This window comes from Pelobates fuscus, chromosome 3, assembly GCF_036172605.1.
Source record: "Pelobates fuscus isolate aPelFus1 chromosome 3, aPelFus1.pri, whole genome shotgun sequence".
Taxonomy (NCBI): domain Eukaryota; kingdom Metazoa; phylum Chordata; class Amphibia; order Anura; family Pelobatidae; genus Pelobates; species Pelobates fuscus.
Window position 1 is genome coordinate 113970717 of NC_086319.1, and position 72089 is coordinate 114042805.

Here is a 72089-nt window from a genome sequence, read left to right on the forward strand (position 1 = left end):
AGTGGAAATGTGCTAGAGCACAAAAAGAGAGTGACTCCGACTCAGAAATCGGGTCTTGTGAGGAGGCTGATGCTGAGTCCGCATGTGACTCCACTGACCCCTTTGCCCCTGCTCTATCGGGGCTGGAGCCTTTTACATCCCTGGACAAGGCTCAATCCTCTATGAAGAGGGTATTTCAGGGACAGGTCTCTACCAGGGCCAGCAGATTCAGGGGCCGTCTGTCCGGCTGGTCTAATTACCACGCCCGTGGATTGGGACAAGGCTTCTACAACCAGAGACCAGCCTACCAGGAGACGAGACAACAGTCCCCTTTCTTCCCCTCTCGTGGGAGGCCATGGCGCTCCAGAGGGAACCCCGGTTCCAGACGCCCTTACGGTAAGCTTACATTTACCTCATGTTTTTTCCAATATCTGTGTAGGGGGCAGACAGTAATTTTTTCCATGCCTGGTTCGACATCACCTCAGATGCCTGGGTTCTGACCACAGTGAGGGGGTTTCACATAGAGTTGGTGAACACCCTGTGTCCTATTCCTCCCCCTCACCCTATTGTACTTTCAGGGACAGACCGCGCCATAATAGACTAGGAGCTATCGGCTCTCCACACGAAGGGGGCGATAGAATGGGCCCCAATGTGCCCCACAGGGGTACTCAGCAACATCTTCCTTGTAGAAAAGAAAGGCGGGCAGATGCGCCCAGTTATCAACCTCCAGGCCCTGAACACTCTAGTGCGCTACCGCCACTTCAAGATGGAGGGCATTCATCTCCTGCAGGACTTAATCCTTCGGGGAGACTGGATGGCAAAATTAGACCTCAAGGACGCATACTTGACGGTCCCATTGACCGAGGCGTCCAGGGACTTACTACGCTTCCTCAGGCGTTTCACATGCCTCCCTTTTGGGCTCTCGTCAGCTCCGTGGTGCTTCACCAAATTGATGCACCTTGCCATGGCTTAGTTGCGCAGTCGAGGAGTAAGACTGATAGCCTATTTGGACGACATCCTCCTCATTGCACAGGACCGCTGGGTCCTCCTCAAACACCTACAGGGGACGATGCATCTCCTATCTTACCTGGGTTTCCTCTTCAATTGGGAAAAATCCTGCCTGACCCCTTCCCGAGGCATGGAGTTCCTCGGGTTCACAGTAGACTCAGAAGCGGAATCTCTCAGCCTCCTTCCGGCCAAAATATGCTCCATCCGCAAAGAACTACGCCGCGCCATAGCACGCCCACAGCTTTCGCTGCGTCATCTGACACGGATCATCGGCCTACTGGCCTCCTCAATCCAGGCGGTGTTTCCAGCCCCTTTCCATTATCGTGCACTCCAGCATCAGAAGATCGCACATCTTCGCAACGGGGCATCATATGCAGACATGGTTTCCCTGGATTTGGAAACCCGAGACGAGCTGACCTATACGCTTTGAATACGCTTTGACCTATACACTTTGAATGGCAAGGCCCTCTTCGGTTCCCAACCGGAATTCACGGTGGATTCAGATGCAAGTCTCCACGGTTGGGGTGCCCACTGCAATGGTGTGACTACCGGGGGACGCTGGGCGGAGGACAAATCCTGTCTCCACATCAATGCCCTGGAGCTCCTGGCTGGCTCTTTTGTGATCCGGAGCTTCGCGAACGGGACCGCCAGTGCGTGCATCCGACTGCACATGAACAACATCTCACATGGGCGGCACACATTTGGCTATTCTGGCCGGCTTGGTGAAGGACTTCTGGGCCTATTGTTTGGCCAGGAATTTGACCATCAAGGCGAAATACCTTCCCAGTCTCCACAACACCCATGCGGATTGGAGCTCACGCTATTTGTCAGACAGCAGCGATTTTAAATTGAATGTAGAGGTGTTCTCCGCTATCTCGTCTCTCTGGGGACCTTTTGCCATCGAACTCTTCGCTTCCCGGCTCAACGCTCAACTACCTCGGTTCTACAGCTGGCGCCCAGACCCAGCCGCGGAGGCAGTGGACGCCTTCCTACAAGACTGGACCGGCTCACCCCTTTACGCCTTCCCTCCATTTGCCATGATTCCTCGGGTTCTACTCCAAGTACGTTGCCAGATGGCCGACTTGGTCCTACTGACCCCATTCTGTGGGCCCAGTCGTGGTTCCCACAGCTACTGGAACTGGTGATAGATGTACCCAGACTTCTACCATCCTGCCAGGATCTTCTGCTGGACCCATTGGGCCAACGACACCCCCTCCTACTGGACGGGTCGTTGCTGCTACTCACATGGAGGATTTCCGGGGTCCCTGGGAAATCCAAGGAGTTTCAGATGCAACTCGATGCCTCCTGGCTGACGCATGGGCCCCCGGCACTAGACGATCATATGGGACCGCTTGGACTGGCTAGTGTCTGGGTCGGGACTTGGATCCCTTTTCATAACCTGTGACAGCGATACTCCAATTCCTCATTTCGTTATTTATCGGGCGTATCGCACAATTAACCAGTATAAATCTCTCACCAGGGTTTCAACGGCTGTCCTGCGGGCCAACACCCCTTGGTGTGTCGCTGTGTCGGGGTTCACGCCTGTCAAGTCTCCCCAGACCTCGATATTTGGCTACATGAGACGTTTCCTGCATCTTGTCACTGTTTACTTCCTGGCCTACTAATGCGGACCTCACCCTGCGACAACTGTCAGCCAAATTGGTTTCCCTGTTCTGCCTCATCTCGTGCAAACGGGTCTCGGATGTACGGGCCCTGGACTATGATGCTAGGTCCTTCACTCCGGATGGAGTGACATTTAACATCTCCAGACGCACTAGACGTCATATCCGAGTTTTCCAACTACCCCGGCGCTATGTCCTGTGACCTGTTTGAGGGAGTATGAACTTCGGACGAGTGCCCATCGTTCAGCCACGTCCCCTCAGCTCTTTCTCTCGATTCGTCAACCCTTCGCCCCGGTGTCCAGCACTACCTTGGCTCATTGGGTGAAATGGGTGATGTCACTGGCCGGTGTGGATACATCCATCTTTAGCACTCACTCCGCACGAGGGGCATGGTGTTTTCGGGAGCACGCCTGGAAGACCTGATGAGGATGGCAGACTGGTCCTGCGAATCCACCTTCCGAGAATTTTACTTTCGGCCTTCAACACATGTTTTCTCTTGGTTATTGATCAGCTTTAAACTTGCAATATGAGCCTCCGTGTCTTGACATAAAATTACGTGATTTTGCTATTTCATGATGAAAAGTCATGGTTTTATGAAAGACACGGAGGCGAGTATTGTCCCTCTCTATTATTTTTCTATCATTGTGTTTTCCTCCCCTGTTGTGTTATATCTCAGGTTGGTAAGTATTGCACTGAGTTCAACATGGTATTACCTTTTTTATGTGCATCCGTACTGTTAATGTTATGTTGGCCTGGTGGTGGTTCTCTTGTCTGACATTAGGGGCACTATGTGGTTTCAGTATATCAATATATTATGGCTTGGCATGAGCAATTGGTTTTAGTACCGATTTAACGGTTGGGCTCCTGTTTTTTTATGTTTTCACAGGTTGATTCTGCGCTGTTGGTGCTGTATAAAGATCCTCACTTCTTCCCAAGACTTCACCACGTTGGCTGGAGATCTATGGATGGTGCTGTGAAGGACTCCCTGTTGTTGACGCTTAGTCATTTGTTGATGGTTTAGTCCCAGTTCACAGATGGTTCCTGATAAGTATCCGGATGGATTTCGGGATGGTTTGGTCTGCTGAGTTCTGGACTGTTCATTGGTTTATGTTTGCTGGCTTGGTGTTGCATCTCCAAAGAAAGAGGAAGTGTGTAGGGAGGTGCCGACTATTATACTGGAACTTGGTATGGGAGTGGTCTATCACTATGGTTACCATTTTTTCTGTTTGTATTCTTTGCTGCTATTGGTGGACAGTAAAGAAAGGGTTAAGCAATATGAGCCTCCGTGTCTTTCATAAAATCATGACTTTTTGTCATGAAATAGCAAAATCATGTAATTTTATTACAAATTTTTACCCATACACAAATATAATTTTTAACAGGCCCATGCTTACATGCTTAATGCTTTAGGAAAGTTTTATTTATAGCAGATAGGAGAGAGTTATTTTATTCTCATCTGTGGGTTTAATGATCTGAACGTTAGCAATAGCCTTATTGAAAACCACAAAGCAGAGAATTAGAGTACAACTTTGATTACAAATGGGTCAGTTACTTCCCTTTCATCTCCCGGCAGATTTAATTAATTGCCGTCTCTGCAATGACTGGATTCTCACAGCATTAATAAACAGCGGAGTACTATATTTTCAAATGCACACCTGTGAATGCATAGCACTTAATTTTCATGTTTCATGGTGGATTTAAAGGGGCGTCATCACTTATCTGAAAATTACAGTAAACATTTTTTTGAAAATATCTGTAACTTTTTGTTTTTAACACCTTAAGGACCGGACTGTTTTGGCCATGTTGTACCTTATGGACCAGGGCTGTTTTAGCTGTAGTTTTCCTCTCTCTCATTTACTGTTCCCATACACATTAACTATTGTTTTTTTTCATGAAAAGAACGGTTTATTTTACATACCATTATTTGTATCATGTCATATCATTTACTTAAAAAAATAAAATAAAAAATATGGTGAAAAATTAAAAAAAAAAATTTCATTTTACTTGAAAAATCTTTTACTCATCTACAAAAGCTAATTAAAAAAAACTGCTAAATAGATTCAAATTGTTGTCCTGAGTTTTAAAACGCCCAGTGTTTACCTGCTTTTTTTTGTGTGCAAGTTATAGGGCTATAAGTACAAGTAGACCCAGAGCGATGGCAATCACCGTCAGGGAAACAACGGCGATCAAGTAAGTAATTATGACGGTTCAAGACCGTCATCAGTCCTCAAGGGGATGCTTCTGATGACGGTCCTGGACCGCCAGCGGTCGTTAAGGGGTTAATTTATGTGAATGTTTCATCACAAATCAGTTCAGTCAAAGCTCAGGCATGACACACATTGCAAATGAGTCAAAGAAATAAAAAAAATCAGGGTTATTCACTAAATTACCCTAATTTAAGGCCAAAGTAGCTGAACTGAAGTATAGCTGACGTGGATATTTTTTTCATTTCAGCTATTATAGCCTTTAATTTGAATTCACTTACAATTAAATTTCTTACAATTTTCACTTAAATGAATAATTCTGATTGTATTTCTCCTCTATGCTGACTGCCAGGTGCAAAGTACCATGCTTGCAACAGTGACTGAATGTGAATTTAGAGGAAGGCAGCCAGTTGCAGGAAAAAAAAGTTGTGGCTTTTCTACATTTAATGCTATTTTTCACTCCTCACAAATGCATATTTGATAAATATAGGGACACGTTATCATTACAAAGTTAAAAACCCTGGGAAATGTCAAGTGTGTTTTGGTTCATTAAACTAAACTTTAGAAAATCTCCCAAGTAATATAGTAATTACAAAAACATTACGGGTTTATTCATTAAACTGGCAATTATAGATAACTGACAAGAAAAATGCATAATTTAGCCCAAAAGAGTTTAACTCATCTTTTCTTTGCCATAAAATGTCTGATTCTCTCGTCGGTCTTAGAGTTATCAGTTATACTGCTTCACCGTGTCTACTGTTGAGAGAATAATTAGAAATGATTTCAGCAAACGGTGCATCTCCTTATTGGTTACCTCCTGACCTCTTACTTATTGTGAGAATGTCAAATTTTGTAAAAAGGGTGGAATAATAATGCAAATCATCTCCCTGCTATTGAACAAGACTGAATAACTTCACTCGGTGTTATAATGAAAAATGTTCTTTCTCAGAGCTGTCTTATTAACACAATGGCAAATAGATGACTATATCACATTTGGGTAAATATATACATTTGATCTAAGTAACCCGCAAATGTATAGATTACCAAATTTACTTGCATAAAGATTTGTGTATAATGTGTGAATGCTGGGGTGTAATTGTGTGTAGTATTTGAGTTTTGATGCAGGTGTGTATTTTTGTGTAGTGTGGCATTTGAAAGCATGTATGTACTTGTTTGTATCCATGGCTGTGTATATTCTGTAATACTGTGTAATCATTTCCTCCCAGCACAGGGCAATGGAGGGCAATAGATGTATCTGGTATTTTATTTGTGCTCCCCTTATCCAGGAAAACTTTGTGTTTCCATTTCTTAAAGGAACACTATAGTCACCTAAATTACTTTAGCTAAATAAAGCAGTTTTAGTGTAGATCATTCCCCTGCAGTTTCACTGCTCAATTCACTGTCATTTAGGAGTTAAATCACTTTGTTTCTGTTTATGCAGCCCTAGCCACACCTCCCCTGGCTATGATTGACAGAGCCTGCATGAAAAAAAAAACTGGTTTCACTTTCAAACAGATGTAATTTACCTTAAATAATTGTATCTCAATCTCTAAATTGAAATTGAATCACATACAGGAGGCTCTTACAGGGTCTAGCAAGCTATTAACATAGCAGGGGCTAAGAAAATCTTAATTAAACAGAACTTGCAATAAAGAAAGCCTAAATAGGGCTCTCTTTACAGGAAGTGTTTATGGAAGGCTGTGTAAGTCACATGCAGGGAGGGGTGACTAAACAAAGGGATTTAACTCCTAAATGGCAGAGGATTGAGCAGTGAGGCTGCAGGGGCATGTTCTATCCACCAAAACTGCTTCATTAAGCTAAAGTTGTTCAGGTGACTATAGTGTCCCTTTATAAGTTCACACCACATGCTTCTGACTCATATACTCAAAGACAGACTGAACCAGCTTCAAAACAGATTTTGATTTTAACATTTCAATCAGATTTATCTTTGAATCAATACAATGTTAGCTATTAAAACCCCTCCAAAATTACATATTTTTTTAAAAAGATCTACTGAATCTTATAAAGCAACCTCAATTTTTGTGTAGCAGTTGTTTTTATGTCAATGAATAAATGTCATTTTGGTGTTACAAAACCCCCTTACACATGTATGAATCTAGTAAATTGACAAAAATAAAAGCAATTTGACACCTTTTTTCCAAATATAAGAATTACAGATATAAAATTGGGAATCTGTTATGTTATTCATGAAAGACTCACTTTAAAATAAAGCTATCTTGGAATATTTGATCAAAATATTTAACATGGCAAGCACCAATCACCATAGCAACTAAAACGAGAAGAGGCCACTGCAACTCCAGATTCATCATTCATTATTTGTAATAGACTAGAGTAAACATATGTTAAACACAAATACTCAAAAACTAGTAAAAAATACAACTGTTGTAGTGCACAGATGAACATCTAAAGGCTGCTAGATAGTCCTTTAGGAGTTTTAAGCACAGCAATGGTCTATCAGGGTTCAGGATCAGTGTAGTTTGTATACATATAATGAACAATGCTGTATAAAGTAATTATAGGCATGTCAAGAAAAAAAAAGAAAAAACAGCAACAAAACAACATTTTTAAAACAAACAATTTTTTTTAGCTCTCCCTCTGCCTCTCCCCTAAACTGAACCTTTTTCTTTTTCTCCAAAACAGAAAATCTTTCATGACACCCGTATTTTGGGAGAATGCCGACTTGAGAACAACAAATAAGGTGTGTGGATTTAGGACAATTTGAGTTCTGCAAAATATATTTTTAGGCAACATGGGCGGAATTCAGAATCATAACCATGCACTGGAAAGACCATGTTTGGCATTTTGGTTAGTTCGTAATTTGAGTACAGATTGGCTCAGGGTTTGAGAATTTGGCAGATTACCTTATCAGCTCAAATTTGTCCAAACTGCAGTTAATTGTGAAACTGATATTCAGGTCTCTCTCTATATATTTAATATTGAAGATAGGTGTATGTTGTAGCTTGACATATATTAACATCTCAGAAGCTAACAAATGACATCATAACTCTAAATGATCTGCTGTAAGTGAGACCATGGAGCTTAGTTTTAGGGAGCAGCTATGGTTAGGCAGCTTGTACCTACTTGAAAGATTCTGTGAATTATAACTGCTATTACCCGGATTAACATCATGGGAGTTACATAACATGACAACTTAAAGGCAAGTGTTTCCTAGGTCTCACTAACCATATATTACTAACCCTAAACCTTAATCCTAAATACAGTGACCTTAACAATTCTGGTGTTAAATGCTTTCTATAACACACTACAAATATCAGCTGAGAGATTTTCCTACAGTGTAGAGCCCTCCCTGAGCACTTTGCAGTTTATAATCACAGCGTGAAATTTTATATTTCCTTCTCAACTGCTAAATTATATTGTGACAGGGTGTTACAACATGGTTTGAAGCGCACTGTCAGCCTGATCAGACACAGTGATAGACAATGGGCAGCATGCACAGCTCTGCGATGGTTATGCTTGGAAGTGTGTGATTGTGTGCATAGCGTATGCAGGGAGACCCAATCATAGCAGAAAGCAAACCAGTACCTGGTGATAAAATAAGCAATACGTAATTATTCCATGGTACAGAATGTCCAAGAATAATTTTGTCATTTGTCATTAAGGGGTTAATATCAACATCTAATTAGGCAACAAGCCAATGTAGGAAAGCATGCAGAGATTGGTCACAAAATGCTTAGTTATTCAAACCTAAACATCAGAATGGAAGTGAAATGCAATCCAAGTGCCTTTGACCATGGAATGATAGTTGATACCAACTTCCAAGCATTTTGGTTTGAGTAGCGTAGAAATTGTCAGATAGGATTTTCACACACAGCCTCTTGAATTTAGATAGATTGAAAAAAGAAAAATAAGGGGAAAAAATTGAGTGCATGGCACGCCTGTGTTCAAAAATACTTTTGTTAATGAGAGAGGCAAGAGGAGAATGGTCAGATTTAAAATATAGCAAGTAGACAACTGCACAATAGTAACTAATATAAACATACACAGGGCTGGCACTACCATTGATACCGGAGAAACTGACGGAAGCCAAGCACAGAGAAGTGGACACAGGTTTCTTCAGGAAGGAAGAGATTCTTTATTCGATTCACCGACCGGGGCTCAGATGGACTAGCGTCACCACAACAAAGAGCCTGAGCCCAGAACTGACTGTGTAAATGCATAATATAGACATATAGCTCCTCCTATAGTTAACTCTACCCACATATACTCTTTACCCAATCAGCTGAACAAAGCCTAACTTCCCTTACCTGTTAGACCACATGGCTCACCCAGAACAATGGAGGAGGGGAAGTGTTTTCAGTTTCTGCATTCCTGCACTTGCTCAGTACACTGTTGATTGTATCTTAGCTACGTGTAACTGACTAACTGATACACCAACATACACATATGCCACGTGGAAATCTCCGGCTACTAAATTTCATTTCTACCGAGCTTCCACCACATTCCCCCATTTGATGCTTCTGATATATATAATAATTCCAGATGCATCACCTAATCATCGCTTACTTACACCTCAAGTTGCCATGAATCAGAACAGACCTCGTAAGCATCTTAGCATCATTACAAATTCCTTCAGCACTCCTCATCCTGAATATATTCTCTCTGGGCTAAGGGTTCATACTTGCAAACAGACATTACATGCGCAGCTGTTTTCCTTTCTGTCGTGCTCTCTATGACACTCTGTATGGACCTAATTACAAATGGAACCAAACATGGTAGAAAGAGACACAACACTATAATCAACATGACTCCTCCTACCAATGTCTTGATCCCTCCAAGCTGCTCGTACCTACTTCCAAACCAACTACTAGAATTGTACCCGTTCCAGGCTTAAGTCGGTACATGCGTCAGTTTAGCCATGTGGCTTGTGAGATCAGCCACTGTCTGCCCTTCATCATCTATGTGCAGACAACAGTTGGTGAGATTGAACTTTCCACATACACCTCCTTCTATTTGCACTGGAAGTGAATGGAGGACTTTATCAACAGCCCAACTGGTTTACCTAGTAAGAAGGCTATGTGCTTTACAGAGGAATCCATAATTGCCTAATGGTAGAATGAGGCTTGAATCCCTGTATTAGAATACAATAACACTTCATGGGCATACAGTTTTGGCTGTTAACCAGTTCCCTCACATATTACATCCCTCCTATTGGCAATGAAGCGCGCTAAGGTAGCCAGTGCCACTCATTATCTTCCCAGCTACCTACATTCAAGGATGCTAGCTTTTTTTTATGATTCACATCATAAACCTTAACTCCCAAGGTCTCTCCTGTTTCAATTGGCAACAAGAAGAAGGATGGTCTGAGCATACCTAATACACATGCCCCTTCCCAGTCCTGTGGTAACTCCGAATAGGCTTTCTTACCACAGATCCAGTACAAATTTGCTGGGGCTTTCCAACTAGATGTAGCAGATAGGTCAAACCACACATCCTTTAAATTGGTATAAATTGCAAACGGATTAGGTGGTTCTGAGACATTTGAAGCTGACCACCAAGTTGTATCTTTTGTACTATCATTATAAGCGTTTTGCCCTAGACAAGTCAATTCTCCTACAGATGTATTAAACATTATTCCTTTCCTTGCTATGCAAACATAACCTATAATGGAGGTCTTTAATCGCCACTCAGATTTACCTCTAACACTCACTTGATAATCAGTTTGAGAAGATATTAACTGTTCAATTGTCTCAGAACCGGAATACATTACCTCCTTTGCTTCCCAGGGCCATTGGTCTCCCATGTTAGTACCTCCACACACATAGCAGTCGGTTACATAAGGACTACCAGCAATGCTTTCGGCTAGATCTATAAATACGTTTTTCGCATTATGGGGGATCTTATTTTCCACACTCATCTCCTCATAGAAGGAATGAAAGACCTGATGAGTCTGGGTTGCTACAGTATCGGTCTCTATTCATATAAATAATTGTCCCAGGATCCAAACCTGTTCCATATATCTGGAACCCAAAGAAGTTCCCAAACCTATCTATGAATCGTTCTGGGTCATTGATAAGTATATGGACTGGGTTACACTTCCTAGACTTACAATATGGCTTGGTAGGCAACTTAGTGACGATCATATCCTTATCTACTGTCTGTCCCCAGGTTGCCCACCCTACACAGGACCAATACGGACAATAATTATATCTTTATTTGGGCACTTTGGATCCATATATTTGTACTTACTACTGGGGCAAATATATTTATCATTAGACCCATACGTTCTTTCCCATTTAAGATTACCACATACATTCCACGGTTTCCTACCACCTGATATCGCCTTACATGCATCAAATAGCAGAACACCTGAAGAATGTACAGTTTCTAGTATGGTCTTATTTATCAGGGTCCCCTGTGAGTCTCCATTCCGAATAGTCAACCAAATTGTATGGGGTTGATACTCTGGACTAAAACACCTAGGTTCTCCTGCTCTTAGATGGCATACACTATAATCTATACTCAAGTATCTACACTTAGATACATGTCCTTTACACTAACATTGTGAATGCCAAATAAGGGTCTGGGAAATATGATTGCCTGTTTTCGTAGTCTTAATGCAAACCTCACAGCCTGGTGTGTCGGTACCTCTACCTTCCTGAATAATTAAAAAACACAAATATACACATTATCAAACACATCACTCCTGACATCTTTGTCCTGACTCTTCGACCGTGCGATGGCACCTCAGCTTCTAGGATGTGAGGGCTGCAGGGAATGGAGTCCTTCCTGATCCTCACTTTTCTTCACTGATCCTCACTTTTCCTCTGGCTTAACGTTGGTAGGAGGTCAGGCTTTATTGTGGCCGTCAAAACACCTACTTGTAGATCTTTGTTGATGTTCCCTTTTAACAATATTCTCTTCGCAAAAAACACTTTTAATCCAACTGGGTCACACGCTTCAACCGGATCTTGCAAGGATTCTCTGGATCTATGGTAGCTTGTCAGGAATCTGCTGCGGGTTTTTACCCTAGAGTGATGAATCCACGGAGTCACTTCTACAACCTTTACAACTGTTGGGGTAGATAAAAGAACAACATAGGGACCTCTACACTTGGAACCTAATGGAACAGTGTTCCATTCTTTTATCCACACTTGATCCCCTGGATGGTAAGAATGAACAGGTAGATAAATATTCACAGGTAATCTATCTTGTACCCATTTCTGTACCTCCTCCATAGTTTTACCCAACTCTACAACCTGCTGCCGGGTAATTCCTTCTCCCAACTGACTCAAATCCCCCCTTAAGTTACCAAGTATGGAAGGTAGATGCCCATACATAATTTTTCAGCAGTAACCCAGAAACAAAAGAAAGCATCTTTGAGGTCTTGGAAGGTATAGTAGGTTGCCCCACCTGGTATTAAAGTAAGCAGATTATAGGGGATGGGTACCACTGGGTGTATATTGACTACTGCATTATTAACTGCTTTTAGATCTTGTACAGGATGATACTCATCTGATCCCGGCTTCTGAACAGGTAATAATGGAGTGTTCCAAGGGGAGGTACAGAATTTTAGGATGTCATACTTTACACACTTATCCACATAGGTTTGTATATTTTCCTTAGCCCTCTATAATATATGGTACTAACTAAGGCTAACAGGATACACTCCAAGCTTTAATTCAATGTGTATTGGTGGAATATTGCGAGCAAGTCCTGGAGGATTAATCTCTGTCCATATTCTTGAAATGTCAAATAAGGATTCATCACTCTTAGGGTCTGTATTTGTTATTATAGAGTAGAAGTGCCATTCTTCTTCCCTTTGCACCGATACTGATATTATGCCTGGTGATCTATTAAACTTCAGAGACGTTGATCCGTTGGGTTTAAAAGTTATCTGGGCTTGAAGCTTTGATAATAGATCTCGTCCTAGAAGCTGAACTGGACACTCCAGCATATATAGGAACTGGTGCTTAACAAAATGGCCTCCTAGAATACAAGTATGACTCCTGAGAATTGGTCTAGCAGCACTTTTCCCAGTAGCTCCTATCATAGTTATAGTCTTCCTGAAGGAGGAGCAACTAGGTTAGTTACCACAGAGTACTCAGCACCAGTGTCAATCATGAAAGAGCTCCTCTTTCCCTCTATTGATACATCGACCATAGGCTGCACTCGGCTAAAGGGGGATGGAGCCCAGTCGGTACCAATAGTCTTCCATGACAGTGTCAGCCAGACCGACAAAATCTTCTCTATCCCTTAATCTCTGGGTAGGGGAATAGTATCTACTTCCCTGAACACCTCCTCTGTTACTACTGTCATTCCCTCCAAGACTTTCTCTATATCCACCTCTGTAACCATCTAGTAACCTTCTCTCTTGTCTTATCTATAACTTGCTTTATATTCCCTCTGTGGGCAGTCACTTTTCCAATATCCTTCCTCTCTACAATACGCACAGTGATTCCTACTTCCTCCCTTACTCAGCCTATTCTCAACTCCTCTATTCACCTCCCTTCCCTGTCTCTCTACACTTATGATAGCTACAGCTAGCATATCTGCCTTGATCCTCAATTTACGTTCTTCCTCCTGCTTTGTTTCAATCTCCCTGTTCATATACACCTGACTTGCAATCAGGGGAGGGCTGGCAGCCTTAGGCCTGGGGGGCAAAACCAGTCAAGTGGCCCATTGCACCACCAAATCAGTTCACCATCCATGCCCACCTTTTCCTGGTTTTATAACGGATATTGATGTTATTCTAATCAGTAGCTCTTTGCTATACCCGCTCCTTCACGGCTCTGACTTTCAATGTTGTCAGAGCACAGGCTGAGAATCTCTGAGCCTGTTCTCTGACTCACTAACTGAGCACCGGAACCACGAGGGAGAGGATATGATCTGACTGCACCTACTGCTGGTGCGCATCAGTGGACCACCAGCGAATCGTTTAAATTAAATATGCTGGTGTACCCAACTTGTGAGCTGTGTTGGCCGCCGGGTGCCTCTGTTGTCATGGCACCCTGCGTGACCGCACAGCTTGCCCACCCCAACGGCTGGCCCTGCTGACAGACACTGACGTTACTACTTAGACATCCCTCAATATTAATACAGACATCAGAGTAAACACCAATAACCTGTGGAAACAGAGCTGATCCCCCCACATTTATAAAGGTTTGCTTAGAGGATTTATTGTAAGATTAAATCATGCCTCCTCCTCTCTCTCCCCCATGCGCTGCTCTGTAGGCTGGGAGGAAGTGAAGAGTAATCACAGTCTCCCAGCACAACGCCACCTGTGGCTGCATGGGGAACAGCTGTTTAATGTAATGCTTGCAGGACGGCCAGCTGCCGCAGAACCTCTTTGTTTCCGTCTCTGCAAAGGGCTCCAGGCACTGCTTGTTGTGAGTGTGAGCCACTGTAAATTAGGGGCAGAGGGCACTTGCACTGCGGTCAAGACGGGTCTGGGCAGGAGGAGAGTGCAGTGCAATCAGTGAACTCCCCTCCTGTGGGTCACCAGTAGACTGGTGCACCTGCCCAGGATCAGAGCCCGTGCAAGGATTTTTGCCGCCCTAGACAAAATATAAATGTGCCGCACCCCCATGTGACATCACAATGCCCCACCCATATGATCTGCCATATGAACTAACGCCAGTGCTGCACACAGTGTGTGTTTACATTAAAAAGCCTGCAGGGACCAGCTATAGACACCACAACCACTTCATTAAGCTATAGTGTCCCTTTAATGTGAGGTAAATTATAGATTAGTGTCACTAATAATATACTAGATTGCCTACTTATTAGATGAGGATGATGATGGGCTGCAGTTTGGCTCCACTGATCTGGTGTAGAACAGGATCTCTGGAGGCTGTTTGCAACTGTGGTCACAAAATTCAATGTTCTGGGAGAATTAGAAGCAGCTCCATTTTTTGGGCTCAAGGTCTGGGCCCCAGGGCCTGACGGTGGGTATGCCCATAAGGCCCACTCATAAGTCCACTTATATGTTCCACCCACCCATGAGTTCGCTCACAGGGAGTGGAGTGTGTAGGGGATGTGTTATGAGTTATTGTAGAGGATCTAATATGTGTGCTTATGGTATGTAGTGTATAGGGATACCAGTTTGTGCAGGTGATGCAGTGTGTTTGTGTGTAGTGGAAGCAGTGTGTATTTGTGTATAAGGGATGTATTATGTGTTTCTGGTTGTGTGTAAGGGATGCATTGTGTGAATCTGTATTTGTATGCGTAAGGGATGCAAGGTGTGTGTCTGTATGTGTGTGCATTGAGTGTAAGAGATGCATTGTGTTTCTGTGTGTATGTAAGAAAAGCAGTGTGTGTGTGTTTGCATTGTCTGTTTCTGTGTATGTGTGCAAAGGATGCATTGTCTTTGTGTGTAAGGGTTGCATTGTGTGTGTGTGTAATGGATGCATTGTGTGTTTCTCTGTGTGTAAGGGAAGCATGTTGTGTTTCTGTGTGTATAGGGATGCATTGTGTGTTTCTGTGTATATATAGGGATGCATTGTGTGTGTGTGTGTGTGCGCATAGTGTGAAAGAGCTCCCTGTCTTGCCCCCTGTCCTATAGAGCTGTCCCTTCTGTCCCTTAGAGCTTCTTAACCCTCCTACTTCTTCTTACCCCTTCTTCTTACTCCCCCGTCTTCTTCTTACTCCCCCCCTCTTCTTCTTACTCCCCCCTCTTCTTCTTACTCGCCCCCTCTTCTTCTAACTTCCCCCTCTTCTTCTTACTTCACCCTCTCCTTCTTACTCCCCACTCTTCTTACTCCCCTCTCTTTTTCTTACTCCCCCTTCTTCTTATCTCCCCTCCTTCTTACTCCCCCTCTTCTTACTCCCCTTACCCCTCTTCTTCTTACTCCCCTCCTTCTTCTTACTTCCCCTTCTTCTTCTTACCCCCTCTTTTTCTTATCTCCCCTCCTTCTTACTCCCCCCTCTTCTTACTCAACCCCTTATTTTTCTTATCTCCCCTCCTTCTTACTCCTCCCTCCCCCTCTTCTTATTCCCCCTCTCCCTCTTCTTACTCCACCTCCCCCTCTTCTTCCCCCTTTTTCTTATCTCCCCTCCTTCTTACTGCCCCCTCTTCTTACTCCCCCTTCCCCCTCTACTTATTCCCCCTCTCCCTCTACTTATTCCCCCTCACCCTCTTCTTACTCCCCCTCCCTCTCTTCTTACTCCCCCTCCCCTCTTCTTACTCCCCCTCCCCTCTTCTTACTCCCCCTCCCCTCTTCTTACTCCCCCTCCCCTCTTCTTACTCCCCCCTCTTCTTACTCCCCCCTCCCCTTTTCTTACTCCCCCCCTCTTCTTACTCCCTCTCCTCTTACTCCTCTCTCTCTTCTTACTCTCCCTCCCTTCTTCTTACTCCCCCCTCCCCTCTTACTCCCCCCTCCCTCTTCTTACTCCCCCTTCTTCTTACTCCCCACCTCCTCTTACTTCCCCTCCCCTCTTCTTACTCCCCCCTCACTCTCCCCTCCCATCTAACTCCCCCCTCCCCTCTTACTCTCTCCCCCCCCTCTTCTTACTCCCCCTCCCCTCTTCTTACTCCCCCCTTCTTCTTACTCCCCCTCCCCTCTTCTTACTCCCCACCTCCTCTTACTCCCCCCTCCCCACCTCACTCTCCACCTCCCCTCTAACTCCCCCCTCCCCTCTTACTCTCCCCCTCCCCTCTTATTACTCCCCCTCCCCTCTTCTTACTCCCCCCTCCTCTTACTCCCCCCTCACTCTCCCCCTCTTCTTACTCCCCCCTCCCCTCTTCTTACTCCCCCCTCTTCTTATTCCCCCCTCCCCTCTTCTTATTCCCCCTTCCCCTCTTCTTACTCCCCCCTCCTCTTACTCCCCCCTCACTCTCCCCCTCTTCTTACTCCCCCCTCTTCTTATTCCCCCCTCCCCTCTTCTTATTCCCCCCTCCCCTCTTCTTATTCCCCCCTTCCCTCTTCTTATTCCCCCCTCCCCTCTTCTTATTCCCCCCTCTTCTTACTCCCCCCTCCCCTCTTCTTACTCCCCCACTCCCTTCTTCTTACCCCCTCCCCTGTAGCGTGGCCGAGCTGCTTTCCGGTCCGCAGTGCCCGGCCGGAGTGATAGGAAGGTGCACACTGAGTGTGCACCTTCCTGTCAGTCTGGCCGGTTATAGGAAACAGGAACTCCGCGCGGAACAGGAGTTTCTGTTTCCTGTAACCGGCCGGACTGACAGGAAGGTGCACACTTAGTGTGCACCTTCCCATCACTCCGGCCGGGAACCGCGGACCGGAAAGCAACTCGGCCACGCTACAGGGGAGGGGAGGGAGGGAAAAGCTGCTGCAGCCGTCTGAGCGCTCTTTACAGAGCGCTCGGCGGCTGCAGCATTTAAAGGGCCGGCCCGCCGCGGCCGGTCCTAAAAGAATTTCGGGCGGCCTGGGGGGTAATTGCCTCCCTGCCTCCTGGCCCAGCCCGCCCCTGCTTGCAATTTCCATTAACTGTGATATGGACATTCCTACAAATCCCTTTAACTTTAGCAATTTTCTTTTGATATCACCTTGGGTCTGGCTGACAAATGCTGAGTTGTTCATTCGAGAGTTCTCAGGGGCCTCTGGATTAAAAGGAGTATATAATCTATATGACTCCAGCAATCTCTCATAGAAAGCACTAGGTGACTCGTCAGCTTTCGTAAAGGAATTATGGGTCTTCCAATTAAACAGATCAGTCATGGTGAAAGGGACATAAACAAATACAGGGTCTGCCAACTGTAATTGACCATTAATATCAATGTGTGGTGGACCAGGGGTAAGCTGCAGTGGCATTTGTAAATGTCAAAGTTGGAGGGCACCGGTCATTTGTCAGGTTAGGGTGGGACTTAGATAGGGCTGTTTAGTCATAGGTTCCGGTCGGGGAGTGGTGAGGTAGGTGGAAATGGATAAATTAATTTTACTGGTCAGTAACTCGGTTAACAAAATGTTTCGGACAGGGCTAGGAGGAGCCTGACCAGTAACCAAAAATGGTAAAAGTGTATTCCAGCGTCCTATACCATTGACCATTTCATCCAGTTGTATTTCAAAACTAATTTACTGTTACTAAAGGCACACAAGGCTCAGTAATTATAGTGTTATGTCAGTGGTTATGGTGTTTTCAGTGGTTATGGTATTATCAGTGGTTATGGTGTTTTCAGTGGTTATGGTATTATCAGTGGTTATGGTATTGTCAGTGGTTATGGTGTTTTCAGTGGTTATGGTATTGTCAGTGGTTATGGTATTATCAGTGGTTATGGTGTTTTCAGTGATTATGGTGTTTTCAGTGATTATGGTATTGTCAGTGGTTATGGTGTTTTCAGTGATTATGGTGTTTTCAGTGATTATGGTGTTTTCAGTGGTTATGGTATTGTCAGTGGTTATGGTGTTTTCAGTGGTTATGGTATTATCAGTGGTTATGGTGTTTTCAGTGGTTATGGTATTATCAGTGGTTATGGTGTTTTCAGTGATTATGGTATTGTCAGTGGTTATGGTGTTTTCAGTGGTTATGGTATTGTCAGTGGTTATGGTGTTCTCAGTAATTATGGTATTGTCAGTGGTTATGGTGTTTTCAGTGGTTATGGCATTGTGTAATTGCTGAGAATTATCTGAATCAGTGGACTCAGTTACTGTTATTAAGAATTCTCCTCACAATTTTGACTGCTAATAATAAAACTGAACAATAATAAAAAAACACTAAAATACCCTTCCACCAAAAAGGGCCTCAGGGTACAAAGAACCAGTTGGGGGGGTAGGTAGGAGGGCTTAAAGCAAGGGGACAGGCATCTGAGAGCCAGGGACAATAGAGCACAGCTGCACCAGTTCTTGCTAAAGAATTTAGTTGAGGGATGGTCAGATGGGTCAGATTCCATTGGGATGGACAAACCAGTTTTGGTAACCATCTAGTAACACAAACGGTTTAACAGTCAAAATATGGAAACTGGTCATAGAATTCAAGCATAATAGATACAGCCACATGTACACGCTGCACTAGATTTAAATCAAGACAGATTACCACAGAGGCCATTCTCTACTACATAAGGTAGTCAGGTGATTTGGAGCCAATTTAATCCCCAAATCACACACATTATATACCTTTTTAAAGTTATTTAGCATACATTCTAAGGGATCAACAATCTTTTGAATCCGGCGCACCCATACTTAGTAACGGAGCGTCTAATTCAAAGAAACACAACAAACACACCTCCAACAGTCACACTCGTTTCCTTGGCAACAGCACCATGTGGCACAGTTACTAAGCGAAACGCACACAACAAAACACTCAGGGAATTCCCGTACACAAACAGCTGTTACACCAGTCACTAAATAACTATTACTGTGCCTCTTGGCGAAACTATACAGTCACCCACGCTATAATTCCCTATATCTGAATTACCCGTCTATAACATACCCCAGTAACATCGTCTTTACAAACAGTAGTTATAGTACGGTTAGCATTGGTTAGAGTACAATTTAAAGTCACAGTTCAATTAGTAGTGGTTATGGTGTTAAACATACAACATAGACGACAGTTATTAGTAGTTATTTACAGTATCAGTAATTATACATGGTTATGGAACCGTGCGCTATAATACAGTTACACACTATTCACACTCTCACTAGACGGCAGAGCTCACGCTATCTAGCAAGATATACATGCTACTACAACAATCTTTAACACATTTACAATTCCCAACTAATCTATTGGCCAGTACCTCGATGGACTACCTAAAACTATTTACATCCGTTTTGGTTAGCCACGCTGCCCAAGCACCACATATAGCGAACTAGAGGGCGGAATTTACAACAGCACCCTCTTAGTCTATATACTCTATCAAAAATCTAGTGGGTTCAAGATTTACACGCCTTCCCACTTTGCCAAGATAGGTTGAGATCTAGCGGACCGAATTTACACAGACGCCGCTTAGTCTCCCGGTCCCTCCGACCTAGCGAACGTAATATACACCCTAGAACGCTAGTCTAGACAAGACACCGGTGTCCGGCTTGGGCTATTTACACAGAACCCAGCCTGCCTCCAAACCAAAATTAAACGGGCTGACTACAGGGCGTTTAATTACGAGCGGTGTGCCTTCGCTCCTTCCCTCTACTGAGGGGGCAGATTCCATACACAAATAACCCCTTATGGGCCTACCGCACAATTGGTATCCAATACCCCTAGTGGGCCACCGTCCAAAACAGTAGTCGTCTTACCTTCTCGTTCCTGAACCTGGGTTCACACTCATCGACGGGGGCACCCCAGCACTTACTACGTAGAGGCCGATGATCTCCTGGACAGCAGACCAGTGGCGCCGAGACAAAAGGAGGTCCACGCAGAAGTTCAGGGGTGCAGCCGTAGGGAGCGTGGGCAAAGATAGACCGTCTCACGCCTCTGCTTCTTAGCCACCGTTAACAATGAGCTTCCCGGCCAATGCACCAAATGATACCGGAGAAACTGACGGAAGCCAAGCACAGAGAAGTGGACACAGGTTTCTTCAGGAAGGAAGAGATTCTTTATTCGATTCACAGACAGGGGCTCAGATGGACTAGCGTCACTACAACAAAGAGTCTGAGCCCAGAACTGACTGTGTAAATGCATAATATAGACATATAGCTCCTCCTATAGTTAACTCTACCCACATATACTCTTTACCCAATCAGCTGAACAAAGCCTAACTTCCCTTACCTGTTAGACCACATGGCTCACCCAGAACAATGGAGGAGGGGAAGTGTTTTCAGTTTCTGCATTCCTGCACTTGCTCAGTACACTGTTGATTGTATCTTAGCTATGTGTAACTGACTAACTGATACACCAACATACACATATGCCACGTGGAAATCTCGGCCTACTAAATTTAATTTATACCGAGCTTCCACCACACCATAAGGCATCACAGGCAGTTATCTGAGGTATATGTGAATTTCAGCGCTTAATAGATAATCCCCTTATTAATAATAAGGGTCTAAAAATATAAGAAACAAGAAAGTAGGGGTCCAAATATATACGGGAATACCTTGGATAAAAGGGAAACAGAAACGGTATATAGTGTAAATCCGTAACAAAATTTATTCCAGATATAAAAATCCCCCCTACATAAATACTCTTACACGAATAAAAAAGAGATACTCATCATAAAGCAGAGAACACTTCCATGCCCAGACGTTTGTGCGTTCAGATGAAACTGCAGTTTCCCCAAAAAGACAGGAGCTGCCCGGTGCAATCGGGAGAGCTGTCTGTGATGCTGGCAGGGAAAAACAAACTTGCGGCAAATGCGGCTTTAGTTGGAAGCTGGTAAAGCAGGATGTGCTGCAGACAAGATCTCGGTGGACACCTGATCAACGCGTTTCGCCCTTTCTCCGAGGGCTTTCTCAAGATAGGTGCCTCATGCTTGGCAGTTAAATACTTTGCCAGGCAAAAATCATTAGTATGTAGCAGTAGCTGCTGATATAGACAAGCTACCTAAAAAAGTAGCTAAACACAAACAAAATGTAAGTGTATGGGAAAGCAAAGCACTTAAGGAGCTCATTGACAATAAAGATATCACAATAAAGCCAGCGGACAAGGGGGGAGGGGGGAAATTGTGGTCCTGAACACTGAGGACTACAACACAGAATGCAAAATAATTCTAAATGATCCCCTCACATACAAGCAGATAAAAGGAGACCCCACGTCTGACACCAAAAAACATTTGTTCGGTATATTAGAGAGAGGTAGCTATCTAAATATATTGAATAAAAAATAACTGGAATATGTTATGGTTGTTTACCCGAAAAAAAATGGTATTTTACCAACTACCGAAAATGCACAAGAGTCTCATACATCCCCCCAGGTAGACCCATCATTTATGGGATAGGGTCTTTAACATGTAATCTATCTCAGTACATAGATGCTATATTACAACCCTTTGTTAAAAAAGCTAAATCATATTTAAAAGATAGTGGGGATCTGCTAACAAATATAGAAGGTCTGAAATGGGAGCAGGATTACATAATGGTTACATGTGATGTCACGTCATTGTATACTGTCATCAAACATGACCTGGGATTGAAAGCAGTGAGAAAAACTCTATACGAGGACCCCACCATGCTGGTGGAACAAGTAGAATTCTTGATTGAATGTAGTTATTTTATACTTAACAACAATTTCTTCTGGCATGGTAATGACATTTATCTGCAGATCAATGGTACCGCTATGGGGACCAGGTTCGCCCCAAGCTATGCTAACATCTTTATGGCCTACTGGGAAAACTTGTTTATTTGGCAAGGACACCAGTGGGGGGCGAACCTGGTCTTCTATAGACGGTACATTGCCGACTGTTTTTTTGTATGGAGAGGGGGTGAAACAGAACTTCTAGAGTTTCTTGCATACATCAACAGGAAAGAATACAATCTATCTTTTACATACAAGTATAGTTTTACTAGCATAGATTTCTTGGACTTGGTCCTATACATGGATCAACATAGCACTCTTAAGTCTAAAACTTTTTTCAAGAGTGTAGACCTTAACAGCTACATTTTAACCTCCAGCTGCCACTACCCTTCTTGGCTCTCAGGTGTCCCTTTTGGCCAATTTCTAAGCGTCAAGAAAAACTGCACAGACCCCGAAATATGTGACCAACAACTTCAGAAAGTAAAACAACAGTTTATAGAAAAAAGATACGACGAGAAAGCATTAGATATAGCTCTCGAAAAAGTCACAAGTATAAAACGTGCTAATATCCTACACAAGAAGCAAAAAGGAGCTAAGTTAAACATGAACACTGATGATTTATGCCCTTTAGTGTTTAACTATAGCGCTCAAGCTGCTTTAGCTACGCTTTTACCTGTTAAACCTAGAGTTATCTTTAGGGGGCTCCCACGCTACGCAACAGACTAGTACATAGTTTCAATAAGCCAACTAGATCAAATCATTTCTTGAGTGGCCAAAAGGGGTACTACAAATGTGGCAATTGCCACATATGCAAATTAAGCACTATAGGAAAAAACTGTACCACCTTCCAGTCCTCAATAACTAAACAAACATTCCAGATCAAGGACTGTATCACATGTAACACAAAACAGGTCATATATAAGTTAGAGTGCCCGTGTGGCCTCCAATATGTAGGTCAAACTAAAAGAACACTCAAAACCAGGCTCAGGGAACATGTATACACTATAAAAAGAGGATTTGAAAAACATACACTCTCAAATCACTTTAATATACATCACAATCGCGATCCCACACTCCTGTCATATTGTGGTATTGAAAAGATAGTACCATGGAGGGGAGGAGAACTAAGCAAAATTTTGACATATCGAGAAATGTTCTGGATCTACAATCTGAAGACCCTTGTCCCCTCGGGCCTGAATGCATGTATGTACGTAGTGGGGAATCGCGATGCAGCCTAGAACAAAATCTAACCCCATTAAACCCCCCAGTAACGACAGACCACTTAGTATGGATGAAACAGGCCACAGCATTTATTATCACAACTAAATTACTGCATAACACATCCATAACTTTATTTATTAAATCTCTTCTTTTCTGTAACCAAAACATTAGACATAAATAAGCATAAATTAACATATATACATATATAGCTCCACCCATAGTGTTATACAGTGACCCAACAGTCCTTGCCAATAAAAACATGGAGTGGTTCCTAATCACCACTCCCTCTCACCTCCCCCCTCGTCATAAAAAATCCTTCCAATGCCTGCCATCAGCCGACCTTATCCACGCTCGATGGGCACGAGACCTCAGGCAACCTAAAGTTTAACCTTTGGAGCAGGGGAGGTTTGAGACCTTAAGAACTTGTTCATCTCATTCCATATACTTAAACGTAACCTCAAACTCAATTGGCAAGGACATACCCCCGGCTAGCTGTGACTAAATATACTATAGGGTGGGCGGGAGGGAAGCTGTTTGCTGGCCCGAATCCCAAGTGGCACTGAGGTAAGACCTCCCCCACACTGTCTTACACAGAACATAATCACACCCACAGACTCTTCCCAACCAATCCCATGCATCTATCCCCACACTCCTACATGTGCCCTTGTCCGCTTAGCTGCGCTATCTCCCCAGGGCCTTGTATGTACGTATTGGGGAATCACGATGCAGCCTAGAACAAAATCTAACCCCATTAAACCCCCCAGTAACGACAGACCACTTAGTATGGATGAAACAGGCCACAGCATTTATTATCACAATTAAATCACTGCATTACACATCCATAACTTTATTTATTAAATCTCTTCTTTTCTGTAACCAAAACATTAGACATAAAAAGCATAAATTAACATATATACATATATAACTCCACCCATAGTGTTATACAGTGACCCAACCGTCCTTGCCAATAAAAACATGGAGTGGTTCCTAATCACCACTCCCTCTCACCTCCCCCCTCGTCATAAAAAATCCTTCCAATGCCTGCCATCAGCCGACCTTATCCACGCTCGATGGGCACGAGACCTCAGGCAACCTAAAGTTTAACCTTTGGAGCAGGGGAGGTTTGAGACCTTAAAAACTTGTTCATCTCATTCCATATACTTAAACGTAACCTCAAACTCAATTGGCAAGGACATACACCCGCCACAACCCCGCTGTTTTACGCCTAAAATCAGCGGGGGACCCCACCACAACCAGCCATGGCCTGTTCCACCACTTCTCGCAGCGCTAGAGTAACAGAGGTCAAGTCCGACCTCCAGCAAGCGCACCCTTCCCTCGAGATAATTAAACCACATTTAGCCAAACCCAAAAGGCGAACTGGAAGTGTTTACGTTTTATTTATTCATTTTGTCAGTTATGTGTTTAGTAATTTTGTTATGGCCATGACAAACCTAGAAACCCATCTAGTCCGATGACCCACAGCAGCGCACCAGGGCACTCACATTGCGGAGTGCACTGCCGACAGGAGAGGGTGATAGGCGCAGCCTAGCCCCTGAGAACCTCGGGGAAGAAACATAATGCGTAACATGCCTAGATCGAAGAGCACCCAAGTCCTAAACCATCACCGACCCATGACATTCCACCCAGGGATAACCAAAAAAACCCTGGTACCCCCCATGAGGCGAGACCGCCGACCCTGTAGGAGGAGGAGCCACACCCCTTTCATGTATCCGGTGCCAGACCACCGAACCTCCGCTCCCGAAGGTGTAAGATCCAACCACGCGCCCCTGCCTCCTGGCCCAAATTACATACGAAAATCCCACCCTCCCCAGTCCGGGGGGGGGGGGGGGAGGACCTTACCGCGGAGAAAAGCCCAGTCAGAGACCAGCAGGGTGAACCCAAAGAACCAACCACCCTGACTCCCACCAATCAAGCCTTCTGAACCAGTGGCGCAAGCACGCCAAGTCTGCGGCGTCCATAGCCGCTACCAACCAGAATAAACGCTCCTTGAATTCCCCGACATCATTATCCAGGAATTCGAGCCCCCAAGCGGAATACCCCAACTAAATGGACGTGGGGGCGAAAACACGTCTTGGAGAACACCAAGGGGTGAAGAGGCCGAATAATCCAGTGGATGCAGACCACTCACCCAAGGAAAACAGGACAAATGACAGAACCCAGTACCACCCCTGATCGGAATAATCTAAACTAGCCCGGGAACCTAGTACATCATGTCAGGAGCCCAACTATTACCTCGTGCAGACCATCTACCCCAGGAGAAAGCGGAAGGGCAAGGTTATGTCAACCCTGCAACATCCAATAAATGAACAGATTCCATTGAGGAATTAGCCAACCGCTACCAACCGACCCTTCCCAAAGTCAACAGCCGTCGAGCGGCGAAAACCGAAGGAAGTCCATACACCCTCCCACCTGTAGACGACCGAACATGACGGGCAGCCGAGCCCTGCAAATTGAAGAATTCACGAAGAACACACCCCAGCCCCCAACGCCCAAATGGGATGGAATAAAACAGGTAGACGAGCAGTCCAATCCTGGAGCCCCAAGAAAATGCTCCCATCCGGCCCGAGCACTCACACCTTACTGTAGCGGGCCCCACGCCGCGAGACTGACCCATGGACCAGCTTCATCAGTCCGCTAGACCAAGCGACCACATCTCCACTGCCCTATAAATAGGCCCCCACCCGAAGTATGTCCCACAGCGACCAATATAGAGCATCGGCCAGTACATCGTGAAACCCCCGGGATAACACCGCCCAACCTGACACTTCCCAAAATCAAACAGCGCCGAGCCAGGCACCGCAACCAGAGTACCACCGGGGTGGAGGACACCGTCATATGATAGACAGCCTGCACCACCCCAAGATTGTCGTAACGGAGGAACTACCCACCTGTTCACGAGTAGGGAATCCCACACCAACCATGCCCCCAGAAAGGGGAAGAGCTCCAAGCCAGCCAGAGGCTGCAAGAGCCCCGATGCTTGCCAGCTTGCCTGGCAAAAGACAGCACACCATGGAGAGCCTAAAATGGCCCCAAAACTTTCCGCAGCGGTAAACAGGCGGAAGTCAGTGGAAGGGACCTACGGGCCCGTCAGCACATGCTACCAGTCAGGGGCCCACAGCAGCAGAGCGCGGATGTGCGACAATGACCGCCCCACACAGGAGCGACAGTGGGAGCAACCCTTGTGGGGGCATATTGTCATTTAACCCGGCTGACAGAGATACAAACTGGAAAAAACAAAAAACCCGACGGTGCACCGGCAGCCGCCGGACAGCCAATTCCACAGCTGCCGCCATCAGCAAGGCCACAGGGCCCCGCATCCCTAACCACTCGGACCTCTGCGTCATGCCACACCACCCCACGCCTAACCCCCTGTAGGGAACCACAAACAAGGAAACAAGGAAGCAGGTGAACTCGACCCCACCCCTCCCTTGGCCCCACCACCCGATGGAATACTCACATGGACCGAAATTCCTGCACGGAGAGCACTTATGTCCCCTATCCCGACAGAGTGCCCGCATGAAACCATGGGAGACGTGATGGGCCCTCCTGCAACCTGAGCCCTCGTGCTGGAATGGCATGAGGACCCCACTTACCGCGACCGTCCGCAAATTTACCACCACTGTCTAGCCTCTGGCCGGGGGGGCCAGGGAGGAGGAGGGCGTACCCCCACCGCCTTCCTCCCCCAAAATGATGAAAACGCGCCGTGTTGAGGCGCCGGGCGAGACATAAAGGGAAACCAGAGGCCTAAGTCCATCCGGTCTCAGGCCAAGAAGGGTCGCACGCCAAACGTGAACAAAACATTCTTCCACCAAAGACGTGCCTCCACCAAACCCAGCACACCCAAGGGACGACCGCGTCCCAGAGAGTGTCCTGACATCAGAACAGCGCGACAATGCTATCCATACCCTTCGACGCCCGGACACAATTCCTGCGCATCATGGGGCGTATCCGAGTACTGTAGTTTTAGTTTCTTTTGTCTTCAAGCCCCTCAATCAAGGGACCCCCAGCGGCAGGGGGGAACCCCTCTCCAATTAACTGTCCCCAATCTGCTCCCTAGTATATCGCGACAAGCGCCAGCCCAGCGGGCTATACAAGCGCACAGCAGACAGTGCCTGAGCCACATGAGGTGCCCGCCTCCTGGGAGGCATCGCCAGCGCTATGAGCTGCACGGGACACTGCAGGAAACTGTACTAACGCACGCGATAAATATTGAGAATGGAGGGGGGAAATAATCATAGTGGACCACCTGGTAAGCGGTGTCCACGTGTTCACGTCTTTTTTTTTTTTTTTATTAGTAATTCCATTTTATTTATTTAGTTCATGTTATACATCTTCCTTTATTTTTTATTTGTTGTTGATAATTTGTATTTTCCATTTATTTGTCTGTTATTTTCTTCAGTTTTTCTTTTTTTTAAATTCATTTTTTTTGTGTTATTTATTTTATTTGTTTTGTATTTTTTTTTATTTGTTGTTTGCTTGTTTATTTAATGAATTACGAAACTAACAGGTCAAAAAAAACACTTACCCGTGAAAGCCTGGCGCTCCAACCGCGGCACCGCAGGCACAGAAGGCGAAGCAAATAGACAGGAAAACCAGTGTTCAATGTGTTCATCTCACGCGTTAGAGGCGCCACCTGCTGGGCAGGCCCAGTAACAGCAGCCAGGAGCTGTGAGAAGAGCAGAGGTGAGCCCACGCTCCACACCAGGAGGCAGCCGAGGTAAGTGACCAGCAGGGGGGGACACAGACACATAGAATAAGGACATTACAGCCATAGAAGGGACACACACACACATATAATAGTGACACACACATAATAGTGACACACATATAATAGTGACACACACACATATAATAGTGACACACACACACACACACATAGAATAGAGACACACACACATAGAACAGGGACACACACAAAAATTAAGGACAACACAGCCAGAGTGGGGACACACAGAGAGGAAGGGCACATAGAACAGGGACACACAATGGGGAGGGGAACGAGATCCACCCAGAGAGAGCAGGGGAAGAAGAGGAGGGCAGAGGGGAACCCTCAAGAAACAAGGAGCCCACCAAGGAGGAAAAGAAACTGAGGGGGGGGGGGGGGGGGAAGAGAGAAGGACCCAGTAGGAGGAGGTGGGGGCAGAAAACGGAAGGGGGGGGCTCCCCGAGCAAGCCGGCACCCCCCAACCAACAAGGGAAGCGGTAAGCGACCGAGGGAGGGGGGACAGGGGAGAGATATTCAAGGGAGCCTACCTCACCACCAGAGGAGGCTCCCGGACCACTAGAGGGCCCCCCCTGGCCACGAACGGCAGGGCACCGGAGCACCACAGGTGGCCCCGCCAGGCCACCCTACCGTTGGGGGCCCTTCACACAGCCCCGTTGTCCCGCCAACCGCAGGGAATTAGAAACGGCCGCCAGGAACGTACAGCCCGCCTTCCAATGCCCCCGGCCGCGCATGCAGGCCGGGTAGGCCGCGCCTCCCACGCGGCACATGAAGGCTGCAGATCCACAGGAAAAGTTGCAGGCCACGTGTCTGGAGCCCCCAGACACGCGGGCCTGGTGATGCCCCAGGCCCAGGCTCCCACCACAACCGGGCCCAGGGAGGAGTGGCAGGGTACCCACTTAAAGGGACAGGGTACCCCTCTGGGGTGGAAGGGTACCCCTTAAAGGGACAGGGTACCCCCCTGGGGCGGCAAGGTACCCGCTTAAAGGGATAGGGTACCCCCTTAGGGTGGCAGGGTACCCCCAAATGATCCTGTGACCCTTAATACCGGCCCCCAGGAGCAGGGGACACAGGGAAGGCCCCAGAGAGAGACAGGCCGCGGAGGGGGGGAACCCACGCCGGCAGCCATAGCTGGGGAGAGGGTATCACCTGGATCATGGAGTCGCCGGCCACCGTCCACGCTGCAGCAGCCCTGAGGGAAGCCAGAAAGCCTCAACCATCAAGCTGTGTAAACCTGCAGGCCCAGGCAAACAGGAGCAGGAGGACAGGAAGCTGTTTGCTGGCCCAAATCCCAAGTGGCACTGAGGTAAGACCTCACCCACACTGTCTTACACAGAACATAATCACACCGACAGACTCTTCCCAACCAATCCCATGCATCTATCCCCACACTCCTACATGTGCCCTTGTCCGCTTAGCTGTGCTATCTCCCCAGGGCCTGAACTAGAACTAGTGAATATACTATAGTGATCTATTTGTGGGCTTCACTTTCTTATTACACACATTTTTCTTATTACACACATTTTTACAATTTATTTCTGTCACAAAAGGGTTAGCAGACATACCCCTTTTACCGTTGGGATTATTGAATATCATAATCCATTTGGGTCAGGTATAATAATATGGCCCAATAGATGATATGATTCATACAACATCTGATACTGTTACGTCCAAAACATAGTGTCTCGGGTCCCAGTTCTAACACAGGACAAGATATTTTATATTGTTGGTATGACCTGGGCACAACATCAAACAGTTACCCCTTAAGAGAATAAACAAATTGTTGTCCTTTAAGAAAGGGAAAAAGGGGGATTTCTGGTCAATCTATACTTGCATTTCTATTAATAAGATGATCTCTGAAATAAGATTGGCTTATTTACTTTGATATTTTTTTATATACAAATGTATTGTTTTTATTTAATATAGTATAAATATGTAGCAACAGAAAATTCACTAATATGTTACAACATTAGAGAAAGATACACAGATGTAGCAATTGTAACTTAAATTACTGTTACCATTATGTATTTCAGATCTTATGTGTTAAGATGTATAGACATAACAACTTTAATTATTTTTACAATTATTTGTACATTCTATAAGCATTTTTATGCTATTGCCTTTTGAATTGAATTGGAATGTTGATATTTATGTTGGTTGAAAATGCTTTATCCGTTTGAAGTCATAGAAAGGTCTATACCTTTAAGAATTTAAATGATTTTTGCCCGGCAAAGTATTTAACTGCCAAGCCAGGCATGAGGCACCTATCTTGAGAAAGCCCTCGGAGAAAGGGCGAAACGCGTTGATCAGGTGTCCACCGAGATCTTGTCTGCAGCACATCCTGCTTTACCAGCTTCCAACTAAAGCTGCATTTGCCGCAAGTTTGTTTTTCCCTGCCAGCATCACAGACAGCTCTCCCGAGTGCACCGGGCAGCTCCTGTCTTTTTGGGGAAACTGCAGTTTCATCTGAACGCACAAACGTCTGGGCATGGAAGTGTTCTCTGCTTTATGATGAGTATCTCTTTTTTATTCGTGTAAGAGTATTTATGTAGGGGGGGATTTTTATATCTGGAATAAATTTTGTTACGGATTTACACTATATACCGTTTCTGTTTCCCTTTTATCCAAGGTATTCCCGTATATATTTGGACCCCTACCTTCCACTACACATTTGGATTTTTTTGTGCAGGACTCACACTCCAGTTTAGTGTACTTTGGATTTTCTATAGTGGTATTTTCCCACAATTGATTCTGGACGATTCATTTTGGATTTTATTAGTTTTTCTTTTGCTTTTATATTTAATATTTTGTTCCATATATGTTTTATTGTTTTTTATTGTGTTTTTTTTTTACTGTTTCTTATATTTTTAGACCTTTATTATTAATAAGGGGATTATCTATTAAGCGCTGAAATTCACATATGCATTCTTAAATAGAAATTGGGATTTTCTTTTGTTTTAGCTGCTTATCTACCTAGATATTGTCATTATATTATTTTTCATATATTTTATCGATATTATTCATTGGCTATTACGTTAGCCAGTTACCAATTTAGTACTAGCGCTCTCTTTTTTCGTATACTATAAGTTATCTGAGGTAGATGATCTTTTTTCTTAATTCTCTAACTGGTCTGACAGTGAGTTGCTAGCAGCAACTAGGCTATGCAGGGATATGAAGCTCATTGGAGTCAGCTCCCTGTCAGAAGAACATCCTTTACCTAGGCCTGTGAAGCTACTCTACAGAGAAGGTAAAGGCCCTAAAAAGGAGGAATGGGAGAAGGAGACTCAAAATTATAGAGAAGAGATCCTAAATTGGAGGGGAAAGAAAAAGAGAAATAGAACTGGGTAGTCAGATACAGAGAGGTGCAGTAAGAGACACAGGGTCTGGGTTAGAGACACAAAAAGGGATTTGGAAACACAAAAGGGTGCAAGACGCAAGGCAAAGGAATAAAAGAGACATAAAAGTAGGCAAGACATTCATGAAGTGGGATAAGAGACACAAGAGGGGGTAAAAGATGCAAAAGTGGGAATAAGAGTGACAAAAGGCATACAATATGCAAAAAGGTAAGACACAAAAATGGAAAGATATAGAAAAATATAAGTAAGAGGAGCAAGGTTTAGACAGGCAAAGACAAATTTTGGAGGCCGACAAAATACATATTCACCATATTCACGCACTGGCCCATACCACACGTTACAACAGAGCTATGCAGAAGACCATGTATGAACGTGGCACATTGAACCCCTGATGTGAATGGAGAACAGCTTCTCTTGTCATCTAAGAATAGGAAACTGGGGCTACAGTAGACAGAGGAACACGGAAACTGAACGGTAGAAGATTAGATAAATGCCACATCGGCTGAAGGATCTCAATTTCTGGTGCAACCAACACAACATGTTAAAACAAAGAGAACGTTACCTGCGCTCTGGCCTAAATCCCCATGTGCATTTAAACAAATTGGAGGCTCTTTAGTTTTATTCTAATGGCCATTTGAATATATAAGCTCACCAGCCACGTCAAGGCAAGCCTCAATAGGTGAGTTCCTACACTAGCCATTAGATATGCTGATTTCAGCCAAGAATCTCCAGTAAGAAGGAAGGGGTATTTTATTTTACTCTCATTTCATCAGTCCATAAAACCTTAGAAAAATCAGTCTTGAGATATTTCTTGGCCCAGTCTTGACGTTTCAGCTTGTGTGTCTTGTTCAGTGGTGGTCGTCTTTCAGCCTTTCTTACCTTGGCCATGTCTCTATATTGCACACCTTGTGCTTTTGGGCACTCCAGTGATGTTGCAGCTCTGAAATATGGCCAAACTGGTGGCAAGTGGCATCTTGGCAGCTGCACGCTTGACTTTTCTCAGTTCATGGGCAGTTATTTTGCGCCTTGGTTTTTCCACACGCTTCTTGCGACCCTGTTGACTATTTTGAATGAAACGCTTGATTGTTCGATGATCACGCTTCAGAAGCTTTGCAATTTTAAGAGTGCTGCATCCCTCTGCAAGATATCTCACTATTTTTGACTTTTCTGAGCCTGTCAAGTCCTTCTTTTGACCCATTTTGCCAAAGCAAAGGAAGTTGCCTAATAATTATGCACACGTGATATAGGGTGTTGATGTCATTAGACCACACCCCTTCTCATTACAGAGATGCACATCACCTAATATGCTTAATTGGTAGTAGGCTTTCGAGCCTATACAGCTTGGAGCAAGACAACATGCATAAAGAGGATGATGTGGTCAAAATACTAATTTGCCTAATAATTCTGCACTCCCTGTACATATTATATATATATATATATATATATATATATATATATAATTTATTTTTACACATGTTTAATTATTTTTTTTTACTTTCCCACCAGCAGGGGGACTGTCTGATACTTCAAACAGTCCCCTTACTGGCAGATCCATAGCCAGCTATAGGGGGCCATGTGATCGCTCTTTGAGAGCGATCACATGGCCCACGGGGGCCTCATTTGCCGGAGGGGGGCTGCCTGGGCTCTCAGGCAGCCCCCCCAGAAGAGGATCGCGGCAGAGGTGAGTACACCTCTCCAACAGGGTATTAAAGCCGTTTCGACGTACCATGCCGCCGCAACGGCTTTAAAGCCCATTTAATGCGGGACGGCATGGTACGACGTAACGGCGTTAAGGGGATAAATGCACATGGGGATTTAGGCCAGAGTGCAGGTAACGTTCTCTTTGTTGTTACTATGTATTTTAAGCTGTTGGATACTAAGCTATTGCTGCTGTAAGCGCGGTGCTTTATCTTTGTGTTTGCAACACAACATGTTGTTGAAAACAAATGTAAATAAGCAAATTAATGAATATTTTTAGAAAGAGGTTAAGTTGGGCTTACATTTCAGATAATAGTGCTAAGAACTCCCATTATTTTTGGTTTCAACATTTCTAAAGGGGACCCCCATCGCAAATGGAACCAGGACAGACTTGTATGTATTTTTAGAAACATATTTAATTCACACCGTGTCGTATTGATCTAATTAGTATTAGAGTTGTAATTACCTAACTCCTAATAATTACATATAATTATGCAAAATGTATTTTAATCAGTTTGCTATCCAGATTTACACTGGTTTATGTATTTACGGCTTATTTCCAAAAATTACCAACTTGCATTTATTGTTTAAATGTGATGTATATCTTGCGGCAGTTCTGATGCAATAAAATATATAATTTATCATTTCATATTTTTCTTACTTAAAGTGACATTATATCTTTAAGAAAACAAATCTATATTCCTAACGTTATAATATCACTGTCCCCATATATATCCAGACACGCTCCCCACCCTTGCGCACAACAAAATAAAAAATGGAAACTTACCTTCCTTTTTTCCCAGCAAGGAGTCTCACTTGGTGCTGCTGCACATTCCTTTTCATGAGGAGTAGAGTTGAGCGGACACCTGGATGTTCGGGTCCGGCAGCTTCGGCCGAACTTTGAAAAAAAATCCTAGTTCGGGATTGAACTTGACCCCGAACCTGAACCCCATTGAAGTCAATGGGGAACCTAACTTTTGGGCACAAAAAGGCCTCTAAAAAAGTCCTGGAAAAGGCTAGAGGGCTGCAATGTGGGTAAGAGTAGGACAAGTGCCCTGCAAACAAATGTGGATAGGGAAATCACTTAAAATAACATAAAATACATAAAATAAGCAGCCACTTAGATAACTCCCTAATTAGGGAGCTATCTACCAAAAGGCTGAACGACCTAAATTGGTCTTTCAGACAAATTTACTAATACTAAGTAAAGATTACTTAGTATTAGTAAATTCAGCCCCTACTCGCTATACCGCGAGTAGGGGCGTGTCTAGTAAACAGTGAGCAGCCCGTGGCTGCTCACTGTAAAAAAAAAAAACAAAACAAAAAAAACCTATTACCCTCACAACTGTGCGACCGGTGAGGGCCCTAAATAAGAATGTGGAGGGGAGGACCTACTCCTCCTGGCCTCCACCCATCAGTGGTGGGTGGGGGCCATAAATAAGAATGTGAGGGGGGGGCTACTGTCCTCCCCCCCAGGGGTGAAGGGGGATCTTCATTTACACTCAACATGTAGCAGGAGATTACTTTTAGGGACATGAAAACTCTTGCCTCGTCCCGGGAAAGCATGTAGTGGGTGCATCATTAGACATGCTTTTGCTACATGTTAAGCACTGTTACCACTGTTGCGACAGAGCTCTGTGCATGATCTGTACCTTAATGTAACCAGCCTGCATAATGTGCAGCTAGTCTGGTCTGCAATAAAGCCTGACTGACATGCTCCATTTTGTGAAATCAAGGCAGTGTTCATCAATGGCCTATCCTCGTTATGCTCAACCACCCAAGTCAAATGCAACCTTTCTTCTTGTTGGGAGGTATGGGACAAGGCACCGCGCTGCACCCAAACAAGTTAAAACCTTATATGTTACTGCCTGCGAAAATGCTACCTCTATGGACCCCTGTGGAGTGGCTGACCCTGGCCCACTACTCCTCTTAGTCTGCATTAAAGGTGTTCATTCTTCAAAATTCCACTTCCGTCACCACACTAACAATACTATATCAATCTGAAATTTTAATAATTTTCATTTAGATTTTTTTTTTAACATTTAGTTGCTTGGTGTTACATTATAAGTGTCTCTCTTCCATTCAGCAGCAGAATTGTGATTTCGCAAATGTCTATTTGAAGATCTAATTGCCTACAATAATTGGTTACAGTTTAAGAACAGGAGATACAATTACCACAGCAGCAAATATGTCATAAAAGGCACTGAGCAGGGAGTCAAAAGGCACATGATAATGCTTGTTAAAAATGTAGGTCATGCATTACTAATTAGTATTGCATATAAAGACAATTGTACATGAGAAAATAGATATTTTTTTTTACAGTTCACAATGTTATTAATTGCTCCATTATTAAAAAAAAAAAAAAAAAAAAAAAAAAGAGATCCCTACGGTCATACTCTTACATCATGTGGTGGGACTAATGTTCTTCAAATAATGTCTGTGTTTTTTTTTTATGTCACATCTTTACAATGCACATCAAATATATTACAGAAAAATAAAGTTTGTGCTTTCTGCGTACCTTTTTTCAAATATAGCGATGTCCCGAACGGATCGCAGGCGAATAGTTCCTGGCGAACATCGCATGTTCGCGTTCGCCACGGACGGCGAACATATGCGATGTTCGGTCCGCTCCCTATTCGTCATCATTGAGTAAACTTTGACCCTGTACCTCACAGTCAGCAGACACATTCCAGCCAACCAGCATCAGACCTTCCCTCCCAGACCCTCCCACCTCCTAGACAGCATACAATTTAGATTAATTCTGAAGCTACATTCTTTTTTTTTTTTTTTTTTGTGTTTATTATACATTATCCTCCATAGCCAGTAACCTGTGTTTATTATACATTATCCCCCACAACAAGTAACCTGTGTTTATTATACATTATCCCCCCATAGCCAGTAACCTGTATTTATTATACATTATCCTCCCATAGCCAGTAACCTGTGTTTATTATACATTATCCCCCACAACCAGTATCCCCCACAATCAGTAACCTGTGTTTAATATACATTATCCTCCCCATAGCCAGTAACCTGTGTTTATTATACATTATCCTCCCATAGCCAGTAACCTGTGTTTATTATACATTATCCCCCCACAACCAGTAACCTGTGTTTATTATACATTATCCCCCACAACCAGTAACCTGTGTTTATTATACATTATCCCTCCCATAGCCAGTAACCTGTGTTTATTATACATTATCCCCCCATAGCCAGTAACCTGTGTTTATTATACATTATCCCTCCCATAGCCAGTAACCTGTGTTTATTATACATTATCCTCCCATAGCCAGTAACCTGTGTTTATTATACATTATCCCCCCATAGCCAGTAACCTGTGCTTATTATACATTATCCTCCCATAGCCAGTAACCTGTGTTTATTATACATTATCCCCCATAGTCATTTATCGTTGGACTTAGGCAGCATGATGTCTTAGGCTGGCCCAGAGAGTGAGTGAGTGAATAATATAATATATATGTTCAGAAACATATTAGTAATATATGTAAATCAGGTTCATGCAAAGAGGGTGAAAAGGTATTAAAGAAAAACACACTTATTGCATCAAATTTACAAAGCCAAACTTTTAAAAGCTTTTAAAAGCTTTCCTCATTTCTTTCTCGGGATGAGGAATAGATCGGTTGTAGACTGAGGATTTCCATCTGCCCAATCTTTTAATAATATGCACTGGAGTGTCAGTGTTGAAGGAGACCAAAGCTGCCCCTATTCTAAATGAAAGACCCGAGACATGGATACAACCCAATCTTAGGAGTAGTGTTCTGATGTAGAAGATGAATTTAGCCGTAGTCAGAGGGATTCAGTGAGAGTAGTGGTGAAATGTGTGTGGCATGACTGAGTGTGGGTAAGTAAGAGTTAAGTATTTTAACTGGGCACTAGTTCTAGGTGGGATAAAGTGGTATAGCGGATGGATGAGTAGTTTGGTTCGTTTTAGAGGTTTGTAGAGAAAGTATATAGTGATCATGATTTTTAGCGATATCCAATATTTTTAAGGTGGTCTCAAACAAACAGAAAATGCTATATAAAATTTGTGGGAATATCGAATAGTCGTGTACAGTAAATCAGAGAGGGCTCAGAATATCGAACCATCGATCGGTATCCAACCTTGTGCAAATGGGGAGTTTGCGGTTGTGCAAATGGACTGTTTGCGGTTGTTTGCGGTGCGTTAAACGGGGAGTTTGGTCTGTCACTGTGAAGCGGGCGTAACCCTTACACTACCTGATCGATACAACATCATACCTGATGTTTTAAAGCACGTTATTCCAAACAATTTAGGAATGTTAGGTGATTTATGCCCATTATGGATTAAAACCAGACTCTGCATCAACTATGTAACTTTCCATGGGAGTTTTGCCATGGATCCCCCTCCTGCATGCCACAGTCCAGGTGTTAGTCCCCTTGAAATAACTTTTCCATTACTATTGTGGCCAGAAAGAGTCCCTGTGGGTTTTAAAATTCGCCTGCCTATTGAAGTCTATGGCGGTTCGCCCGGTTCGCCCGTTCGTGAACATTTGCGGAAGTTCGCGTTCGCCATTCGCAAGTGGAAAATTTCATGTTCGCGACATCACTACTCAAATAGTTTAAAACCAGTATGTGTTAAATATTAAACTATTTATTAATACATCTCCATCAACAATAATCTTTTAAGCTACATATTACAGTATGACATTCAGTTCTCAAAATAAAAAATACAATTTTAAAAGGTTTACCCAAGCAACATGACCACTGAAGGGATTTTAAGTGGTCATGGTGCTTGGAGTTTGTATGTGCTGTGTTTCAGTTTGATATTGCTGTGATATTGATTTTGTGCATACTGGACATCTGTCATCAGCATATTTAGAACAAAAGACCAGGGTCGGCTTGCTCCCTTGTCAGTGCTACCTAAGACCTCCCCTTAGCATGTCCTTCCTTTATTATTAATGTTATTATTATTGGTATTTATATAGCTGTGGCGGTCTGTCTGTTCAAAAATAATACGCCGATAATCCACAGGTTAAAATATCGCCGATATCGCATAACCCCCCACAAATGAGCCAAGGCTTAATGCTGGGAGAAGACGGATTTATTGGCAGTACAGACATCAAATTTATACAGTCAGGAAACTCCTCCTCTGAACCTGGGAAAAAATTGAGTCAGGAACTGCACTAAACTCAATTATCTCCAGGCACAGAAAAATTTACAATATTACAACACCCCAAAAGTACCCCTAACATACATGGGAAAAATCCCTGGATAGCCTGGATCTGGGTGAATAGTATATCCGAAAATCACCCAGATCCGTTTGGTAGTTTGCGATCGGCACCACAGGCAAGATCTGACCGGTCTGACACAAGGTAGAAGCCCAAAAATAGAAGGTAGAAGTCCGTTCATGAGGTATTGTATGAAAACCACATAAGATATAGACAAATTGGTTTGTGGAGAATGCTCCCTATGTATTCTGGAACTCCCAAACGTTCTTTCGTTTAAGTGAATGAGAACGAGAACGGGGAGTAGATCCATAGAGACCGGTGTTCGTGAGAATGCATGGCACTCGACGACATGGTCCCGCTGACAACGTTAGGGAGACAAGATGGCCGCCATCCATTGTCCCAACCACGTGTATTTGCATTAATGATTTCCTATGTGGTTTTCGTACAAGATACATAACGTTCTATGTTCTAATTGGTCTCTGTGGTGGTCTTGGTTCGGGCACCGAAAAAAAACCTGAACCAAACTGGAACATGAATACAAACAAAGAGAAATAGCCGAACAGTGATGAGGTATTCCTTCACAATAGCATATAGTGGTTATATTCTATATATGTATTATTATAGCACCAGCATATTCCGTATCACAAAAACTTAAAGGAACAATAGGTTGAAGAGGACCCTGCTTAAACTAGCTTACAGTCTAGATGACGTGGGGTATAAAAAACAATTGGACAGGACTTAGCAAGGTGGGAGTGAAGCAGAGCTGGAGGAGAGAGTAGAGGTCTGCATAATAAGGGACAGGTATGTGAGGTAGAGGTTACTTTGGGAGGCCATAAGCTTTCTTGAAAATATAGATTTTTAAGGCATTTTTTAAGATTTCAATGATTGAAGACTAGGGAAGAGTCTAATGATGGTAGGCAGGTTATTCCAAAGGAAAGGAGCCACCCACAAGAAGTCCTTCAAGCGTGAGTTGGCCGTATGGGTGTGAGCAGTGGTCAGGAGGTGGCTATGGGCAGAGCATAGAGACTGAGGAGGGGCATATGGATCAGTGAAGAGATGTAGGAGGGGTTAGAATTATTCAGTACTTTATAGGTATGGATCAATACTTTAATCCATACTCCTATGTAGAAAGCCAATGTAATGACTGACAGTGGGGTGAGGAGTGAGAGGAGCAACTAGAGAGGAAAATCACTCTGATGGCAGCATTCATTATAGACTGTAGCAGGGCAGTATGGCTTCTGGGAAGACTAATTAGGAGAGAGGTACAATAGTCAATGCGAGAGATGACTAGAGCATGGACAAGCTCCTTAGTAGCTTATTGCGTTAAAAAGTGTGGATGTGGGTAATTTTTTTAAGGTGGAATCAGCAGGATTTGGATGTAAGGCTGTATATGAGGCCAGAATCAAATATAGCACCAAGACAATGCACTTTTAATGATGGGCTGATGTGATGAGGAACAATATTATTAGGAGGAAAGACAAGAAGTTTAGTTTTAGAGAGATTGACATCCCTCTTCCTCCACTGGCAACATAAGTGTGAAACCGCAAGGGAAGTAATTAATGGATGCTTCCCTGGGTGGCCGCTATTTTGTATAGGCGAATGCCAACCAGTGGGAGCATTCATACTCCGAAAGAAGACGCTTCCCTTGCAGGTTTCAGCACATGAACCTCGCAAAAGGAGGTTAGTCGGGGAATGTGCCATTGTGAGGTCACCTGAGGTTGGTGGGGACACTTCTGGGGCACTGGCTAGTTTGGCTGGCTTTCTGTGCCTGGGAGCCAAAGGGACAGTCTCCTTTCCTGGCCCAGAGGCTCCTGAGATGAAGACCTCCCTGTCGCTCTGTTTGGGAGACCCCTTACCTGAGTGGCATGCTTCAACATTTGGGAGACAAAGGGACAGTGACCCCCTGTTCTCGCATTGGGGCTTCCTGGTATAGAGGATCCTGGGATATGAACCCTGTTTGTGTGAGTTGAAGACCCCTTGCATGGGACTATGCATAAAAGTTGTATGTGGCTCAATACAATTGTTATGTACCCCCAGAGCTGTGTGTTGTCCAGTTACTGGGGGGAAATGGGTCGCTTGATATTCTAAAGTGGTTCCTGAGTGGCTGAAGGAAGCTATTAGCAGAGGTAACCAGTCGGGTTACCTGGAATCCGCTACAAGCAGGAAGGGACATCAAGGAGCAGAAAGGAACGAGAATGAGCAAGAAGGGGCAGCAAAAAGCAGGAATTGGCAGCAAGGAGCAGAAAAGGTCTGCAAGGAGAAAAAAGATAAAGTAGGAGAAAGAGAAGAAAGGGGTAGAAAGGCGAAGGAACAGAAATGAGTAGGAAGAGACATCAAGGAGCATAAAGAGTCAGCAATGAGCAGGAAGGGACAGCAAGGAGCAGGAAGGGGCAGCAAGGAGCTGGAAGGGTCAGCAAGAAGCAGAAAGGGGCAACAAGTAACAGGCAGGGTCTGCAAGGAGCAGGAAGGGTCTGCAAGGAGCAGGAAGGGTCAGAAAGAGAAAACAGCAGAAGGGTATAAAATAAGCAGAAAGGAGCAGAAGGAGCCAAGGAGGAGAAAAGACAGTGTCAGAAGAAAAAGAAGACTGTGTCAAATGAAGGAGAAGAAAAGGATATTTGAGCGGGAAGGACAAGTGAAGTGATCCCTCCCCTTCATTTTGGACATCACATCATAAGGCACATAATTGTTACCTGGGCCTAGCAGGGAAACTTTGGACCTTCTCATCTCCCCAGGTAAAAAAAAAAATAGTGTTAATGTGTTCACTTTTATTTACTGAGTGTCAGGAAGTGCTGCGGGGTAGAAGTGCCGCTAATTGACCAGAGCAGTCAGCTAGCACTCAATCAGTAGCTCCCCATTCATAAAAAAGTACAATATTTTTATGAACCGGGAACTAGCGATTGGCTTATAGCATCAGCTGACCACTCTAGCCAATCAGAAACACCCATCAATCTGCACTTCCTGACACTCCGTTTCAGAAGCCGAATACCACTGAGCAACTTTGAGATCTGGAGCTGGAGGAAGCCTTTGGGTTAAACCATTTGAGAGCAGTTCAACCTCTTAAAGGAAAGAAAGTGCCCAGGGACCTCCTGGCATCATAGCATTTTCATTTAGATGAAATTATTATGAATGTTCCTTTAATTTGCTTAAAGGAACACTATAGTGTCAGGAATACAAACATGTATTCCTGACACCATAGTTATAAAAACGCTATTTACGCAGCCTTATTTCCAGTGCCACCCCGATCTCTCTGTGGCTCGCCCTGGTTAGCCTGCTTGCCTAATGGGTGTCCAGGTTTTTTATTTCCAAAATCTGGTCTTCCTGGCTTTATGTCATAATGACTATGCCGCTCCCCTTCATTACACTGTCAAAAAGGGGCCAAGTATGGATATCATTACAATTATGCCCCCCTCTGAAAAAAGTCATGTGGACGCCCATGCTGTTAACCTCCATTTTGTGTTTCTTATCCCATCTTTTGAATAGCTTACCCTTCTTAGTGTATCTACCCCCTTAGTTTACTTTATCCTCCATTTTTTCCCCTTTGTGTCTTACTTCCTCTTTGTGTGTTTTACTTCCCCCACCCCCTTTGTGTGTCACTGTCCCCTTCCCCAATTCCTGTTTGTCTCTTGATCTTCTTCCCAGCCCATCTGTGTCACTGTCCCCTTTTCCAGCTCCTCTGTGTATGTCATTGTCCCCTTTCTCAGACCCTCTGTGTGTCCCCATCCCCAGCTCCTCTGTTTGTCATTGTCCCCTTCCCAGCTACAAAGTGTGTGTCATTTATCTCTCCCCAGCCCCTCTGTGTTTCCTGCCCCCCATCATCAGCTCCTTTGTGTGTAATTGTCCTCTACTCCAGCCCTCTGTGTGCTCTTATCCCCTTCCCAGCCCCTCAGTGTGTGTCATTGTCCCTGTCCCCAGCCCCTATCTTTGTCATTGTCTTCTTCTCCATTCCCTCTGTGTTTCTGCTCCCCACCCCATGACTGCTAAATACATGCAAACACAGACTACTGATTACACAGACTGCAAAATAAATACACACACACTACTGAATACATACACTCAAAACTAAATACACAGAGATTGCTGAATACATGCATTTACTGCTGAATACACACACAGAGACTGATGAATACATACACTCACTGCTGAATACACATGTTCATTGCTGAATAGACAAACACACACAGCAAGCAGCCCTCCCTAATCCATTGGCAACACCAAGGATCCAGTCCCTGCAATAGGTTCAATATGGTGTTTTTCAAAGGCTAGGATATGGTTATAAGGTTATTAAAGGTTAGGATAAGAGAGAGAAGTTTGATTGGACCTGCTAGAAAGACTACAGGCTTCTAATGACTCACAGCTGCAGTCTAGGAGCAAGACAACAGGTTTCTGAAATGTTATATACTGCCCTTTCCCAGTGTATTTTGTATGCTTTGTGCAGCCCCAAACACACTGTGGGCAGAATTAATGCACCTAATTAACCCTTTTGTGACTGTAGTCATTTCCCTTTTCTCTAATGTATCATAGTCAACATATGTGGTAATAGTGAATATGACTACCCGGGACATACAGCAGAGATTTAACTTAAAAAAATAAAAACATTTTAGCGACTACATCCTCCTACTCTGACTTCATACATCAATTCCTGAATTATATTCTATAATTCTGAAGGTGATGAGTATCAGCTAGTTAAGTCCATATGTTATTAGATTGAGATTTATTTTTTAGCAGAGCCTGTCCATTCACAGGAGGGCACTCAATATTTTCAGTACATAACTTTTGATGAGCCAAGCTGCAACATGAACTAAATTCTGTCATCCTTTCTTGGCTGAAGTGATTCGGGATCTGCAGTGCACAAGTTTAGATGCAAGTGCCGTTATACAATTTTTGCTCGCATAGAGCTAACCTACCTACTAAACTAATAATCATCTGTATTTTTAGGTACCAGTAGTGTCACTTTAAATATATAGATTAATATGGTTAGCTCTAGCCCTACTCAAAACGAAAAGCAGACTTCAGATAACAGAATATGATTTAATTTGACTAAAATGCACTATATTAATGAAAATTACCTGACAGAGCCTAAAGTGACAGCAGGCATTTTTCTTTAACTTAATCATTTTGTAAGATGTCATATTTTGTTTGCAAATTAGTTTATATTGAATGTCCAGGAAATGTACAATTGAACATGTGTGTTTTGTTACTGGGGCTTCGTGTATAAAAAGATCAGGGTGTTGCAGTGGATGTGATCTATTTGGATTTTGCCAAGGCATTTGATACAGTTCTACTCCATAGATTAGCGTTCAAACTCAAGGAAATCGGTCTAGATAAAAATGCTTGTTCTTGGGTAGAACATTGGCTTAAAAATAGAGTACAAAGAGTTGTCATTAATGGTAAATTATCAAGCTGGACAGAGGTGGCAAGTGGTGCCCCTCAGGGTTCTGTTCTGGGACCACTTCTATTTAACATGTTTATAAATGATCTTGGAAAAAGCATTGAAAGTCATATTTCAGTGTTTGCAGATAACACAAAACTCTGTAAAGTAATACAATGTGAGAAAGATATTACTTTGCTGCAGAGGGATTTAGATAGACTGGGGGACTGAGCACTTAAATGTCAGATGAAATTTAATGTTGAAAAATGCACTTCGGCATAAAGAATGCACAAGCAACGTATCCTTAATGGAAGGGGAATAGGGATAACAACATACGAAAAGGACTTGGGAATTGTTATAGACAACAAACTATGCAACAAAGTGCAATGTCAATCAGCCGTGGCTAAGGCCAGTAAGGTATTGTCATGCATGAAAAAGGTAATTCATTCTCGGGATGAGAATATCATTTTGCCTCTTTATAAATCACTGGTAAGACCACATGTTGAATTTGGGGCACCTGTTCTAAAGAAGGATATTATGGCACTAGAAAAAGTGCAGAGGCGGGCTACAAAATTAATTAAAGGAATGGAACATATCAGCTATGAAGAAAGGTTTACAAATTTAACCGCCCATCCCATGTGTTCCCTATTAAGGGTTAATAAGTATATAGGAGTGTATATAAAAATACCTCTCTCTGTCTCATTAGAAATAAATTTACCAGAAGCTCAAGGAAGCAAGGTGAAAGGTCAGTGTAGGACCCACCTAAGGGGATCTGCCTTGACGTTGGCAGGTGGGCATTCCCTCCAATGGCCATTGGAGTAACTAAATGACCTACATTTGTTTAAATATACATAGGGATTTAGGAGAGAGCGCAGGTAACTTTTTCTTTGGGTTTTATTATATTATTGGGGCTGATGTGTACTGTGGTCATTGCTGCCGCCCAGGAGTGATGGGAGTGAGTGCAGGACTTGCTTTTTTGCATTTGTATACATTATTACTAAGAACTTTGTTTCCCATAACTTGTAGTTCTTCTTGTCTCTGTCAAAACACTCCCTCGATTTCCAGCTTCACTTCTGGACCAATAACATGATGCAATCTATTTAGCTCTTCATTGCTTTAGCACTTCACTGCCCATTAATCAAAATAAAGTTGTTATGGTGCTAGGAGGTTCAAGAAGTGTGAGTGTCACCAGGTAGGGGAAATGCTGATTGGCTAGAGCGGTCAGCTGACAATCCGGATGCTGCTGGGGGAATTGGAGATCCAAAGCTAGGGCAACATTTGAGGTTAAACCATACAAGACGGGTTTAACCCCTTAAGGTAAAAAAGCACCCAGGGGCCTCCTGACACCATAACTTAATTTCGATTCCAGTTCTTTACACACATGTAAACAATACTCCAAGAACATTCAAATCTCTCATGACTAATGGCTTCTCGTTCAGCAATAGACAGTGTTTCAGAATAGGCAGCAAGACTATTATCCTATGTTCTCACTGCTATTTTAAGCATTAGTGATGCTTCTATTTTAGCAATGGATTAATGTATCCCATTAAGAAATTTGGCACCTTTCTTACCTCTGTAAAGTTAGGAAGGGCGGAAATGTCTCTGCCATTAATAGTGATATATACTTAAAATCTTATGTAACATTTCAACCTTTTACTTCGATCATGTTTTACGTCATCATGCCTACATATAACCACTATATTCCGTAAATCTCAAATTTATAGTTACAATCAGTTGGTGAATAATATCTTTGTAGCTCAGATTAGATTGAATAATTGCTTATTTCTTTTGTTACAAATGTTCCTAAAATTCAGACGCCTTCTCTGGGATGCTAATTAATGTCACTCAGAGGCTTACTAGCTCTATAGAGCCTGCCGATTAGGTTCTTAGTGAATTAATTTTGGAATATCTTATTCTGCACTTAAATGTGCATTAATGCTGCAATTCCTAGCTAGATTTTCTCAATTAACATATTTCCCCCTCTACAAATTATGCTGTGAATACATTTTTAAAATATAAATAAACAAGAGTAAAGGTTAAAAGGTTTAAAAGTGTAGTGCTACAATCACCAAATGTGAGTCACTAAATCACATCTAAAATGGTACCATAAAACAGCAAAAAGTGGTAGGTGAGAGCACTCTAAAACTACTTTTCTCCGGAGAATGAGTGGCTCCGCCCCCGACATATACGTCATGACGCGAATAAGGAGAGAACGCCATGACGTCATATCTAATGGACGTTGTACCCGGATTTGCGACCGGAGACCGGAAACCGGAACAAGGAAATAGAAAAAAGCGCCAAAGAGCGGCTTTTAAAAGGACTAGAAGGACGAAGATTAATGAACTCTTGAAAAAGGCTATACAGCCGAAACGCGTCGAGTTGTTTTCATGTGATTTGGACTCTCCTGTGTAAAGTATTTATTTTTACTTATATTTAAGTATCCACCGTGTGTGTAAATAAAACTTTGAGTTTTAACTACTTGTATCCTGAGTGAATTGGAACAGGAAACGCCCAAGGACCACAGGGGGGAACAAGTTTGGAGTACCAAATCCAACTATTGATAAGATATGCTGTTAGTTTGAGCCAGCTTATGAAGTGGCTCATGACCATGTGAGTTGAACTTGTTACTGATTTTAACTTACTTATTTGCTACGTTATTACCCTATATGTGCTGTATTTCTATTTGCAGATTTTTACAAGACTGCTTGGTGTATATGTACTAAAGGGTAAAGTAGTTTTAGAGTGCTCTCACCTACCACTTTTTGCTGTTTTATTGTAACATTTTTAAAATAGATTGTGTTTTTTTTTTAGGATGTCTTATCACATTATGTCACATGAACAAGACGAAAATGCTTTAGACAGCACTGCAGAAAAAGACCATTTCCAAAAAAACATTGTACACCTGTATAAACATATGTTCAACATATAAATCGAACATATCTTGGAAGTATTACAGTGTGACTAATTATTTCAGAAGAGTTCATACTTATATTAATCTGGCTTGGAGGGTAAATTATATGCCAAGAGATGTGTGTGCATAACTTGTGCCCCACCAAAGGCAAAGCATTTGACAAGAATGATTAGCCACCCAAGGAAACCATATGATAACAGACAGTATAAAGCGTATACATTTATGTACTGCATTTGCAAGTTTTCAAGCTGTGTATTTTTTATTATATCATTTCAACATTACATCACAAATAATATCAATGTCACTCTGCTTAGGGTCTTTATTAAGAAGATCTTAAAACAGCATCTCGCTATATAGAAAGGCATAATACAGCAAATTGCTGTACAAAATCCCAGAACACACACCACCTTGTTTTTTTTAGAGAATTGGTCTTGTTGCAGTTTGTATTTCCAAAAATGACATTTCATATAATATTTATATATGGGTATATAGACTGCAATGTTTACAAATTAAGTAATACACTTTAAACTCTTCTTCAGCTGACAAAGGCCCTGTTGTGGGCCAAAACATTGTTTGGATTTTGCTCCAATAAGTCTGCCCACTGGGTTGAACTTGAGTGTCTGGACCATCATTACTTTTTTTCAAATTACATTGTGAGGATTGGCCAACCTCAGGCCCGGTTGCACCCTGGGATCCAGGAGAGTTCAGTTTCCATATTGATATTATATTGATCCCTTATATTATATTTTTTAAATAGGGAAAATTTAGTATAAGACAAGGGTTTCAAGAAGGAGAATTTGAGTATAGAAGTGTGACGAACCCATCTGTATAGACTTATATTTCTGGTTCGTCTGTTTGCCTTGATTTCATGGATTTCCTGTCCGTATGCCCTTGTTCGTCTGTTTTCCCTAGTGCCGATTGAAACTACCGAACAACGGCCACCCAGGAGAGGAGTGTGCTGCTTATTAACACCTTGACCACAATTAGAACGTTGCGGTTAACCGCAGACACCTCTCCATTTCATTCGTACGGGTGGTCGGCGTTCGTATGCCGACCACGAGGCGGCGGCATTTTGGACACGAGGAGAATCAGCGGTGTTCGGTGCGAAACCTATGGAACTAAAAACGGATACTGTATCTGCCGAACACCGCTGGAGGCTGCCGCCCACCTTCTATTTCGTTGAGGCGTACGAACACCGGCCAGTTCGGGAGTTTCTATAATTCGTATGGACTTTACCCAGGTAGCCGTCCCATGGAGTCATTCGTATACCGAAGGACTTGTGAGAGACTTTGACTCCATGGCGATTGAACTATGTACATCGGACCTGAGCGCTATTCGGTAGGAATAGGCCCTCAGATCCAGGCTATCTGGGGATACGTTACACGAACCATATGCAATCGGTATTTCTGACTTTATGTATTTTATTGTATTTTTCTTAATATATTTTAAAATGGCAATGGTCTCTATCCTTGGAGATAATTAGGTTTCTCCCTAATTATATCCGGGATAGAAAATAATGATTTATGGGTAAAATGGGAAGGGCTTGTATTGGAGCCACTGCGATTGGCTACTGTATAATATATTTTACAGTCTTCCACAAGGTCCCCTAGGGGAGTGTCCATCTTGTAGAGACCCGCATAAATACTGGGCAGGTAGCCCCCATTAAACACATTCCTGTTTGACCTTCAAGACGGAGCTTTGTCTCGTTTGTGGAGGGATTTACTATTGGGACAGCGCTTTCGTTTATTTCTAGCTGTGGAAGGATTTCGGATGGATTGCTGATCGGGAGTTGCCGCATTCGTATGCTCCGTTCGGGAGTTTTACGATCGGTTGGACTAAAACTGCATTTCTGGAGAAAGGGGATTATCTACTAAACGGTGGCTCCGTTCCCCTGGCGGTGAGTGTCGTAACAATTGGTGGCAAGCGACGGGATGAATCACACCGCCCAGAAGGCCAGCTACACACCCCAGATTGGAAATGCAGTATGAAGAATTAAGGCGTGCTACCCTTAAAGATATTTTGGAGCGCAGAGGACGATCGGCAAGTAATCTCAAGAAAAGGGAGATTATTTCTATATTGTTGGAGATGGATGCAGCACAGGGAATGGAAAGCGCTAATGTGCCTGGCCTGCTGGATTTAACACCCGAGGAGATATCGTTTAACCGGGCAGTCCAGATAAGGCTGGCACACTTTGGCCCCAACCCTGCAGCGGATATTGTGGTGCAAGTACAAGCTGCAGTGGCAGCACAACAGGCGCTCCAGAGGAGAGGAGCTGCAGCAGCAGAGGTACCCTATAATAATAATGGAAGGAAAAAGGTACCATTTGCTGCTTTTAGAAATTTTTTTGAGACTGAAGGAGAGATAGACGGGTTCCTGGCTGACTTTGAAAGACGGTGTGCCTTACACCAGGTGCCCGCAGAAGAATGGGTTACTATCCTCTCTGGGAAATTATCCGGCCGGGCCAGTGAGGCTTTTCGGGCCATCCCAGAGGAGGAAATCACTAGTTACCGGGCAGTAAAAGATGCCCTTTTGGCCCGATACGCTGTTACCCCTGAGGCGTACCGGATGCGATTCCGGGACACTAACAAGCAGGCTGGTGATTCCTATGTGGAGAGGGCATGCAGGGTACACCGCACGGCAGCCCACTGGATGGCAGGGTGCCAAGCGGTAACTGGGGAAGAGGTGCTGCAAGTATTTCTACTAGAACACTGCTTTGACCGGTTACCTGCAGGAGTCAGAGAGTGGGTCAGGGACCACAAACCCGCTACCTTACCTGAAGCTGCTGGTCTGGCCGATGAATACACGGATGCAAGCAAACTAGACCAGACAGCAGCCAAGGTCCCTACTCGAGTAGAATACAAACTGGTAGCACCTCCAACCACTAACGTATATCACCCCCCAGCACAACGTACCCCCACTATGCCGCCAGCAACCAACTATGGGCAGCCAGCCCGATTCAACGCTCGGGATTACTCGCAGCAGATCCGGTGCTATGGATGCAAGCAACTGGGGCACAAAAGACCAGAGTGCCCATTGAACAATACCAGCCAAGCACAGTCCTGGAGAAGACCAGCCGGCAGAGCCCAGCAGCCACCTCAGCCTTCTGCTCACTGCTTTGAGCAGGAGGAGTTTTGGGGTATCCTACATGAGGCAGACCCAGTGGAAGCAGCTCAGCAGAACAACCGCCAACAGCACAGACAGATCGTTAAGCTAAATGGTAAAGTGGTCACTGGTCTGAGAGACACCGGAGCTACTATGACCCTGCTCCAAAAGAACCTTGTTTCCGAACACCAACATACTGGAAATACTGTGGCAGTGAGGGTAGCAGGAGGCGCCGTGTTCCGTCTGCCTGTTGCCCGGGTTCATTTGGACTGGGGAGTGGGCTCTGGACATGTGAATGTGGGGGTTATGAAGGATTTGCCTGCTGATGTTTTGCTGGGAAATGATTTGGCCCCTTTGGTTTCTGCATATGCTCCCATGGGACCTGCCGAGGCCAACCCAGTGACTACCCGTGCTCAGACCCGTGCTGCTGGAACCAGCCCACCTGCTGCTGAGACCTAGGTAAGAACCGATTCCTCGACTGATACCCCAGGGCAGACTTTGGTTAGCTGGGATTCCCCAGAGGAGTTTGGGAGGGAAACCCAGACAGATCCATCCCTCCAGAAATATAGGGACAGAGCAGATACTGGAGAGTAAGGAGCAGATGGGGAGCGGTATGAGTTGGTGGGGGACAGGTTATATAGGATCCCTCAGCCATCCCAGAAGAGTGTTGCCCCTCTGCCGAATCGACAGCTGGTGGTGCCCGCAAAGTACCGGCAGGAGATTCTGCGGATAGGGCATGATGTTCCGCTAGCCGGACATCTAGGGTCCCGCCGCACAGCCTATAGGATTATGCAAAACTTTTTTTGGCCAGGATTTAATCAGGCTGTGCGGATAAAATACGTGTGACACTTGTCAACGGGTAGGAAAGAGGGGGGACCACCCAAGAGCTAGGCTTATGTCAATGCCTATTATTGGGGAGCCCTTTGCCCGCATAGCTGTTGATATTGTGGGTCCACTGGCCAGGGCTAGTCCATCCGGTAAGAAATACATTCTCACCGTGGTGGACTATCCAGAGGAAGTAGCGCTGTCTAACATAGAGGCAGAGACAGTTGCTGATGCCCTGGTTAGGATTTTTACCAGGGTCGGGTTCCCTAAAGAGATTCTCTCTGACCAGGCAACCCAATTTACCGCAGCAGCTGTGGAGGGTATGCGGCATTAAACCGATACTTAGTTCCCCATACCATCCACAGACTAACGGTCTCTGCGAGCGATTTAATGGCACCTTCAAACAGATGCTGAGGACCTTTTCTGACACTTGCAGAGACTGGGAGCGATTCCTGCCTCATCTGTTGTTTTCCTACAGAGAGGTGCCCCAGTAATCTACTGGGTTCTCCCCCTTTGAGTTGCTTTATGGGAGAAGGGTCCGCGGATCCCTAGATCTCATTAGAGGCCACTGGGAGGGGGAGACAGAGCAGGAAGGGACCCCCATAGTACCGTATGTTCTGGAACTCCGGAACCGCATGGAGAAACTGTCTCTGATGGTAAGAGAGAACCTCCAGGTGGCCCAGGGGAGACAGAGGGAATCGTACGATCGGGGTGCCCGGCAGTGAGTCTTCCAGGTTGGGCAGAAGGTGCTAGTGCTCAAACCTGTGAAGGCGAACAAGATGCAGGCATCTTGGCAGGGCCCGTATAAGGTGTTAGCTCAGGTGTGTGATAGTACCTACCTTATAGCCAGCTGTTCAGATGACAAGATCCAGCGATCCTTTCATGTGAACATGCTAAAGGAGTATCAGGAACGACCCGAGAATGTAGCCGCAATATGTGCTCCGGCTGCAGACGATACAGAAAGTTTACCCTTACCCGACTTGTTAGCAAGAGATTCCCAGACTGACCTGACTAGCCTCGTACAGCTAGGGGACAGGTTAAGCCCCACAGAGAAGGGACAGGCAAGACAGCTTCTGTGGGAGAAGCAGGCGACGTTCTCCCAAGAGCCCGGCTACACTACCCTAGCTGTACATAAGGTAGAGACCCCTGGACAGAACCCTCTGCGACAGCCCCCTTACCGTATCCCTGAAGCAGTCCGAGAAGGAATGCGGAAGGAGATACAGGAGATGACCCAGCTTGGGGTCATCGAGCACTCCGATAGCCCTTGGGCCTCCCCTGTAGTCCTGGTGCCTAAGAAGGATGGGACCACCTGGTTCTGTGTGGACTACAGGAGGCTCAACGAGCGGACCACCACTGACGCCTACCCGATGCCCCGGGTAGACAAATTACTAGATCGCATTGCCAGGGGACGCTATCTGACCACCATAGACCTGTGTAAGGGCTACTGGCAGATCCCCCTGGCCGAGGACGCTATCCCCAAGTCGGCCTTCGTCACCCCATTTGGCTTATACCAATTTAAGGTCATGCCATTTGGGATGAAGAATGCCCCAGCTACCTTCCAGCGTATGGTGGATAGGCTCCTCGATGGATTCCAGGAATTTGCTTGTGCATACCTGGATGATATTGCGATCTACAGTGGGTCCTGGGAGGAACACCTGGTGCATGTAGGGGTAATACTGGACAAAATTTGGGCCGCTGGCCTGACATTGAAGCCAGACATTGAACCCAGGCATGGCTGAAGTGCAATACCTGGGTCACAGAGTAGGGTGTGGGAGCCAGAGACCAGAGCCAGCTAAGATAGAGGCAGTAGCTAACTGGCCCACACCTATCACTAAGACCCAAGTATTAGCCTTCCTAGGGACAGCAGGGTATTACAGACGCTTTGTCCCCGACTACAGCTCTATCGCTAAGCTCCTGACTGACCTGACTAAGAAAAATCTCCCTAGGCAGGTCCTGTGGTCTCCAGCTTGTGAAGCTGCGTTTCGAGCACTTAAGCAGGCTCTCGTGATTGCCCCTGTCCTGGCTGCCCCAGTTCCTAACAAACGTTTTCTCGTCCACACAGATGCTTCCATGTATGGACTGGGGGCTGTGCTGAGCCAGGTCGGGGAAGATGGAGGAGAGCACCCTGTCGCATATCTCAGTAGAAAGCTGTTACCCCGAGAAGTGAGTTATGCGGCAGTGGAGAAAGAATGCTTAGCCCTGGTCTGGGCATTGAAAAAGTTAAGCCCTTATTTGTATGGACAGGAATTTTCCCTTGTAACGGACCACAATCCCCTTGTCTGGCTTAACCGGGTCTCAGGAGACAATGGTAGACTGCTCGGGGGAGTTTAGCCCTACAACCGTATAACTTCACCATCAGCTACCGACCCGGTAAGCAGAATGGGAATGCAGATGGGTTGTCGCGGCAAACCGATGTTCTTGCTACCTCCTAGTCCTGTCATCCCCAAGTTGACCCGCTAAAGGGCCAAGCCGGGTCTGCCGGAGTGTCCCACAAGGGGGGAGCCGTGTGACGAACCCATCTGTATAGACTTATATTGCTGGTTCGTCTGTTTGCCTTGATTTCATGGATTTCCTGTCCGTATGCCCTTGTTCATCTGTTTTCCCTAGTACCGATTGAAACTACCGAACAAACGGCCACCCAGGAGAGGAGTGTGCTGCTTGTTAACACCTTGACCACAATTAGAACGTTGCGGTTAACCGCAGACACCTCTCCATTTCATTCGTACGGGTGGTCGTCGTTCGTATGCCGACCATGAGGCGGCGGCCATTTTGGACACGAGGAGAATCAGCGGTGTTCGGTGCAAAACCTATGGAACCAAAAACGGATACTGTATCTGCCGAACACCGCTGGAGGCTGCCGCCCACCTTCTATTTCGTTGAGGCGTACGAACACCGGTCAGTTCGGGAGTTTCTATAATTCGTATGGACTTTACCCAGGTAGCCGTCCCATGGAGTCATTCGTATACCGAAGGACTTGTGAGAGACTTTGACTCCATGGCGATTGAACTATGTACATCGGACCTGAGCGCTATTCGGTAGGAATATGCCCTCAGATCCAGGCTATCTGGGGATACGTTACACGAACCATATGCAATCGGTATTTCTGACTTTATGTATTTTATTGTATTTTACTTAATATATTTTAAAATTGCGATGGTCTCTCTATCCTTGGAGATAATTAGGTTTCTCCCTAATTATCTCCGGGATAGAAAAGAATGATTTATGGGTAAAATGGGAAGGGCTTGTATTGGAGCCACTGCGATTGGCTACTGTATAATATATTTTACAGTCTTCCACAAGGTCCCCTAGGGGAGTGTCCACCTTGTAGAGACCCGAATAAATACCGGGCAGGTAGCCCCCATTAAACACATTCCTGTTTGACCTTCAAGACGGAGCTTTGTCTCGTTTGTGGAGGGATTTACTATTGGGACAGCGCTTTCGTTTATTTCTAGCTGTGGAAGGATTTCGGATGGATTGCTGATCGGGAGTTGCCGCATTCGTATTCTCTGTTCGGGAGTTTTACGATCGGTTGGACTAAAACTGCATTTCTGGAGAAAGGGGATTATCTACTAAACGGCGGCTCCGTTCCCCTGGCGGTGAGTGTCGTAACAAGAAGAAAAGAAAAAAATCAAACATCAGGAGAGAGTTATTTGCAAATATTGTATTTACTATGTCTAAATCTCTTGTATTTTTTATATAACTTTATCTATGTACCTAGGCCTAACGCTTGTATCGCAGTGAACTTGATTGCGTATCTAATATTAAAAGGGATATTTATCAAAGGGGGAACTGTCAGGAATTCAAACATGAATGTCAAATCCAAGGCCAAAATAGCTGAAATGGAAACATATTTGAATTGGAGAATTGTTCCATTTTAACTTAATTGACCATTCATTTGAAATTCACTTTAAATTCCTGGCAAGCCATGGGTGTGATGTCAGAACCTGGCATGGCCACAGCATCAGACACTGGCGCTAGTGCAACATTTACATGCTCTGTGAAAAATTCCTCTCTCCCACTGCTTTATATATTGGTTAGGGCACTCACATTTCTTCTGAGCAGACATGACATTGACAGGTCACTCTAATACCATACAGCCATGATGTTTTACAAGGTAATGTGTTTCTGTTATTCTGGCTTCTCACCAGAGGTTCCTCATGTTTTGTCTTCTAGATAATTATTTCCAATTTCAAGCACTTCCCTTTGGATTAAGTACATCTACAAGAATCTTGCTCACCATCACTGGGGGTTGCAACTAAGATGTTTCTCCCATTGGACCTCCAGGAATTCAGAATTCCTCTCCCTTTCCAAAGTTAATCCTCAGGGAAGGGGAATAAACTTTAGTTTAGATTTTTTTTTTTTTTATAGATTGTTTTCCATATATATTTTACTGTCCCTATCCCCAATAACACCTATCCCCCTACTACAGCCCCTAACCCCATAAGAGCCCCCATCTCTCTTAACTACTGCTCCTATTCCCCATCCATGTGACTACTGTCCCTCTCCCCATAACAGCCCCCATCACCCACTACTGCTTCTTTTCCTCATCACACCCATATCCCCTCACTACTGCCCTACCCCACAACACAGTCCCTATCCCCAAATACACAGACCAATCTGAGTGTGCATGATGACACCGGTCCATGATCAAAAGTGCCTTAATTGGGGACATAAGCATCAGACCTGAAATATATATATATATATATATATATATATATTTATATATTTCCTGGCTAATCATGGCAGCATATACAAATAGTTAGCTCCGCCGCTTACAGCCGATAGCTGCGGACTATATTACGTGGGCAAAAACGATTTAACTTTGCGTGATCGCATATGTGGACATAGATAGTACTTCGGCTATTCAAACAGGAGTCGAACAGCGTTCGGTGAGTCGAAGCACATGAACAAGGGACATATACAGACTATATGCACGAATGGCTTCGTTCGGTAATTCGAACAATACTTTGACTATTTGAAATAGACCGGCCGCACAGCCTGATTCTCTGGAACTGTTTTGGGAATGAAACCATGCGTGTGGTCGGTCAAAAAGAGACTTCCAGGAATTTCCTGAACCCCTGCTCTGATCTGGGTGATTTTAAGATATGTTGTTCACCCAGATCAGGGCTATCAGGGGATGTAATGGGGATATGTTGTGTTTTGGGGTACTTATGGGACTTTAAAAAATATGTGTTTTTTCTGCCTGGAGATAATTAAGTTAATGCATTATCTGCCTTAATTATCTCCCAGGCAGAGGGGAGGGATTGTGTATATGTATTGGAGTGTCTCACTGTATAACGCTTCGCCACTGGGCTTTGGAGAGGACTACTTGCCAGCCTTTTACCTTGTGACTATGGACCCTTTAATTTATTTTGGCTGAGAGACCCTAATTTTGCCTACTGGGACTTTAAACATTGGTTCTGCAAACTCCCGTACAGTCGAAGTGGCAGCCATTCGACATTCGAACACGTGGTGGTGGCCATCTTGTTCGCATGGGCTAAAGCCGCGAATAGACTTCAGGGGGACTTAGCCGCGAATGCCCTGGAACTATTTTCGGCATGAAAACCTTGCGGTTCCTGTTCGGTCCTCCAGCGGCACTTAGCCTCGATTCTATGGAACTGTTTTGGGCATGAAATCCTGTGTTCATCTGGGCAAAACTATGACTTCCATAGAATTTCTGAACCCATGATCTGACCTGGGTGATTTTTGAATATGTTGTTCAGGGGATGTAAGATTTATGGGGATAGGTTATGTTTTGGGGTACTTATGGGACTTTTTAAAAATGTGTGTTTTTTTTGGCCTGTGGATAATTAAGTTAATGCATTAACTACCTTAATTATATCACAGGCAGAGGGGAAGGATTGTTTACTGTATGTGGGAGTGTTGTACTGTTAATTACTGTTTTCATTGGTTTACGTCCCTTGTGTCCCTGTCCTCTATCAGGTCCAGTGGGTGGGCCTCTGGCCTGAAAAACTGTATAAAAATCCAACCTATACCATTAAACTCTCAAACCTTCTTACCCTCAACTCGCAGCCTCATCTTCCTGAAGGAAGAGGGGTTCACCCACTGGAGCCTGGAGGTAGGTCCAGGGTGGGTAGGAGACGGCGAGACCCCAACCAAGCTGCGGTTTGTGGTGTCTGCAGTGCTTATGGTGTGTAGTGTGGTGCTGATGGTCCTTGGTGAGCATTAGGAGCATCCGTCGGCGGAGGGACCGTCACAACACTGTTTGTATTGGTTTGTTAACTTGTGTCCTTGTGCCCAACAAGGTCCACGTGGGTGTCACCCTTGTTGGGAAACTTGCATAAAAGGCCATTAAAATTGAGTTCCTGCTTATCCTCAACATAGGTGTCTCATCTCATGTGTGGGAGAAACGGCTGCATCTACCCTGGAGATTGCTATATCTCCATACTCCCCCTGGGACTATAATCACTAGCTCTTTTAAGAGCTGTTCCTGCTACGCTCTCTGGAGTAGGAGAGGTTCAATTACTGGAAGCTGGATCCTGGTCTTGGGTCCAGGGTGGGTGGACGACGGCGAGTTCCTACCCAAGCTGTAACGCTGGATGTGGGGACTGCAGTGCTTATGGTGTCTGGTGGAGTGCTTGGAGTCCTCGGTAAGCACTAGGAGCATCGACTGACGGTGGCACCCACTTGGGGTGCCAGGTGGTCCGTCACAATATATATATATATATATATATATATATTTACTTTTTTCATGTGTAATAAATCAGATTTTTTCCGCCATTAAGGGGGCTGCCTGACAGTCCAGACAGTCCCTCTGCAGGTAGATCCACAGGCAGCTATTGTAGCCATGTGAGCGCTCTTTGAGAGCAATCACATGGCCTCCGAGGGCATGATTTGGGTTGACTGGGCTGTTAGGCAGTCCTCCCGAAGTGGATCGCCGGGAAGGTGAATAACCCGGTGGCTCCAGGCCTCAACAACGTTACAGCATTCTATGCTGCTACAACAGCTTTGAAGCCCATTACGGCATTATGGGGTTAACTAGCTATTCTCAATCACTCAACCACAGGCACATCTTCTGCTATTTATGACCCGATCTCCTCCCCCCCATCCCCTTCTCTAACATCAGTTGTTTTAAGTGTTAAACTCCATCAGATTGATCAGTATTGCTTCAGACCTGAGAAAAACTCTCGAAAGCTTGTTTTTGAAATAATATGTTAGTTCAATAAAAAAGGTATCATTGCATACTCTGGTATATATATATATATATATATATATATATATATATATACACATACATATATATATACATACACACACACATACACATATATACATACACACACACATACACATATATACATACACACACACACACACACACATATATATACATACACACACACACACACATATATTATAAATAAAACTATGCTGAGTATGTAATTGCACCTTATATTTTAGCCAATATCAATAAGCATACTTATTTTTAACCTTATCTTCTTAAAGTCTCAATGTAAACTGAGCATAAAAAAATTACTATTACTTCTCTTAAAGTAACATTTCCTCATTCTCCCATTTTAAAAACTATTGATGTGCTTACTGAGTGCACCTCTACTGCTTTTTAACCCCCTAAAGACACGTGATTCCCTTTTATTTCTGAAGTTGTGTCCTTAACGGGCTAATGTTTGAGATCATATTCTCATTCCATGATGCTCTGAGTGGTTGTATGTGTTCTGTTATCCTACAGACTGTAAGCTCGTTTGAGCAGGGCCCTCTTCAACCTATTGTTCCTGTAAGTTTTTGTAAATGTCTCATTTATTGTTAAATCTCCCCCTTTGATAATATTGTAAAGTGCAACGGAATGTGCTGGAAAATACCAGTAATAATAATAATAATACTATGGGCATTCATACTGGAAATCTGGCAAGCGTGAGGGTTGTGGGCTGCAATTGTTCAAGGTATCATTCATTCTAACATCAAACAATTTAATGTATGTAACAATCAAATGGAAATGTGTATATATATATATTCCCAGATAGGATGTCCAAATTATTTTTATTAATAAATTAATATAACTACATGGGGAAAATACAAATACTTGATATAAATAATTAATTCATACAGCCTATAAGTTGTTACTTGAATATTTTGAATTATGAATTTTAATGGGTAATACAACAATAATGTTTCATATATATTTAAGCAGTAAAGGTTTTAAACTCGCTCCCCTTGTGGGTAGTCTTGTTTTTTTCTCCCCGTTTTTGGAGTGTATTATGGGATGCATTAACTAATTATTTTGAAAATTAAAACAGCAGATGCTGTGTCGGGACATCTTTTTGCAGTTAGGCAGCAGGAAGGAATTGTGTAAGGCATCTGCTACCCTGGCACTATATGGGTTGTGCATTAGCTGGTGGTGCTATGTAGCCCTGAGCTGGAATACAGTATCTGTGTATTCTGGCAGACTGGTCAGCCAATGAGTCTTTATGATGTTCCTGAAGGTTTTTGGCAGTAAACCGTTCATAGCACACAACGGTTGGCATTACTAATGATGTTGGTAGAAAACTGTCTAATGATGTTGGTAGAAAACAGTCTGTCTCAAACACAGATCTCTGACTGGTCCGTCATACTGTGCAGGTCATACTGATGGAGATTTTAGGTATATTTAATGTCAAACCTTGCACCTCCATCTGCCTCCTTCTGTGAAATCTATCTATATTGCACGCTCTACGTGACTAGGGCCATCCACACAGATTTGTGTGTTTTTTTCTGAGCAAAAGGGAAACAAAGCCATTCATTTGCACTTGTAGGGTTAATATTTTATATAATTTTACATTAGGCAGCTGCTTCTGAAAGCAACACTTCTTATGAAAAGAAAGATCAACAGTATAGTGCTCTGTCAGGGTACAGAGGGAAAATAGGGTCCTGGGGAACAGAACATGCCTCTATTAGAAGGGTAGTGTGGCAGGATCACATTGAATTACTGGCTATGCAGCACGTGCCTTGGGAACCTAGCAACCCTGTGGAAGAGTAGATTAGCAAAATGAGATAAGATAGAGGTGGAGAGTGGCACGATGGCTAGCTAGACAGTTTCCCTAGTGACCCTGCCCATACCATTGCTTACAAGGATAACATCAAACATATTGCCTTAAACAATAGCTATATTAATCTTGAGAAATATATGAAAAGGCAAAACACATAATAGATGAGTAAATATAATTATAGAAGCACTGTGTGGAAAAAAATTCCGGCTTCAGATTAGGAGCTACAGCCTCATTCACAATCACACACTTACTTGAACTTTTAAGTCTGAACATTTTTAATGAAATTATTGAAAATGGTTAATCAAGTCCTTTTAGCAGTTGGATTCGATAAGGAGAAAACAAGTAATTTAATATGCTGATCGGTATTATCCAGAGTGATTGTGATCACTTAAGCTTGACTGCCTAATGTAAAGGTACATGGCCAATTTTCACATAACCACAAAAATGTTCGGAACCCATCGGAAAGTGTGATTGCGATTACCTCGAAATTGTTACTGGCTCATTGGCTGCTGTTAACACTTAGATTGGTTCTGATAATGGTCTACATCTATTCGTTGACACAGCCATAAAACAGACATTTATATGAACTAGTCATGTGATGATGATTAGCAAAATATGTTTGCTGAGACAATAAAAGAGTTATGTCTAACTCCAATCACCTTGAAACATTCTTTGTAAATGTAGCAGAAATAATGACCACTTTCAACATAGATTCTAGAAGATTTGCGCAATTAATGCTTCAAATAATAAATGCGGCTCAGTCCATCAATAAAGGGACAGTTGGTAATTACAGCCCCAATACTAACTCTAAAAATAATGTAGTATAAAATAAACATAAAAGATATGGACATCCATAAATCATTCAGTTTGGTGGATTATTTTGATGTCTCCAGAACCTCTTCATGGGTTTCTGTTTTCTCATTCACTCAAATCTTGTCATGGAACACATGATGTTACTTTTGCTGGATGAGCTATACATTAAATATTTATTTTTACTATTTTTAATGAATAAAACGTAATAATATTTAAATACCGCTCACTTAAAGTGAATAATATAATTACTTTACATTTAATCTGGACTATTTTCCTCTAATGACATCAAACCTCCACAAGATATATTATGTTGGTAGTTATGATCAATGATGTTTACAAAGTTCATAATGTATTACTTTTATTTTAAACCATTGAGTTTCAGTAATAAACACAAGTACTCAATTATGTCATTAAAAAAGTAAGACAAATACCATATCATTCAGTGTGAAGTAAGTATATCAAAAACATTAACCCAATCTGTGGGACAACAAATCCAACATCCAAAAGCATCTGGTAGTGGTATATACACAGGTACACATACTAGTGCGAAATCTTCATACATCAGAGATTAACCCCTTAAGGACTGAGCCAAATGTACACGTTGTGAACAAAACAAAACCTGGCATTTGCGCTACATGTCGGTCCAACCGTAATTCACCTCTTTCATATTAAATGCACCCACCCTCATTATATATCATTTTATTCAGGGGAAACATGGCTTTCATTTAATATCAAATATTTAGCTATGAAACATTTAATATGAAAAAGTGGGAGAAAATACGATATACACATATTTGTATTCAGCAAAGTCTCACGTGTAAAACAGTACCCCCTATGTACAGGTTTTATGGTGTTTTGGGAAGTGGGGTCAAATATAGCACGTTACATTTGAAATAGAAATTCGCCAGATTGGTTACGTTGCCTTTGAGAAATTTACACCCATAATGGCATACCATTTGCAATAGTAGACAACCCAAGGTATTGCAAATGGGGTATGTCCAGTCTTTTTTAGTAACCATTTGGTCGCAAGGACCTCACTCTCACATGGCCGGGGGGGGGGGGGGGGGGCGGAGGAGGTAGGATCCTCCGCGGGGGTACTATTACACCCTGCGGCGTTTAGAGCCGCTTAGAATAGGGCGTAATAGTACGCCCTTCGGTTTTAAGGGGTTCATAAAAAAAAAACTAAACAAAAACAAAACAAAAGGGGAGTATATGAGATGGGAAACCTAATTCCCTGTTACTTTTAAGTGAATGACACACATATTACACCACAAACACAACACGACTGAAACCAACCTAATTGCACAATACCACGCCACAATTCACTCACTCTACATGCAAGCAATCCCGCAAGCAGACTCCAAACAGAGGCACAGTACACTTTCCTGACCCTTTTATTCTTTCGTATCCCACTTATTAAGAAGTCACAAGCAAACACAGCCCATGTATGCTTATAAATATGCTTGTGTTGTGCAGAACAAATACAGGGCCTATTTCTCATGTGAGAGCTCTTCAGTAGGGTTCTGTGTATGGTCTTGTATTTCGTAAAGATGGTGTGTGCTATCCCTGTACAGAACCCCATATTGTGTTCAGCTATATCTGCTGAGTGCAACAATGCCCCAGTTGTATGCCTTTGCAACTATTCTGTATAGCTACAATGCCATATAGGAGACCATGCTATTTCAGTTTCTAAAGTTGGAATTGTCATAGATGGTCCTATGTCTGATTTTGTGGCATTATAGCCATTTGACTGTTCAAATAATCGCACAAAAGGCATATTTTAAACCTTAGCGTGGTATCATTTTTTCACTAGCCTGTACCAAGTGTTAATTTTTTCCATTTTTTATACATTTTTTTAACTTTTACAATTTTTTTTACTTTTAAAAAGTTTTTTTAGCTTAACAACTTTTTTTTTACTATTTAAAAAAACTTTGTTTAAACTTTTTAAAACTTTTTTGTAATTTTTAACCTAACTAGCCTAACAGTAAATCCCCCAATTTCCCCACTAACTTCTACCCACCCTACCTAAATAAATCAAACATTTTCAAGTATTTAAGTAACTAAATAAATTTGACCCCTGAGGATTAAAAGGGTAAAATACTGTGATCTGTATTTTGATCACTGCAGACAGTGATCAAAGGGCAGGGAAGAGGTTAAATTTTATTTGAGTGAGGGCGGGGGGGGATTTTATTACTAGAACCTTTTTTTTACAAGGAGACACAAATCAACACTGATCTGTCTGTCTACACTTCACAACTTACATGGAGCTGCAGGGAGACAGATCAGGTTTCACTGCAGGATGTGTGATCACTCTGACTCCCGGTCAGAGCGATCACATGGACTGAATCAGTGAAACTGCTTGCTGTAATGTGCCTCTAACACGGAGACACACTACAGGAACATTAACCCCACGATTGCCATGACTGGCAATCTGGGGTTAATTTTAGTATTGGACTGAAATGTCCCATTCTGCGTCCTTAAAGCGGCACTGTCATGCCGAATCCCGTTTTTTTTAAACCCCCCCTCCCGCCTCCACTACATCCAATTGACCCCCTAGTCACCCCGAAATGCCCCTAAGCCCCCCACATTACCTATTTTTTATTCTTTATTTTCTGCCCCGATCTTTATTCAGGGCGCCGCCATCTTTGTGTTGGTAGGTGCCCACACTAGACAGACTGTGAGATTCCCGCACATGCCCAGTGAAACACCTGGACATGCGAACAGGAATTTCAGCTATTCATTCATTCATCAGACAGACGAATGAATGAATAGAAAAAATCAAACGAACAAACAAACACCGAATATCAGTGTTCGTTTGTTTGTTCGGTTTATTACAAGGAGGGAGCTACCGTGCAGCTCCCTCCTTGTAATATGTAAAGACAGAAGCGGCAGGGAGCTGTGCACCCCACCACTTCATAAGCCCCCCAGTCCCCCCCTCACTCTATGGGGGTCAATATGACCCCCATAATAGCATAAGGGAGATTAAAATCTCCCGAATGCCCCTACTCGCTATACCGCGAGTAGGGGCATGTCCACTAAACTGCTCAGTGAGTGGCTGCTCACTGTAAAAAAAAATGGTAATAAGGGGGGGGGACGACCTACTGTCCTCCCCCCCGGCCCCCACCCCTGGGCGGCAGGTGGGGGCCATAATGGTAATGAGGGGGGGCCTACTGTCCTCCCCCCCGGCCCCCACCCCTGGGCGGCGGGTGGGGGCCATAATAGTAATGCGGGGGGTCTACTGTCCTCCCCCCAGGCGGCGGGTGGGGGCCATAATGGTAATGAGGGGGGGGACCATTATGGCCCCCACCCGCCGCCTGGGGGGAGGACAGTAGCCCCCCTCATTACTATTATGGCCCCCACCCGCCGCCCGGGGGGGGAGGACAGTAGGCCCCCCCTCATTACCATTATGGCCCCCACCTGCCACCCAGGGGTGGGGGCCTGGGGGGAGGACAGTAGGTCGTCCCCACCCCCCTTACTACCAGGACACCAGCCGCGCAGGGGTGGAGGGGGTTATTAGGTTTTTTGTTTTTTACAGTGAGCAGCTATAGGGGCATATTATTTACTAATACTAAGTAATCTTTACTTAGTATTAGTAAATTTGGCTGAAAGACCAATTTAGGTCTTTCAGCCTTTTAGTAGATAGCTCCCTGATACCGTGGGAATTAGGGAGTTATCTACTAAGCGGCTGCAAGATGCAGCCGCGGCAATGAATAGGATCGGAGTTTCATTCATTAGAATGAAATTCCGATACGAACAAAGTACCGAATTGCATCCTAACACCAATGGAGAAACTCTTCTCATTCTGTTAGGATGCAATTCGTCAGTTTTGCCGGCGTTCTGTCTAAGTGAGAGGACGTTCGGCAATACTGACAGGAAGCATTGTGGGAACAGGGAGGAAAGCTAGGGATCATGGGAAAATTGCTCTGACCAGCGGAAATGAAGCACACTTTGTTCCTCCGCTGGTCAGACCTGGTCAAGCGGAGGAATCCTCCATAAGGCAAAGAGTCCCTACTTTGTCTTATGAGTTTAAAGAAAACTAAAGAAGACAGGAAGAAAAGAATAACAGATCCCGAGAGAGGGGGAGAAGAGGAAGAGATTGAGGAAAGGTAAGTTCGGCATGACAGTGCCGCTTTAAGGGGTTAATCACACTTACATGGCTGATTCGTACAATCGAGAACTTCGTGGATATTTACACAGTTTAATATATCACTTTCTTATGTTGCTTATTCTTCTTGTTTCTGTCTCTGTACATCTGTAATTTGTCTTTTTGTGCTATTTCTGCTGTATTCATTTTTAGACCAATATTGAACTTGTACAGAGGACGACAGGCTCTATTTTCCTGTTGCTTCTGGAACACAGAGTGAGACAGTGTGAGCTGAGCGGTAGTTGGTATCACTGTGTTGGTTTGTTGGGTTGCGATCTTTTAGTTAGCTAGTTTCTGGAGTTGGTGACAGTACAGACTAATAAGATAGTTATTTTGTATCCATTCTCTTACATATTTTTTTTTGTAGTGTGTCAAACAGGTGGTCGGTAACTTTGAGGTAGGGTAGAGCTATCTGCGATTTGCAGGGACATGACTTTTAACTGACTGAGACAGTGAACTAACAGCATTGTGTTAATCTGGATTGTATTTTCTTCTGGCAGTGTACTGTCTTTTTCTACTAGACTTCAAGAAATTAAACCAGCTGGTGAAATTGAAGATATTAGAAACTATTTTTATAATGGTTTAACCAGTGGAAATTTAGATTCTCTGTATTGTGCAATGTAGAGTATTTGTTTATCTTCAAAGTGCAGGCTAAGGTACTGGTAGTGTCAGACATCAGTTTAGGCTAAGGGGCAGTGTTAATTTTGGCAACAATTGGAAATTTAGTTTTAGTAATAGTCATCAGAATTGTTTTAGTTTTGGCCTAGTTTTAGTCTGCTAAATCTCCAGTAGATCTTAGTCGGCACGACTAAAATCTAATGCGTTTAGTTAAGGCCTCTGTCTCTTTTGCGAAAGTTAACTTGCAATATACAACGGCACTAAGAAGTTGTAGCTTGTTAACACTTGTGGAGCCAATCACGGCAATTCCAACAAAAACAAACAACAAGCAAAAAAAAAGTGAACATCACATTGATTGAAAACGGGTATTATAATTAATCCACTAAAACCACACGTGTGATGTCATGTGTTGCATTCCATAAGTAAATAGTGTAGAATGAAAAAACAACAAATATACCCAAAAGAGATTCTTAAAATTATGTTCCTGGAGACATAAAACAAAACAAAAAACACACTCATAGGGCAACGCAATAGTTCTCCATAATAAAATCTCAATATATGTTCTCCAAGAATCACATTCACAGTTTATTGACCCAATAATGAAATTAAATGAAAAATAATAATTAATAATAAAAAAAATAAAAAAAAATTGCCCACCCCCCACCAAGGCTCTGCAACACACACACACACACTGCACTCATACACACACTGCACTCATACACACACACACTGCACTCATACACACACTGCACTCATACACACACACACTGCACTCATACACACGCACTGCACTCATACACACACACTGCACTCATACACACACACTGCACTCATACACACACTGCACTCATACACACACACTGCACTCATACACACACTGCACTCATACACACACTGCACTCATACACACACACACTGCACTCATACACACACTGCATTCATACACACACTGCATTCATACACACACACTGCACTCGTACACACACACTGTATTCATACTCACACTGCACTCATACACACACTGCGTTCATACAAACACACTGCATTCATACACACACACTGCATTCATACACACACACTGCATTCATACACACACGCTGCATTCATACACACACGCTGCACTCATACACACACGCTGCACTCATACACACTGCATTCATACACACACACTGCATTCATTATACACACACTGTAAATAAATATTCAATTAATATATATTTTTTAGGATCTAATTTTATTTAGAAATTTACCAGTAGCTGCTGCATTTCCCACCCTAGTCTTATACTCGAGTCAATAAGTTTTCCCATTTTTGGGGGGTAAAATTAGGGGCTTATATTCGGGTCGGCTTATACTCGAGTATATACGGTACTTGAAAATGAGAGATTCTCAATGTATCCTTCCTGGTAAAATATTTTTTAAATAAAATGTACATTTTTAAATGGCATGCTTGGGGTACTGCTGGCTGAGATCGATAGGAGCCTGCCTGCCTACACCAGCCTGCCTTCCACATATTGCTGCTGGTACCACCGCCTTCCTCCTTCTCTACCGCGCTCTCTTAGTAAGAAGCTGTGAGGAAGTGACAGGCAGTGCACCTGATATTGCAGGTCCCAGTCGTGCTCTTAAATAGCCGTGGTACCTGACAGCAACAATACCCATCGGGTTACCCTAAGTGCATAGGCCAACAGACAGGCCCTCTGACCATGGCGACCCTGGCAGTAGTCCGCCGCTGGGTTCGCATCGTGCTGCATTTGCTAATGCAGTGCCGGCTTCCAAAAATAGAGGGGGGTGGGGAGGGCTCATGGATGCGCTGATCAGCGCAACCCATCCAAAATCAGCACTTCAGGAAACCCTGCTCTAGATGATTTATAAAAAATGAGCAAATTTGAAAAATAAAAATTATTGGGTGTCAACTCTGAACTGGAAAAAAAAATTGATAAGGTGAATCAATTTCAGTCTGACTCTAAATTCTGACTCTTAATAAGACTTAAACAGAATCTTGACAAACATCAACAAACTCTATTAACTAGAAAGCATAAAAAATGTATACGAGTTTCAAAAGACTATGAGACAGGTACAGTCTATAGAAATTTTGCACGCAAGGTCAGATTAAACTTTTAGAACTATATGACATATGACTATGATATCTGATACAGATAGTGAAAACTCTAGCGTTAAATCCCAGTCCCAGTCCCAGACTCCCACCACACAGGTTTAAAGTAACTCTAGAGGTTTACTAAAAAAAAGGGAGTTATTTTTTATTTTTATTTTAGTTCATTGGGCCCTCAAGAGTAGAACCAAACCCGCAGAACCCGATATACAGCACAGAATATTTGCATAGGAGGAAGGAGAAGATTATCGACCCTGGTGTCCAAACAGAATGGTAATCAAGAGTGGTAAACCTGTCAAGTACACCTGCACTCTTGATGAACATCATTTGAAGTTACTCAAAAAAGGCCTTTTATTTGTTCACATGGGTCAAAAATCTACATTTACTCATTTGGAAATTGCCACTACATAAGTATCACCAGCTTAGGACTGAGGAGAGACAGCTCATTTGGTTTGTCAGGTAGGGATTATGAGTGCCTGATGACACTCTAATCTCTACTGGAGGAAAATTATGAACAAAGACCTTTAAACCATACCGACCTGAGACCTAAAGGTCATATTACCCGGCCAATATTGGCAGCTTTCACAATATTCAATTCTTCTTAGAAGCTGTAAAGAATGAAATAGAGAACATGATCAGATTTAGAATTCCATCCAAACAGCAATTTATCTAAGAGAACAACAAGCTCTATTGTCACTAAAAAGTGATGGTGAAATAACTATAAAGCCAACTGACAAAGGGGGTAACAGTTATAAACTCAAAAGACTATGTCGGTATGATTCAAAAGGGTCCTGATTGATAAGGAAACATATAAGGTTCTCAATTAATTTCTTTTGAGTGTTAATGAAATTTTAGACGTGGGCAGCAGTTAGGGGCTTCTATCAGGGGACGAATATGATTTCATCTTAAATCGTCACCCCAGAATAGCAACCTTTTAAACCCTGCTTAAAATTCATCCTCCCGGCCACCCCATTGTATCAGGGGTGGATAATTTAACACAGAACAGAAGTATTTACATCAATATGATCTTGAGATCCTTTGTGGTAAAGCTGCCCTCATACTTCCTGGACACAAAACAGGCCCTGACCCTCCTCTTAAACCTGAAAGTGTCAGAAACTGCAAGTCTATGTAGCCTTGATATCGCTGTATTCTTCCATCCCGCATGACAAAGGGATCCAACATGTCAATATTTTACTGGACAACAGAGGGGACGATCGCCAGTCACACACTAGGTTTACACTGAGGCTCCTCGAGTTTATCCTGACCCACAACTAGTTTAAATTAAATAACAAATTTTACCACCAGATAAGGTGCACTACGATGGGGACAACTTGTGCCCTGTCATATGCTAACCTTCACCTGTGGTGAGTGCTGGTGGTTGAATCAGAACAATTCACTAAATACCTCCCCCATGATTTATATGTGGTATCATTATATAGACATTATGTTTTTTTTAGATTTAACATTTTTAATTAAGGAACAAAAAACAATTCAAACTGACCTATTCAGCAAACCATCAGCCTCCAATAACCTTCTGAGATTGGACAGCTTTCATCCTAGACCCCTGATGCAGGGCAATCCAATTGGTCAATGGCTCCCATAGACTGCAGTAACATGTTAAGATCAAAGCAAGTTTTTTTTTTTAAAAACAGTAGTTCAATAAGAAAGGTTATCGCAATAAATGCCTTAAAAAAAAAAAAGCATACAGGAGTGCTTTGGAGGTTAATGCAAATTACCTTATGGCAATTGTCCCCCAAAGGAATCCAAGGAAACAATTAGGATGATAGCTACATACAACATTTAACTAACTAAGTGCCCTTCAAAGAGGTCCTTCGCCCATGTGTAAACATTACAGCATGCAGAGGAAGAAATCTTTGGGACTTTTTAGTTCTGAGTCATTTCCAGCTGAAACGTGCCTCTTTAGAAACTTTGTTAAAGAGTCCTGGTTGGCACATTCAGGTGTTGGAGATGTGTGGCATGCAATTATTAACCATGACTCCATGAAAGTGACAGACAGTGAAGGACAACAACATTTTAAAATGATATATATATTTTTTTAAATTGCAATATTGTAGGGGTTGTCTATTGGTTAACCTTTAAATGCAATTTGAACTGTGTGGGCATAACATTCCATCCTTTCAAAAAGAGAATTAGAAACACACAAGGCCCCACAAAAAACAGCATTGAAACCTCCCATTTCCAGGCACCTGAAAGAGTGCCACACAGGTAACTCTAAATGATTAATTTTCTATGGGTTGGAATTGGTAAAACGTAATCAAAGACGTGGCGACAATGACAGGTACCTAAGGCAGCTGGAGTGCCTGTGGATTTATAGATTAAATACTTTACAACTGAACAATCTAAATGAGGGATTTTCTTTTTCCCCTTTTATCTAGCCTTTACTTAAGGAAATACTTGAAAGAATACTCAATCAAAATCATTCAGTTGGTAAATGCTTTAATGTGTCTTCCTAATTGATTTTAAAATATAACCTATATTGTTACACTGATTTGTTATTATTAAGTCTAAAATGGAGGTTACTACACTAGGAAAAAATCATTATAAGTAAATAATATTAATCTAATAGTTACACATAGGACTAGTGTAGCGGAGAGCAGTGATAGCAGGCCTTCCTCTCCGCTGGTTACTCTAACAGCTACTCAGGAACAAACAGGTAAACTTCAAGACAGCAGGCATAAGTACAAGATAATTCACGAATATCCCATCACCCTTCCCAATAACTGGACGACACTCAGTATTAGGAGCAGAACTGAACCTTTAGTGGCCAGGATGGCCTTTTATGCAGGTTTTTCCCCAAAGGTTACCATCCAGGTGGACCTTGCTGGGCACCGATAAAAATATACAACTAATAAACACAGAGTCAGGTCATAAGTCACTTCCATACATTACACACAATCCCTCCGCTCTGCTCAGGAGATAATTGAGTTAATTACTGTATCAACTCAATTATCTCCAAACAGAAAAATCCAAATTTTTATACTTTTCTGGAAACACCCCAAAAACATATCATACACTCATAAGTCCAACATTCCCTGATAGCCCCAATATGGGGGAGCAACATACTGAAAAATCGCCCAGATCAGTTCAGGGGTTCGAGAGTTTTATAGAGGTCTTAGTTTTACCGACCGCACACTAGGTGTAAGCCGAGAATAGTTCCATGGATTTTGGCTGTGCGGTCGGTCTCTGTTCGGGAGGTTGAAATGTAGGAAAGTATATCAAAATATGGTTTGTGTCTTTGTTCATTCAATTCCTCTTGTTTGTATGATTCTTTTTACCGAATGCCGCTCTGTTCCCTTGCGTTCCCACAAACTTATACGAGGATGGAAGTCTCTGCGGTGTTCATGCCGTCGCGTGTTTGATTTGGGTTCCAGACACGCAACAACCAAACACCACTGGTGTAATTTGTATGCTAAGATGGCTACTGCCACATGTTCGTATGACGAATGGCGGCCACCCAGGGAAATCCCAATTCGTTTTTGCATTTGGCAATTGAAAGAGTGTGAACCAAGTTAGGGAGGACAATTGGTGCCACGCTCCTCTCCTGGTTGGCCTGGTTGTTCGGTAGTTGGTTCGTTTGTCGAACCCTATGGCTAAAGATAGCTGAACAGGATTCTATAATAAAGTAACAAAAATAGGTGGGTGGACAGCCGTTAGCAAAAGGAAGGAACTGTGGTAAAGCCTATTCCGCTACACTGCACCCCCATGCCCACAAGCCAGCATACAGAGTCTGATCCTTCCCGGATTGGCTTGGGGATGTCCGGGGTTGCTCACGGATCATTTCTCTAATTCAGTTTGTCTGGACAACCCGTCTGGATTTCCATTCTGCTTCCCCGGGCGGTACTGAATTGTGACATGAAAGGGCTGCAGTGTCCCATGCCACCCAGTTCAGCCAGACTAACAGGTTGTGATCCGTGAACAAGGAGAAGGGCTGTCCATAAAGATACAGCTGCAATGTTTTGAGGGCCCACACCACGGCCAGACATTTCTTCTCGATGGCGGCGTAGCTTACTGACTGATTGACTTAGGTAACAGCTTCTGACTGATGTAAGCTACGGGATGTTCTCCACCATCTGGCCCCACTTGGCTCAGTACTGCCCCCAATCCAAACATAGAAGCGTCTGTGTGAACAAGAAAACGTTTACTTGGATTGGGAGCAGCCAAGACAGGGGCATTTATAAGTGCATTCATCAAGTGTTGGAATGTCTGCTCACACTCCGGGGTCCAGGTGACCTGGCGGGTAAGGTTTTTGCGGGTGAGCTCAGTAAGGGTGCTATAATTGGGCACAAGTTTCCGGTAGTACCCTGCTGTCCCTAAAAATGCTAACACTTGCGTCCTGAGGGTTGGCCACTGGGCTACGGCTTCTACCTTAGCAGGCGCAGGCTTTTGCTGCCCGCATCCCACTCTGTGCCCGAGGTACTGCACCTTGGCCGTGCCTATGTTACACTTAGCCGGCTTCAGGGTTAAGCCTGCTTCCCTAATTCTATCTAGGACCGCTCCTATATGGGTCAAGTGCTCCTGCCAGGTATTGCTAAAAATAGCAATAGCATCTAAATAGGCACAGGTGTCTTGGAACCCATCTAGGAGTCAGTCCACTTCTTTGGAAGGTAGCCGGAGCGTTTTTCATCCCAAACGGCATTACCTTAAACTGGTATAGGCTGAATGGGGTGACAAAGGCCGACTTCGGCATGGCTTCAGGGGCCAGGGAGATCTGCCCATACCCCTTACAAAGATCGGGCCATCCTGTCTAACAACTCATCTATCCTAGGCATGAGATACTCATCTGACACAGTTTTATCATTCAACCTCCAGTAGTCCTGTCGTACCGTCCGTTTGGGCACGAGGACGACAGGGGAGGCCCAGGGGCTGTCAGAAGGCTCAATCACCCCCAGTTGGAGCATCTCTTGGATCTCCTTGCGCATGTTCTCCCATACCGATTCAGGGATTTGGTAAGGGGTCTGGCGCATAGGGAGTTGGCCTGTTGTCTCTACCCGGTGAGTTGCCAAAGAAGTGTATCCAAGTACATTGGAGAAGGTGTCTTT